At 46.1% G+C, this 52,978-nt stretch overlaps 1 protein-coding gene across 2 annotated transcripts; it reads left to right on the top strand.

Annotated features, from left to right (window-relative positions):
* Window positions 1-3,157: 3,157 nt before the first annotated feature.
* On the top strand, window positions 3,158-36,723 carry LOC116983292 (monoglyceride lipase-like). Of its 2 annotated transcripts, XM_033036980.1 has the most exons (8): window positions 3,159-3,331; window positions 3,603-3,746; window positions 14,902-15,008; window positions 20,552-20,688; window positions 26,141-26,251; window positions 27,788-27,877; window positions 31,928-32,143; window positions 36,536-36,723. In XM_033036980.1, the coding sequence occupies exons 2-8, from the start codon at window positions 3,622-3,624 to the stop codon at window positions 36,659-36,661; spliced, it is 912 nt and encodes a 303-aa protein (XP_032892871.1). In that variant the 5' UTR covers window positions 3,159-3,331; window positions 3,603-3,621; the 3' UTR covers window positions 36,662-36,723. The 2 variants fall into 2 exon arrangements, with proteins under 2 accessions (XP_032892872.1, XP_032892871.1); XM_033036981.1 differs by lacking the exon at window positions 3,603-3,746 and having other exon boundaries at window positions 3,158-3,331.
* Window positions 36,724-52,978: the final 16,255 nt, after the last annotated feature.

Raw genomic sequence — 52,978 nt, 5'->3', positions numbered from 1 at the left:
CAATTTACAGATGCCAATAAACCTACTAATCCATACGGTCACAGGGGGATTGTGCAAACACCGTGCAAACAGCACCCGTGGTCAGGATCGAACCTGGGTCTCTGGCGCTGTGTGGCAGCAATTCTACTGCTGCACCACTGTGCCTAATCCAGGCAGCAATCTGGTAAACCTCTTCTATACCCTCTCCTAAGCCTCCTTATCCTTCCTGTAATGGGGCGACCAGAACTACACGTAGTCAGGTACTTATCGAGACACTTCATAGTCCCTGTCAATTATCCCTCATCCATCACTCTGTCAGACACTCCATTCCAGAAGGGCAACGACCCAAAACGTCACCAATTCTTTTTCTCAAAGGATTTTGATCTGATACGTTATCTATTCCTTTTCAGAAGGGTTTTGGCCCGAAATGTCACCTGTTTTTTTTCTCTCCAGGAATGCTGCCTGACCTGCTGAGTTACTCCAGTATTTTATGTCTATGTTCAGTGTAAACCAGCATTTAGAGTATTACGTGTGGTTCTGGTCGTCCCATTGCAGGAAGGATCCTTCCTATGCACTCTATTCCAATTCTCAGGGTGGAGGGAGGGAAAAAACAGTTCCGTAGCATTCTGCAATCTCTCTCTTTGTTAAACAATATTCTGCTTTCCTGTTTATCCGACCAGTGTGGAAACTTGGCATCTTGCCACGTTTTCTTCTCGAGTTGCAAGCTTCTCAGTCCTGTATCTGACATGGAACTTAGGTTCGAAATCCGAGAAAGAGGGAGGGAAAGGTGGAGGAAGGTATTAGTGCCAATCCAGTGGCATTCACCAACTCGCTTTACATGCCACCGAAGCCTCAAATATTGCAACGTCACCAAGCAAGACGTTAGATGCAGGAAGTTGATCAGAAATCCTGGTGCCACTGACTGTGCAGATGTTATTTGTGTGAATCCACATCTGGATCATTGCATTTCTGACAAATGTATTTTTAAAATCATCCAGCTGTTGTTGTCACTGGGTACACACGTACACTTTGACCGATGGTGCGGTAGGAAATGGAGGATGTGTCTTTTTTTTATTATAGTGGCTGGTGGTATAATATTTCCTTTGAGTAAAACACAAAGTGCTGGAGGAACTCAGCAGGTCAGGCAGCATAGAATCATAGTTATACAAAGTGGAAACAGGTGTTTTGGCCCAACTTGCCCAAGCAGCACTCTGGTGAACCTCCTCTGCACCCTTACCAAAGCCTCCAGATCCCTCCTGCAATGGGATGTCCAGAACCGCAGGCAATACTCTAAATACAGCCTAACCAAAGTCCTATGAAGCTGCAATATGACTTCCTGACTCTATCACGGGAAGAGGTAACTAGACACACAGAGGAATGGATTCAAGAATTGACTAATGCTTGCTTGGAGTAGTACAACATCCCGACTGCCATGTGTGTGGGCAAGGGAAGAATTGCATTATTGTTAGGGCCTGTCCCACTTACACGACCTTTACAGACGACTGCCGTGCACCCGTGATAGGTCGTCGAAATTTTCAACTTGTTGAAAATTCAGCAGTGACCAGAAAGATGCTACGACTCTTTGGAGATCTCTCACGACCATACAGGCAGTATGGCCTCCAAAGAGTCGTATGGTCTTTCTGGTCACCGGGTGCCGGCAGTCGCCTGTAAAGGTCGCGAAGTGGGACAGCCCCCTACTTGCTGCAGCTTAAAAGGCCCATAAACACAATTCAGGCAAATAATTATAGGATAATCAAAAATCAGTCACCGTAATCATACCGAACAAGTGGCACAGTGGCACAGTGGGTAGAGCCACTGCCTCACAGCACCAAATATCGGGTTTGATCTAGGTTATGGGTGTTGTCTGTGTGGAGTTTGCACGTTCTCCCTGTGACTGATTGGGTTTCCTCTCGGTGATCCGGATTTCTCCCACATTCCAAAGATGTGTGGGTTTGTAGGTTTGGTTTAGTTTGGTTTAGAGATACAGCGTGTAAACTGGCCCTTCGACACACCGGGTCCGCATTGACTACTGATCCCCCGTACACTAGTTCTATCCTACACACTAGGGACAATCCACAGAAGCCAATTAACCTACAAACCTGCACATCTTTGAAATGTAGGTGGAAACTGGAGCACCCGGAGAAAACCCACACGATCACAGGGAGAATATATAGACAGCGCCCAAGTATAGATGGCACCCAAGGTCAGGATCGAACCCGGGTCTTTGGCACTGTGAGGCAGCGGGTCTACTGCTGTGCCTGTGCCCTCACTAGGTTAATTGACCTCTGTAAATTCCCCCCTAGTGTTTAGGGAGTGGATGAGAAAATGAGATAACATCGAACTAGTGTGAAAGGATAATCGATGGTCAATGTGGACTCGGTGGTGCCGAATGGCCTGTTTCCATGCTGTATCTTTCAAACATTCAAGTAACCCTAAAACTGTAAACAGCTGAAGTGCAACCAAGAACAAAGTCCTTAGACCTGATAAAGGCAGTGAAATTATCAGAGGCATAGACCGTGTTGGCAGTCAGAAACTGTTTCTGACGCTGGAAGTGTCAAAAACTAGGGGGGGGGGCATAATTTAAGGTGAGAGGGGAAACTTTGAAGGAGATGTGCGGATCAAGTTTTTTTTTTAACACAAGAGGGTGATTGGTGCCTGGAACGCACTGCCAGAGGTGGTGGAGGCAGATGTGATAGTTGTGTTGAAGAGGCTTTCAGAAAAACACGTGGACCTGCAGGGCATGGAGGGGTATGGGCCGAAGGGCCTGTTCCTGTACTGCCTATGTTACCTTGTTGTACTGTTCTATGTTCATGTACTGTTCTATGTTCCGTTATGTTTGTATGCTGTACGGTTCCACGTTCTCTGCTGCCAGCCTGAAAGATTAATTCGGTTCCCATCTCCTCAGAGGCTGCCTGACCCGCTGACTATCCTCAATGTCCTTTGCAGTTCGGGTGTGTTGCCGGACTGGGTCAAATCACAAGCCGCCAGCATCGGATTGCCAGCACAATCCTTGCCCAGTGCCTCACGTGAACAAGGAAATATTCAATGATTGTTTATTATTCATGGTTTAAAGGAGGGGGGAAATTTGCTGGCGCGCTTACAAAGGGATCCTTCCTCCAGTCTCTCGCTGAGAGAAAATACCTTAAATTAGCAAAAAAAAAAGCGAGGCAGAGAGGGAGGGAGAGAAAGAGAGAGAGAGAGAGAGAGAGGGAGAGACGGAGCATCAGGCACCGCCAGAGGCAGTCGATGTGATTATCAGAGAGAAGGAAGTGTTAAAAAAAAATCTTTAACAAGATTACAGAGCGCAATGTGAAGCGGACAGCGAGGGTTGGAGAGGCGTTCTGACAGCGAGGTGAGGACTGTTCGCTCATTGTTTCGTGCTCCCTTTACGGTTATTTCTTTGAGGGGTGTGTGGGAGTTCTTGTGTCGATAGTGTGTGTGTGTGACTGTGTGTTGGGTCCATGAAGTGAGAAGATGTTTCCACCGCACAGACACCGGATCCCCGGGGTGTTACTCGCGTGGCTTCACTGCCCCAGCTAGTTTGGTCCCTTACACTGGCGGACAACTTTCTTAAATTGTCGCCCTCTCTCTCTCTCTCTCCCTCTCGATGACATGTGTCCCAGGGCTTGCTGCCACCGTAAAATGATTCAGAAAAAGCAGGAGCGGCTGACTCCACAAGGCTTGTCGTATAAGAACCTGGAGCACTTCGTCAACGTGGATGGCGAGTACCTGTTCTGTAGATACTGGGAGCCTTCATCTCCCCCCAGGTGAGTCTTATCCCGACCCCCTATCTCTCTCTCTCTCTCACTTCTTCTCTTCCCCTCTCTCTCCATCTCGCTCTCGCTCTTCCAATCTCCCTCTCTCTCACCCTTTCTCTCTTCCCATCTCCCCCATCTCTCTTTCTCTCCCCATCTCACTTCCTTTCTCTCTCCCCCCATTCTTTCTCTCCCCATTTTTCTTCTCTATCTCTCCTTCTCTCGCTCTCTCTCTCTCCTATCTCACCTCTCCCTCACCCTCCTTACCCCCTCCCCCCCCTCTCCCCCGTTCCCTCCCCGTCTATTTCTCTCCCCTCATCTCCCTCTCTCTCTCACTCTCTGAATCCATCTGAACTCAAAGATGTAAACACAAAGTGCTAGGTGAACTCAGCAGGTCAGGCAGCATCTGTGGAAGGGGGGTAATTTTGGAGTTTGGGATCCTTCCTCACGCTGTTGGGCAGAGATCTCACATCATTAATCTGGTTGCTACAATTCAGCAGAACCTTATCTCAAGACAGATAGGTGGAGAAAGGGAACGGCAGTTGTTGGTATCTTGAGATGCCATAATATATCGTTGTGGGGGGGGGGGGGGGTGCGGGGGTGCGGAGGGTTTCTGAGAAAGTAGAGAGTACAATTTAAAAAAAGAAGAAATAATCAGAGACACCATGAGCTGCTGATGCTGGAATCTTGAGCAAAGCACAAAGTGCTGGAGGAACTCAGCGGATCAGGCAGCATCTGTGGAGGGAATGGACAGGCGACGTTTCGGGTCTTCAGACGGATGGAGTGTGGGGGTGCGGGGGGGGGGGGAGAAATCTGGAAGAGAGAAGGGAGGGTGGGACACATTCTGGCGAGTGATGGGTGGATACGGATGAGGTGGGAAGGGACTCGATTAGCAGATGTGTGGAGTAAGTAACGGAGGCTGGATGAGACAAAAGTGTGTCAGAGAAGGAGATAAGAGGAGTGCGATGTGAAGCCAGAGGAGGGATATGAGTGGGAGGAGAAAGAGGGGGAGAGGGGATGGAATAGAGGGGAAATGGGAGCGCAACTAGGTGATGGATCACAGGGAAGAGATAGGGGGTTGTTACTTAAAATAAGAGAATCCAATGCCCCCCCCCCCCATTGGGTTGTAAACTACCCAAACGGAATCAGTCTGAAGGGTCCCGACCCGAAACGTCGTCTGTCCATTCCCTCCACATACGCTGCCTGACCCGCTGAGTTCCTCCAGCACTTTGTGCTTTGCTGAAGATGCCAGCACCTGCAGTTCCGTGTGCCTCCACTGACTCCCCGCTCGGTGAGCGAGTTTTGTTCTGACGGGTTTTGTTTGACCCCTGGCGATTGTAAAACGACGTTGTTTGGCAAACGCTCAGACCGAGGGAGCGGCTTCCCTCCAGAAACCAGGGGAGATTTCTACCACGGAGAACAATACCTCCTTATTACAGCGTCCCCTTGAATATAGAAGCTGCAGAATACCTCCAGGCTTTGATTGTAAAATCGATACCCAACCAGGAATCTCTCGATGTCGTGCTTCATTCATCCAGTTGACTTTTCTTTACATTGAAGAGAATATCTGTCCTATTAACAACGACAGCAATCTCCTTGGGTTAAACGCGGAGGAACAATCTATGTTGGGGTTAAATGGTCCGTATCATCGGCGTTAAAAGCCCCTGTATAGCGGCCGTGACTAGGTGCCATGAGGATGCCCACTGGCCATCGTGGATGGAGTCATCTTTACCAGTGTGTTGGAGGCACAAGGGACTGCTGGTGCTGCAATCTGGAGCAAAACACAAAGTGCTGGAAGAACTCAGCGGGTCGGGCAGCATCTGTGGAGGGAGATTCTCAAACGACCCTGAAAGGTGGTCTGTCCATTCCCTCCACAGACGCTGCCTGACCCACCGAGTTCTTCCTACACTTTGAGTTTTGCACCAGGGTTATTCCCTGGAAAGGTTGCATTTTAGTAGCGCCTTTACCATCCCCCAGGTGGCATTACAATTCTCACATCTCTGTTCTGTTGGCCTCTCCAGTTCTTCAAGACTCTATTTCCATTATCCAGTTGGATCGCTTCATAAGATCATGTGATATTCGGCCCATCTACTCCGCCATTCAATCATGGCTGGTCTATCTCTCCCTCCTAACCCCATTCTCCTGCCTTCTCCCCATAACCTCTGACACCCGTACTAATCAAAAAGTGAGATTTCAGAATGTATCTGCCTAGTTTCCTATAATGTCCTATCTAAATCTTTCCATCTCTGCATCTCTCCTCATTAAGAGCGCTCAATAACATTTACGTCGGAGTTAGTGTATTGTGTGTAGTTCTGGTCTGCCAAGTCAAGGAGTATTTTTAAGGCGGAGATTGAAAGATCCTTGATTAATGCGGGTGTCAGAGTTTATGGGGAGAAGGCAGGAGAATGGGGTTGAGAGTGAAAGATAGATCAGTTGTGACTGAATGGTGGAGTAGACTTGATGGGCCGAATGGCCTAATTCTGCTGCTAGAACTTATGAGTTTACGAACAGCTACTCAGCCGCCAAAGGTGCTGTTATCTCATTGCAAGGCAGCACTTTTGAGATCTGGTCCTCGATGCGATGTCAGAAACAGAAGTGTTCAATGTTGTGAGAGAGAATCTGTTTCCGCTGATGGATAACAAGAGCACAGATTGAAGTTAATTGGCAAAAGAACCAGGGGAGATATGATAATTAACTCACACAGTGTGCACTGATCTGCAAAGCACGTCCTAAAAAGGTAGATGGAGTGGATTTAACAAGAGCTCTCATAAAGGAAATGGAAATCTGCCTGAACCATGCCATGACCAGGGGGAATTTCGAGTTTGGGGGATAATCAGGTTAATCTTTCGAAGGGTCAGCAGGGAACAAAATGATGGGTTGAATGGCCTTCCCTTTGGAGGACAAAATACTCTGATTACAATCTTTCATGACAAAGTACCCAGAGCAGATGTAGGTGGACTAATCAGCGACCAAAAATGGAATCGTGAGCAGGACATAAAGTGCTGGAGGAACACAGAGGGTCAGGCAGCATAGAACGGCACAGTGGCATAACAGTAGAGTTGCTGCCTTACAGCGACAGAGACCCAGGTTCGATCCTGACTACAGGTCTGTATGGAATTTGTACGTTCTCCCCGTGACTGTGTGGGTTTTCTCCGGGTGCTCCATTTTCCTCCCACACTCCAAAGACGTACAAGTTTGTTGGATAATGGTGTTTTGTAAATTGTAAATTGTCCCTAGTGTGTAGGATAGTGCTTGTGTACAGGGTAATCGCTGGTCAACACGGACTCGGTAGGCCGAAGGACAATAGACAATAGGTGCAGGAGAAGGCCATTCGGCCCTTCGATCCAGCACCACCATTCAATGTGATCACGGCTGATCATCCCCAATCAGTACCCCGTTCCTGCCTTCTACCCATATCCCCTGACTCTGCTATTTTTAAGAGCCCTATCTAGCTCTCTCTTGAAAGCATCCAGAGAACCTGCCTTCACCGCCCTCTGAGGCAGAGAAGGACCTGTTTCCACGCTGTATCTCTAAAGTCTAAATGTCAGATCACTGAACCTATGTTCAGCGGCTTTAAGAGATGTGGTCTGCAGGTCAATGAATCACATGTTAAAACAAGTGTTGAAAGTGTTGAAAGCCAGGGGATTTTTCGTTTGCACCGCTTCCTGTAAACCAGACTCATCAGGATGGGTGTCACAAGCACTGTGCAATGTGAGAAACAGAGCACAGTAACGTTCCGAGTCAGCGCTCCTCTTGACATGCTGATTTGTTTTGTTTCACGGTCATTTTAAGAGTCAAGTCAACAGTATTGTGTTGTCACATGTCCCAAAACGGAACTATGAAAATCTTATTAGTAGCAGCACAGTAGAGGTGTAAATATAGTACTCTGTAAACGCAACAGCAGTGGAGATCGGAAACAAACCTGGGCTCTGGCGCTGTGAGGCAGTGGCTCCACCAGTTGCTTCACTCACTCTGTGTACTTGTTGAGACCGCCACACTAAATTTGTGTAATGTCACAGGAATCCAGTTCATGGTGCTTATAATTGAGATATATTCCTATTTGCTACAATCAGAGTGCTGGAACAGAGATGGGGGGGGGGGGAACAATCAAATAAGACACAGGTCTAGGCTGTTCATTCTTCCTTCTTGATGGACCACAATGTAGCCATGTACCCTGAAGTTGCTGTTGTGTTTCTATCTTGTGCAGGAGGAAGTGGGATGTAGAATAAATGGAACTCTTGGATCTGAAGAGGAGCTTAGATTGGCTGGGGTAGAATCCAATTGTGATGGCCCTTTTCAAACAGATGGCACAGAAGACACAAAGTGCTGGAGTAACTCAGCGAGTCAGCCAACATTTAGTTTGGTTTTTAGAGATACTGTGCGGGAACAAGCCCTTGGGCCCACTGAGTCCGAGCCGACCAGCGATCCCCGTACACTAGCTCTATCCTACACACTAGGGACATTTTGCTTTATTCCCCTAGCAAACCCAATTAACCTACAAACATGTACATCTTTGAAGGAAACCAGAACACCCGGAGAAACCCCACAAGGTCACATGGAGAACTTTAAAAAATATATATAATTGTATTTGCTAGAAGTAGTGTACATTACAATGATATAAGCCAAAAATAACATAATACATTTCCTGTACCGCTTCAAATTTTAAACTTTAAATGGCAGAAAAGTAAAGAGAGTGAAATAGGATAGTAAGTGTGTGAAAGAGTGATCAAAAGAGACCCTTAAACACGAAAAATTCGAAAAAGAATTAAGAAGTAAGCCATAGAAAAAGAAAAAGAGAAAAAGAAAACAGAAGATATATTAAAAGTTAAAAAATGAGAGATAAAAGGGATATACCAACTTCGTATTTTTCCTCACCCCTCACCAGGTCCTGAAACCATTTATTTTCAGAATTCTGTTGCACCTTATACTTGTAGTAAGTCGATAAATGGAGACCAAATCTTTTGGAAATGATCTGGTTTGCCTGCTAGAAGGAATCTCATGTCTTCCAGGTGTAGCATTTCGAACATATTTGAAATCCATATAGTTATTGGTCTGAAGAAGGGTTTCGGCCCGAAACGTCACCTATTTGCAGTTCCTTCTTGAACACTATTTATTGTTGGTGTTGGGGTGGTTTTCCAGAATTTAAGTATGAGTTTTTTTCCCATTATTAAACCATAATTAAGTAGGCTCTTTTGGGAGGCAGATAGCTCAGGGCTGCCTTCCATTGTTCCAAAAATAATCAATTCTGCATTCGGTTTCAGTTTTATTTTAAATAATTTTGTGAAAATTTCAAAAATTTCATTCCAAAATTTTTGGATTTTTATACAAAAAACAAAGGAATGTGCTATTGTTGCTTAACTTAAAAACTCTGTAAAGGCATTCCCCGTAGTCAGGATCGAACGCGGGTCTCTGGCGATGTAAGGCAGCAGCTCCACCGCCAGGCCCATTGTGCTGCCCTCATCTTTGTAGAGCATGGATAGGTGACGTTTTGGGTCAGAATCTTTCTGTCGACTGACTGTGGCGGGGGGTGAGAAAACGGGAAGAGAGGAAGTGCAGGACAAAGGTACACAAAAATGCTGGAGAAACTCAGCGGGAGCAGCAGCATCTATGGAGCGAAGGAAATAGGCAACGTTTCGGGCCGAAGCCTGATGAGTGAAAGGCGGATATAGGCAAAGATCATAGAAGCTCTTGCTCGAGTATCTTTGGATATAGGTAGGCGGGGAGGTTGATGGGCAGATGGTTGGACAAAGGCCAGAGATGAAAAGACAAAAGGTGTAAGATAAGGACAGAAGAGGTACGGATTGTGAAACCAGAGGAAGGAATGTAGGTGGAAAAGGAATGGAGGAGGGGGCGGGGGAGCAATGGGTGTGAATCCAGGTGCAATGCAGGGAAGAGAGGGTAAAGGAGAGAAAAAACAGAAACCTACTGAAGCAGGGAATGTTTGTTCTGCTTGGAAGGAATTCATTTGAATTGGGTTTGGCAATTTTCTAGTGAATTGGATAACAAAGGAGAGAAAAGCAGTAAATTGAAACGCAGTGATAACAATCTCGGAGATTGTTACCTCAACAAAATGCAAATTGTCAATAGGTGGCTGAAGTTTGAAAGACAGATGTGGGGGAACAGGGCTCAGGGGTGAGGTGGCAAAGAGTCCTTTTGAACTGTGCTGAGCCAGTGCCGAAACAAATCAAATAACGAGAGCCAAGGATTGGGTTTCTAGTGAGGGGAAGTGAAAAAAGTTTAATTTAGTTTATGTTCATAAATTATAAGAGCAGAATTGAGCCATGCAGCCCATCAAGTCTACTCCGCCATTCAATCATGGCTGATCAATCTTTCCCTCTCAACCCCATTCTCTTGCCTTTAGAAAGAAGATGAGGAGGAATTTCTTTAGTCAGAGGGTGGTGAATCTGTGGAACTGATTGCCACAGAAAGCTGTGGAAGCCAAGTCAATGGATATTTTTAAGGTAGATATTGACAGGTTCTTGATTAGGAAAGGTGTCAGGGTTTATGGGGAGAAGGCAGGAGAATGGGGTTGAGCGGGAAAGAAAGATCAACAATGATTGAATGGCAGAGTAGACTTATTCGCCGAAAGATCTAAATCTACTCCTAGAACTTGTGAATAATTATGGGAGATTTTGCTTTACATTTAAGCTGGTAATAGTTATTTTTGAGTCCTGGTGCTGTGTAGCACAGAAACAGGCCCTTCAGCCCATTCTCAGCCATGCTGACCCATTTGCCCACCCACACTAATCCATTTGCCCGCATTAGCTCAAGTGTGGAGGAGGACTTCGTGAAGTGTGTACAAAATAATGTTTCCAAATTGTTTTGTTGACAAATTAATCTGGGAACAGGCTATTTTTGATCTAGTGTTGGGCAATTATGAGAAAGGTTAATTCATCATTTTGTAACTGAGAGGCCCCCAGAAATGACTGTTCATAATATGAGAGGATTTTATTTGGTTTTATTGCAGTTTAGTTTAATCTGAAACCACGTTTTAAAATCTAAACAAAGCTGTTCGATGCGGACTTGGTGGGCTGAAGGTCAGGTTTCCGTCCTGCATCTCAAAAGTCTAAAGTCTAAAGATAATTCTACATACTTTCATGATCCAGGTTACGTAGAATAATTGATGATATATGGTGAATATTTTTTCGTCGTATTGTTACATCTAATGTGATGTAAAGCCACAGCAACTAAGAATTTAATTATTCCGGTACATTTCGGTTGCAGATGATAACTATGCACTACCTTGTCTTGAAGTTAGAGGTGTGAAAGATCAGGAACTATGTCAACTGTAACTAAATGTGTAAGAAGGAACTGCAGACTTAGCTGATTTAAACCGAAGATAGACACAAAAAACTGGAGTAGCTCAGCGGTAACAGGCAGCATCTCTGGAGAGAAGGAATGGGTGATGTTTCGGGTCGAGACCCTTCTTGGTTCTCCTTCTCTCCAGAGATACTGCCTGTCCCGCTGAGTTATGCCAGCTATTTGTGGCTTTTAACTGTAACTGGCCTCCATTTAAAGCAATAGTCGATTTTTCATGTACAAACCTTCGAGGCATATAAACCAAATGCAGAACATCACGGTTACTTAGAGAATGTAAAGATAGCAATGGATCAAAGTGAAAGGGTTGTAAAATGGGGACGCAAGGAACTGCAGATGCTGGTTTACAAAACAAGGCACAGAGTACTGGAGTAACTCAGCAGGTCAGGCAGCATCTCTGGAGAACATGGATAGATGATGGCTGTGGAGGCCAAGTCTTTGGAGATTTTTATAGCGGAGATTGATAGGCTCTTAATTAGTAAGTTCGTAAATTCATAAATCATAGGAGCAGGAGCAGGCCATTCGGCCTCTCGAGTGTACTCTGCCATTCAATCACAGCTGATCAATCTTTCCCTCTCAACCCCATCCTCCTGGCTTACCCCAGTAACCTTTGACACGCATACTAATCAAGAACCTATCAATCTCCGCTTTTAAAATACCAATGATGGCCTCCACTGCCATTTGTGGCAATGAATTCCACAGATTCACCACCATCTGACTAAAGAAATTCCTCCTCATCTCCTTTATAAAGGTACGTCCTTTTATTCTGAGGCTATGGCCCCTGGTCCTAGACCCTCCCATTAGTGGAAACATCCTCCCCACATGCTCTCTATCCAGGCCTTTCACTATTCGGTACGTTTTAATGAGATCCCTTCTCATTCTTCTAAACTCCAGTAAGTACAGGCCAAGATGCTGTCATGATACAGGCTGTCAAAAGTTATGGAGAGAAGGCAGGAGAATGGGGTTGAGAGGGAAAGATAGATCAGCCATGATTGAATCGTGGAGTAGACTCAATGGGCCTAATGGTCAATTCTGCTCCTGTGACTTATGAACTAATTCAAGTTCAAGTTCAAGTTCGAGTTTACATATATTGTCACTTAACCAAGTAAAGGTACAGTGAACTAATGAACATTTCGGGTTGGGACCCATCTTCAGACACAGGAGAAACTTCTTCAAAGTAGGCAAACCTTGAGGGGAATTCACCGTGGAGCCGTAAAATGGAAACACAAAGAACTGCAGATGCTAGATAGGTGATGTTTCAGGTCGGAACCCTTCTTCAGACATTTATATTGTAAAGGGTTTGTAATATTGTCAGGAGGAGCAGTAACCCCAAAGATCAGGAATACTTGGGAATTCAGCAAAGAGAAAGGCAAGGCATTCACATGGGAAGGGAAAGGGGAATTTGATTATAAATCCTATGGGAAACGTAAACACATGTAAAGTTTCCACAGATATGTAAACAGAAAATATTTTTTAAATGTTGATATAGGTTCCTTTAAGTGTGCGATGAGGGTGTATCAGTTATAAAGAAATTCATAGGTTTATGTTTAGGTTTATTTTTGTCACGTGTACCGAGGTACAGTGAAAAGCTTTGTTTTGCATGCTATCCAATCAGTTCAGATAATACTATACACCAATATAATCAATTTAAACTCAAGTGCAATAGGTAGAGCAAAGGGCAAGATACAGAGTGCAGAATATGGTGTCCAGCAATGCAGTGCACCAGTTCCATAGATAAAGTCCAATGTCCGTAATGGGGTAGAGGTGAATCAGCCAGTACCCTAGCTTATGGAAGGATCATTCAGATAACAGAGGGGAAGAAGCTGTTCCTGAGTCTGGTGGTGCACGCTTGCAAGTCTTTGTATCTTCTGCCCGATGGGAGCGGGGAGAAAGAGGAATGTCCAGGGTGGGATGTCTTTGATAATGTTGAAGATAGACACAACATTCTGGAGCAACTCAATGGGTCAGGCAGCATCTCTGGAGAAAAGGCATATGTGATGTTTTGGATCAGAACCTTTCTTTGATGATGTTGGCTGCTTCCCCAAGGCAGTGTGAAGTGTAGATGGAGTCAAAGGTGGGGAGTCTGTCAACATTCATGGAAAAAGTTGCGGAAAACTCACAAGTAGTGGTGTACAGGGTCCAGAGGTAATGAGGAACAGGAATTATCTAGAATTACTGAAAGAGAGAAATCAGTGCAACTAAAAGTCAGTAAAATCCTAAATCCATTCATCCCACAGTTTTGTAAGAGCTGGCCATGAACATAATGAATTCAGTGATGGTATCCTTCCAAAATCCGATGGATTGCTTCTACAGATGCACCACTGATTTTCAGGCATCTGGTGGTCGGACACCTCCTTTTATCCGGATAACATTACGAGAGCGCACTTGAAATCCCCCCTGGAAGTCCCCCCGAAAATGTGATGCCTAGGCCGGCTGGTGAATTGGCTGCCTGCGGCCGTGGCTCTGGAACTGTGGCCTGGCTGGAGCCAGCAGGTCCGTTCCCAGAGCCGACTTCCGCGGCCGACTTTGCGGGCCGGTCTCTCGGTCCCTTGGCCTGTTTCCGTGCCATGTGATTCTCAGCACTTACTTGGCTGTGAAGCGACTGATTGTTGTGAAAGGATCAGGAAAAGTGGAAGTTCTCACTTTCGGTATTGTTCGCACTGAGGTTCACAGCGTTCGTCTGTTCTCCGTTGTTTAGTGATCTGCAGTAAACAACATTCTTAATCATGTGGATCTGAGCCAAGGACAACAGGCTGGATGGCAGCCAAACTCTTGCCAGATTCGGTGCATTTCCCACACCCTCCCATTCTAAACCAAACTGATTAACTCCTGAGACTTAGTTTCCATAGAACGTAGAACAAGAAGATTGAACCAGTTGCGGCATAGTGGCATAGCGGTAGAGTTGCAGCCTTACAATGTCAGAGACCCGGGTTCGATCCTAACTTTCTGTATGGAGATTCCATGGTCTCACTGTGACCGTGTGGGTTTTCTCCGGGTGCTCCGGTTTCCTCCTACATTCTAAAGACTCGCCGGTTTGTAGGTTAGTTGGACCTGTGTAAATTGTCCCTAATGTGCTGGATAGAACTAGTGTATGGGTAATGGATTTTGACCCTCTTTCCCCAAGGATATATGGAACGAGCTGTCAGAGGAGGGAGTTACATAGAAACATAGAAAATAGGTGCAGGAGGAGGCCATTCGGCCCTTCGAGCCAGCACCGCCATTAATTGTGATCATGGTTGATCGTCCCCTATCAATAACCCGTGCCTGCCTTCTCCCCATATCCCTTGACTCCACTAGCCCCTAGAGCGCTAGCTAACTCTCTCTTAAATCCATCCAGTGACTTGGCCTCCACTGCCCTCTGTGGCAGGGAATTCCATAAATTCACAACTCTCTGGGTGAATAAGTTTTTTTCTCACCTCAGTCTTAAATTACCTCCCCTTTATTCTAAGACTGTGGCCCCTGGTTCTGGACTCGCCCAACATTGGGAACATTATACCCTACACGCTAGGGACAATTTACAATTTGTAGAAGCCTACAAACCCGCAAGTCTTTGGGATGTAGAAGGAAACCAGAGAACCCAGAGAAAACCCACGTGGTCACAGGGAGAACGCACAAACTCCACACACAGACAGCACCCGAGGTCAGAATTGAACCCGGGTCTGGCGCTGTGAGGCAACGGCTCGACCCGCTGCACCACTGTGAAGGCAGCAGTTCTACAGGTGAGGGAGTTCTACAGGAGCCGACTGTAGAGGTTGAATCTGGTTTGGATTGGGGGGGGTGTAGTGGGAATTTGTTACTCTGTACATGATGCTTGTTCCACTGGTGAGATCTTTTCACCTCGTTCTTCCAGGGCTCTGGTGATGATTGTACACGGTGCAGGAGAACATAGCGGGTCTTATATGAACCTTGCCTCAATGCTCGTCAACCAATCCCTGTTTGTGTTCTCACACGATCATGGTGAGTACTGTCTTCCAGCCTTTAGCTCCTCTGGGAAACTCCTCATTGTCAGCATCTAGGTTAAGGTTCATTATTGTCCTGTGTACAATGAAAAACTTGTGTGTTATTATGTCAGATTTAATAATTAAATACTCAAGTACAATCAAGCCAAAGTGGGGCAGTGGTAGAGATGCTATCTTACAGCACCATAGACCTGGGTTCCATCTTGATTACGGACGCTGTCTGTATGGAAATTGTCTGTTCTCCCTGTGATCACGTGGGTTTCCTCTGGGTGCTCCAGTTTCCTCCCACATTCCAAAGACATGCGGGTTTGTAGGTTAATTGGCTTCTGTAAATTGCCCCTAGAGTGCAGGATAGAACTAGCGTACAGGGTGATTGATGGTCGGCACAGACCCGGTGGACCAAAGGCCCTGTTTCGCGCTGTAACTCTAACTCTAAACCGAACTAAACTAAAATAAACTAAACTACATTAGGTAGAGCAAAAGGGAGATAGAGCCTGCAGAATATAGTTCTCAGTGTTGTAGTGCACCAGTTCCAGAGACAAAGTCCAATGTCCGCAATGGGCTAGAGTTGAATCAGAAAGTACCCTAGCTTATGGAAGGACCATTCAGAAGCCAGATAACAGAGGGGAAGGAGCTGTTCCTGTGTCTGGTTTTTCGTGTTCGAGCTTCTGTACCTTCTGCCGGACGTGAGAGGGGAGAAGAAGTAGTATTGGGACAAGCCTTTGATTTTGTTGACTGCTTTTCCATGGCAGCATGAAGTATAGATGGAGTCAATGGTGGGGAGCGTGGTCTATGTGATGGACTGGGCTACATCTACAACTTTCTGCAATTTCCAGGAGTCATGGACAGAGCTGTTCCCAAACCAAGCTGTGATGCAACCCAACCGTGTGCTTTCCCGGTGCATTTGCACAAGTTTCGGGTGGGCGGGAGGCACAGCGGTAGAGTTGAGCCTTACGGCACCAGAGACCCCGGTTCAATCCTGACACCAGGCATTGTCCGTACAGAGTTTGTACGTTCTCCCTGTGACCGTGTGGGTTTTCTCAGGGTGCTCCGGTTTCCGCCCTCATTCCAAAGATGTACAGGTTTGTAGGTTAAATGACTTCAGTAAAATTGTAAACTTGTCCCTGTTTCTTCAGGGTAACATTTTATTACCTGGACTGATGTGATTGGAGAGTAGGATTGGGGTTTGCATACATTTGTCATTTTGGATTATTTCTATTATTCATATCTTTCAATGATTCGATGATTCAATGATAATTTAACTAAACAAACAAAATTAGGAACAAAATGTTCAGTTTAGTTTGGAGATATTGCATGAAAATAGACTCTTTGGGTTTCTGGCGCCGTGAGGCAGCAACTCTACCAGCTGCGCCAACTGAGAAGGGTTGGGTGAACGTGTAAGGAGTGTCTGATTAATAGTTCGTTAAACAAACGTAATTTCTTTCTTTAGCGGTGATAAAAATAGTATGTGCCTCTTTCCGACTTACAAGATGCCAGAAACAGGAATGGGATCAATATTTATTTTTAAGGTGTTGGTTGAGGAAGGAATGTTGGCTGAGGTTCCAGGTGAGTGCATCTGGTCTTTTACGAATGGTGCCCAGAAATGTTAAACATGCTTTGACTAAGATAGTGATTGCAGCCTTCAAATGATAGCGGACTGCACTGGAGGCTTTGGAGAGGGTGCAGAAGAGGTTTAACAGAATGCTGGATTCAGAGTTATTAGATAGAGAGGTTGGGCAAGCTTGGAGTGTTTTCTCCAGAGCTTTGGAGATTGAGGGGAGACCAGATAGAAGTATATATAATTATGAGAGGCATAGATATAGTGGAAGTCAGAACCTTTTTTCCCCAGTGGAAATGTCAAAGCTTTAAGGTGAGAGGAGCAAAGTTTCAAGGAGATGTGCAGAGCAAGTTTTTTTAACATAAAGGGTGGTGGGTGCCTGGAACGTGCTGCCAGGGTTGGTGGTGGAGGCAGATACGATAGTGGTTACTCCAGCACATTGTGGCCTTTTGCGGGAGAATGGGACGAGCTCAGCTATTATACCAGGTTGGCATGGACGAGTTGGGCCGGAGGGCCTGATTCCATGTTGCATGGATCCTGGAGGTGAGAATCGGAATGGGGATATACTTAGAGGGTTGTAAGGCTGGTGAGAATTTCAGAGCAAGTAGAATGATGGGACTATGTAGCACAGTAGAAGGCCCTTTCAATCCAAAGTATCAAGCGGACTGTTTGACAGAACTGTGCAGGAAGGAACAGCAGATGCTGGTTTATAGCGAAAGATACACATTGTGTGCTGGAGTAACTCAGTGGGTCAGGCAGCCTCTCTGGAGAAAAATGATAGGTGACGTTTCGGGTCGGGACTCTTCTTCAGACCCACTTCTGTCTCCACAAAATCCATGAGCATTTTTGGGGGAGAAGGTGGGGCTGGGGAAGGCCGGTGAGCTGTGGATGGCAGACGGCCAGAAATGATGATCTGAGAGATGATGCTCATCTGTGGGGTCATGGTCCAGGGGTAAGTAAGAGGAGGTGTCTGAGAGCTGGTGCCTGGCCTCAGTGTGGTAGAGGTCAGCGTGCCAGACTTCCACGGCACCTCCCTTGTTGGCGGGGCTGAGGTTAGAGTAGGTAATGGGAGTAGAAATGTTAAGACAGTTGATATCCCACCATCAGTTAGAGATGGAAATATCTAAAGAGGGCAGGCCATGTGGGGGAGTCCAAGAGGAGGGGGACTGGTGGAGATGGGGAGAAGAGGTTATTATTGGGTAGTGCCAACTCCTTCCTCTAGAAATAGTATAATCCCCAGTCTGAAGAAGGGTCCCGACCCTAAACGTCACCCATCCATTTTCTCCAGAGATACTACCTGACCCGCTGAGTTACTCCAGCACTTTGTGTCTATCTTTGACAAAACTACCCAATTTGTTGCAATCCTTCTTATCTCGTGCCACAACCTTGCGTACGCCCGCCCTTTCAAATACATGTCTAATTCCCTGCTTGAAATCCCCTTCGCTCTTCACTGCCCTCCTTGTATTCTTAAGATGCCAACACCCCCCAGCTTGTTCGGATTGGGCAAAGGATGATCGCGTGGAAGGAATCTTTGGTTTGATGAACTGCTGGTCACATTTCTGGTCAGAGACGGATTCTGTAGGAAGTGAAAGGAATCTGTTTCAGGATTAATCCGTCCTTTGGTACTGATTTCAGGTTTAACAAAGGGATCTCTGCTCCACTTCTAGAGTTTCTACGTTGTATTTTAATCCTCGCTTTGGCATTTCATTATTTGCCGACTCGCACACAAGTTTTATACAGCCTCGTTTTTGCAGAATTATAATGGATCAGAGCACAGGATCTAAACAAAAATGAATCTTTGAAAGCGGAGACTATTTGAAAGGAACCATGGTGGAGGTGTTCTTTAATCCAATTTAGTACAACCCTCCCCAGAGGCTCTTAGTATTATGTAGAACACAGAACATAGAACAATACCGCACAGGAACGGGCCCTTCGGCCCACAACGTCAGTGCCGAACATAATGCCAAGTTAAACTAATCTCCTCTGCCTGATAGCACGCAATCAAAAATGGCACTGTTTGGTGGTCCACTGACTAATAAACCTATCAATCTCCGCTTTAAAAATACCCAAAGACTTGGCCTCAACAGCTGTCTGTGGCTATGTAGAAACAAAGAACTGCAGATGCAATCCTTTTTAATACACTTGGACACAAAGCGCTGGAGTAACTCAGCGGGCCAGGCAGCAGCTCTGGAGAACATGGGTAGGTGACGTTTCGGGTTGGGATTATTGTCTGAAGGAGGATCCCGATCCAAAACGTCTCCTATCCATGTTCACCAGAGGTGGTTCCAGACTTTGCTGAGCTACTCCAGCACTTTATATCCATCGATGGAGACTGGGTAGAAGGGTATGCAGGCAAATATGTAAAATATGTTAAGGACTTGGAATAATAACTATGAAAGATTTCAACCACTTCCAAATGGGGTTAAAAGTGGCCCAAAGAGAGAGAAACAGTAAGCCGTACTTTTTTCTGCAATGTGTGTGTGTAAAATTCCCTTCTCACTCAGCATGTAGAACATCCAACCATGCAGAGAGCAGCTGGATCAACAAAGGAGAAAGAAACTAGTTGACTTGAGTTCACATCTGAAGATTACAATAACAACATACAAAGGTTTAAGGTGAAAGTTGGGATGAATTCCACACTGTGCTTCATAAACACCTTCCCATCCAAGTGTCTACTCCAGTTTAACCTAGACTGGTTCAATGGTTCCTTTACACCTGTACTAAGGTATAATTAATTCTTTATTTGCATACGGATGAGTAGGATTATTGCTGAACTGAAGTCCAATAAGTATATAACACATAGAAATAGCCCACTGAGTCCATGTACAAGGGTGGCCATGTTTTGGCGCCACTTCACAGTCCCATCTGCAGCTGAACACAAAGGCCCGTTGCAGCCGTCGCCTCCAATCCGGTCGTCCCGCGAGCCATCGTCCTACTCCTCGCCTTCAGCCTCCGTGCCCTGAAGGTGCCTCCCGCAGCCGACCTTGAAGGCGCGGAAGGTAAGACCCCACAGTTCTTCTTACCAGCCCTTTGTCCAGTTGCCGTCTCCCTCCACATCTCCTCTCTGGCTCCCGGTCTTCGGGGACGGGCAGGGGCTGGGCTCAGCGGCTTCCCTCTCCCGGTTCCGAGGCGGACGAGCCGGGCCTGCTGTCGGGGCATAGCCAAGGATCGCCGAGACCTTCTGGTCTTGATCTTGGTTTATTAATGTCGTGTGTGCTGAGATACAGTGAACAACGTTTGTCAAATCATATTCATACGTACCGCATTATAGTGTAAGAATTAAGAGAAAAAGTCCAAAGTCCGCAATGAGGATATTGTCTTTTTATTTTTATTTTTATCATCGGAGATACAATAATAATAATAATAATAAATTTTATTTAATGGGTGCCTTTCAGACATCTCAAGGACACCTTACATAGTAATCGGAATAAAAACATATAATCGGAATAGAACAAGTAAAAAAGACATCACAGAGACACAAATTAAAAACAGAATTCAATCCAGAAACAGAAAATCAAAAACACAGTGTGAAGAGAGAGCAGCGGCAGCCAAAGCGCGCCAGCGTCCACTCTCTCTTCACGGCAGCCGTCTTGGACACAGACCTACAGGACTACAATTAGACAAAAAACAAAAAACAAAACAAAAAAATGGTACGACAGGTAGAGCCGCTACTTCACAGTGCCAGAGACCCGGGTTCGATCCTGATCTCAGGTGCTGTCTGTGTTTGTGGAGTTTGTACGTTCTCCCCGTGATCGCATGGGTTTGCCCCGGGTGTTTCAGTTTCTCCCAACATCCCAAGAAGATGTGCAGATTTGTAGGTTTGTAATCTAAATTGTCCCCTAGTGTGTAGGGAGTGGATGCCAAAGTGGGATAATATAGAACTAGTGTGAACAGGTGATCGATGGCCGCCGTGGGCTTATTGGCCTGTTTCCACGCTGTTTCTTTCAATCAATGAAATCGACCTATTTTGTCTCCTTACGCAGTTGGCCACGGGCAGAGTGAAGGGCACCGTCTGAATGTGTCCCACTTCCAAGTATATGTTCGTGACTGCCTGCAACACATTGACATGATGAAGATTCGTCACCCAGGCCTGAAGATCTTCCTGTTGGCCCATTCCATGGTAATCAACTGTGGAGTCAAATGGGACAAATCCACCATCATCTTATTCTATCACATGTACAGTATCTGTCGCTAGAAAATGGGTAACTATTCTGCCTCGTTCATCAGTCAGAACAGGGGTGGCACAGCGGTAGAGTTGCTGCCTTACAGCACCAAAGACCCAGGTTCGATCCTGATTATGGGTGCAGTCTGTATGGAGTTTTTATGTTCTCCCTGTGACAGCTTAGGTTTTCTCTGGGTGCTCCGGTTTCCTCCCACACTCCAAAGACGTACAGGTTTGTAGGTTTATTGGCTTTGGTAAAATTGTAAATTGTACCTAGTCTGTAGGCTAGTATTGGTGTGCAGGGATCGCTGTTCGCCGTGATTCGCCTGTTGCTATGCTGTATATCTATATCTCTAAAGTAAACCATTTACCCCAGGGTGAAAATGTCAAAGACTTGAGGGTATAACTTTAAGATAAGAGGGGGAAAGTTTAAAATAGATGTGTAGGGCAAGTTGTACACAGAGGGTGGTCAGTGCCTGGAATGCGCTGCCTGGGGTGGTGATGGAGGAAGATATGATGCTGGTATATGAGAGACTTTTATAAAAACATAGGAGAATCAAGAACCAGAGGATATAGGTTTAAGGTGGGAGGGTAAACATTTAATAGGAAACTGAGGGGCAATTTTCTCAACTCAGAATGTGGTCGGTATATCGAACAAGCAGCACGTGGTCGAGGCAGATACTATAAAAGGATTTACAAGACACTTGGACAGGTACATAGATAGGAGAGGTTTCGAAGGATAAGGGCCATATGTGGGCAAATGGGACTGGCTTAGACTTATTAGGATTCTGGGAGCATGATCCAGGTTCCCATCTTTACATCGTTCCCCCCCACCCTGCCTATTGCTGGGACATCACCACCCTCTGTGTAAAAATAAACTCGCCTCATCCATCTCCTTTATATTTCGCCCCTCTCACCTTAAACCTACACCTACACGTCATTGATATTTCCACCCTGGGAAAACGACCATCCCTGCCTATGTCGCTCGTAATTGTGTGTACTTAATATTCTGCAAAGCATTTCCATCGCCCTGTGAATGATGAGGTGAGGGGGGGAAATTTAATAGGAACCTGAGGGGTAACTTTTTTACACACAGGGTTGTAGGTGTGTTGAACGAGCTGCCGGAGGAGGTAGTTGAGGCAGGGACTATCACAATGTTTGAGAAACATTTAGACAGGTACATGAATAGGGTAGACACAAAGTGCTGGACTAACTCAGTGGGTCAGGCAGCATCTCTGGGGAAAGAGGATAGTTGATGTTTCGGGTCAGAGACTGGAGAAGAGTCCTGACCCGAAATGCCACATATTCCTTTTCTCCAGAGATGCTGCCTGACCTGCTGAATTACTCCAGCATTTTTAGTCTAAATTTGGTATAAACCAGCATCTGCAGTTCTTTGTTTCTACATGAATAGGATAGGTTTTGAGGGATGCGGGCCAAACACAGGCAGGTGGGATTGGTGTAGATGGGGTTTGTTGGTCAGGGTGGGCAAGCTGGATCGAAGGGCCGGTTTCCGCGCTCTGTGACTTTACGACTCACTGTAAAACCACGAGCTTCCGTTTGGAAACATTAATTGTCGTACATTGCGACTAATTAGATATCTGAAGGCAGCTTGTGGCAGTGACAGTGAAATTATTTGTGAATCCAAGTTCCTGGATCACATGGTTATCTCGGCCAAATGCTAACGTTTGTTTGTCCGATTGAGGATAACTGTACCAGTTCTCTGTCACGGGTTCTGGTGCATTGCAGTGAGGAAATTAACCATGCACACTCAGTTCACAGCCGGCTCCCCTCTGGGAGATGCTGCCTAATGATTAATTTATCCTCTCATTAACCTTTGGGCCACTCAGAAGCAGTGAGCATCACTCACAGGCCCGAACATGAGGCACAAAAATGTCACCTGTTCCTTTCCTGTTGCCCCCTTCCTCTCTGGGCTAATCGGCCCTCTGAAAATTGACCCTAGCGTGTAGCTAGGAAAGTGGGATATCATAGAACTAATGTGATCGCATGTCGGTGAGCTGAAGGGTCTGTTTCCATGATGTTCAGTCTAAATTAAAACTAAACTAAACTCAACCTGTGCACCAAAGGCTGGAGGATATGTTGTATAGGATCATAAGACATAGGAGAAGAATGAGGCCATTCGGCCCATCAAGTGTGCTCTTCCATTTGATCATGGCTGATCTGTCTTACCCTCTCAACCCCATTCTCCTGCCTTCTTCACATTTCAGGCCCTTACTAATCAAGAACCTATCAATCTCCGCTTTAAAAATACATATAAAGAAAGCGGGATAACACAGAACACGTGTGAATGGGGGATCGCTGGTCAGCGCAGACTCGGTGGGCCAAAAGGCCTGTTTCCGCGCAACATCTCTAAACTAAACCAAACCCAATGTCTTGGCCTCCACTGCTGTCTGTGGCAATGATTTCCACAGATTCACTACCCTCTGATGAAAGAAATTCCTCCTCATCTTCACTCTAAAGGTACATCCTTTTATTCTGAGTCTGTGCCCTCTGGTTCTAGACTCTCCCACTAATGGAAACATCTAGTCTGGTTTGTTTACGTTAAATAGCAGCATTTAGTTGCCAGGGTGGTTAGTGTGCATGATGCTGTTCAGAGACGGGAATTGAAATTCAAGATAAAACTCCACAAAGCAATCGCAACAGGGCTCCTAATTACCAAAGGATGAAGTTGGGTAGACACGCGGGGAGAGAACAAGACCTTTTCGAAGGACTGTTTTTATTCCTAGTTACATCGGTTCATGCTGATTTTAATTCACACCCAAGTCTGAGTGTTTATTATCTCTTTTTATTTCCCAGCTAATGGTGACTTTACCTTTCAAATCAGTTTTCTGTTGGTCGAGAGGGGAGCTGTTGATTCTGTGAAGTGAAGCAGTTTTCACTTTGAACAGACGTTGGTGGCAATTATTCTCAAGGCAGGGATAGCGGAGGTTAAACACAGTGAAGGTCCCTCTGCGCAATCCAATTAACTGCTCCCAGGTCAGGGACAGCACGGGTTACATCCATGAAGTCTCCCTCTGCACCATCTAATTAGATACTCCCAGCGAGGGAACATGGGTTAGATACAGAGAAAACATTTCCTCTACACCGGCTCATTAAACACTTGGAGGTAAGGGTTAATCAGCGTAAAGCTCCCTCTATGCCATCTAATGAAACCCTCCAGGGCAGCAATAACCGTTGCTTGTCGCAAAACACAAACTGCTGGAGGAACTCAGCGGGTCAGGCAGCATCTGGCGAGGGAAATGGACAGACGACGTTTCGGGTCGGGACCCTTCTTCAGACATAGTCAGAGAGAAGAGGAGAACTTCTACAAAGTGGGCAGACTTTATCCTTGGAGCGCGGGAGGATGAGGGGAGATTTTATGAAGGTGCATAAGATCATGATAGGGTCTTTTACCCAGGGTAGTGGAATCAAAAGAACCAAAGGTGAGGAGGGGAAGATTTAATAGGAATCTGAGGGGCAACCTTTTTACACATGTAGGTATATGGAACAGGCTGTCGGAGGAGGTAGTTAAATGTTTCGTAAACAACGTTTAAGAAACATTTTGACAGGTACATAGATAAGAAAGGTTAGGAGGGATATGGGCCAAATGCAGGCAGGTGTGACTAGTGAGATGGGGCAAGTTGTTTGGCGTGGACAAGTTGAGCCAAAGGGCCTATTTCCAGGCTGTATCTCTAAATTTCTAAAGTACTGGCCCCGCCTGAGTTGTGTCGACATGCGGGATCCTGCTGGGAAAAACATGGCTGCCTTGTCCGCCTTTATGCCAACATTGGATTGGATTATATGCACATCTTTCTTTAAATTTGTCCCAAATTCTTCGCTGCACCCCTTCACCCGAGCCACCTTTTCCCTCACGGAATTGACTGCACCGGTCTCCCCATCCCAGCCTAGCGACACGGCACGCAGAAATACTGCATCAATTCCTGGGGGATTAACAGAGTCAGAACATTATTCTATTTTTGGAGCTGAATTGAGAGGCCTGAGGGGCAGTACTAGGCTGTCACATGCTGCTAAATCATTCACTGACATCTCCTGAAATTCTCTCGCAGCAATTTACAATTTAATGATCTGTTCTTTGCCTTAACTGCGATTCCTGTGGAGAATTGTGAGGGGAAGCTGTTCGTTTTGTGTGCGGGGCACAAAGGTTCTTCTGATAAGGCAAATTGCGAGGGATTACTTCCCCTAATGCAGCTTTATTGGATGTGCAGGAAGGAACTGCAGTTGCTGGCTTACACCGAAGCTCGACACAAATAGCTGGAGCAACTCAGCGAGTCAGGCAGCTTTTCTGGAGGAAAGGAATAGGCGACGTTTCGAGTCTGAAGAAGGGTCTCAAACCGAAATGTTGCCTATTCCTTTTCTACAGAGATGTTACCTGACCTGCTGAGTTACTCCAACACTTTGTGTCTATCTTCGGCAGCATTGTTGGACGTTGGTTAGGCCACATTTGGAGAATTGCATGCAATGCTGATCAGGAAAGGTGTGGAGGCTTCGGAGATGGTGCAGAGGAGGTTTACCAGAATGCTGCCTGGATTAGACGGCATTAGCTACAGGGAGAGATGGGGCGAACTTGGATTGTTTTCTCTGTAGTGTTGGAGGCTGAGGGGAGTGCTGATAGAAGTTTATAAAATGATGTCACATTCGAGTAGACTGTCAGGACCTATTTCCCAGAGTGGAAGTGTCAAAGACAAGGAGAGGGCATAGTTTTAAGGTGAGGGGCAAAGATTCAAGAAGATATGTGGGGCATATCCTTCTAAATCTTTCCTATCCATGTACCTGTCCAAGTGCCTTTGTTGTTATAGTACCTGCCTCGACTACCTCCTCTGTCAGTCATACCATAGACCGACCACTCTCTGTGTGGAAAAGGTTGCTGCTCAGATTCCTATTAAATCTTTCCCCCCTCACCTTAAACCTATGCCCTCTGGTTCTTGATTCCTTTACTGTGGGTAATAGACTCTGCATTCACTCTATCTTTTACCCTCATAATTTTGTACACCTCTATAAGAACAACCATCATCCTCCTGCTCTCCAAAGAATAAAGTCCTAGCCTGCTCAACCGCTCCCTATAGCTCAGGCCCTTGGGTCCTGGCAACATCCTGGTAAATCTTCTCTGCACTGTTTCCAGCTTAACAACATCCTTTCTATAAATGGGTGACCAAAACTGAAAACAATACTGTAGCCGTGAACTCCCCAATGTCTTGTACAACTCTGACGTGACCTCCCGACTTCTATACTCGATACTCTGACCGATGAAGGCCAATGTGCCGAAAGCTTTCTTGAACACCCTATCTACCTGTGGCGGAACTTTCAAGGAACTGTGTACCCGTGCTCCTAGATCTGTCTGTTCTACAGCACTCCCCAGAGCCCTGCCATTCACAGTGTAGGTCTTGTGTTGCAGGGAGGACTGATTGCAATCTACCTCATGCTCGACAGACCGCAGGATATTGCTGGAACGATTCATATTGCACCGTTGGTGACGTTGAATCCCGACTCAGCAAAGCCGTGGAAGGTAAAAGTTTAACGGACTTGGCCAATCACCCCGAACTCTCGTTGAAAGAGTTTAGTTTAGTTTATTATTGTCACATGTACCAAGGTACAGTGAAAAGCTTTTTGTTGCCTGGTCAGTGAAAAGACTATACGTGATTACAAAGTGGAAAGAGCTTATCTCGTCTCCATTTCACATCCATTCCCACTCCCTCCTCCCTATTGTATCCAAAGTAACATGTATCAGTTTTAGTGTAGTTTAGAGGCACGGTGGTGCAGCTGTAGAGTTGCTGCCTTACAGCGCCGGTGAGCCGGGTTCGATCCTTACTACGGGTGCTGCCTGTACAGAGTTTGTACATTCTCCCCTGGACTGCGTGGGTTTTCCTTGGGTGCTCCTATTTCCTCCCACACTCCAAAGACGTACGTGTTTGCTGGGTAATTGGCTTCGGGTAAAAAAATGTCCCTTGTGTGTAGGATAGTCCTTAAGTAAGGGGATCGCTGGTTGGTGCGGACTCGGTGGGCCGAAGGGCCTGTTTCCACGCTGTATCTCTAAACGTAATAAAACTGGAGACATATCATGGTAGCAGATCCTTCCGACCACCGAGTCTTTAGACTTTAGACTTTAGTGATACAGTACAGAAACGTGTTCTTCAGCCCACCGAGTCAGCGCTGACCAGCAACCCCCCCCCCGTACACTAGCACTACCTTACACACACTAAGGACAAGTTACAATTTTACAGAAGCCTATTAACCTATAAATATGTAAGTATTTGGAGTGTGGGAGGAAACCAGAGCACCAGGAGAAAACCCACGCGGTCACAGGGAGAACATACAAACTCCGTGCAGACAGCATCCATAGTCAGGATCAAAACTAGGTATCTGAGGCAGTGAGGCTGCAACTACCATTGCGCCACCTCTGTGCTGAGTCTATTCTGGGCTGGTCCCATTTGCCTGCATTTGGCCCCTATCCCCTCCAAACCCTTCCGATCCATATATTTGTCCAAATGTCTTATGAAAGTTGTAATTGTATCCACTTCTATAGCTGCCAAATTCCAGATACAGACTACCTTCAGATTTTCCAACAAAATGGATGGTGCACATGGAGTATTATCCAACTTCAAGTCCCAGTTCTTGATGCCTGGCTTGAACCAGAGATGCCACATTTGTGTGTGCATGACTTAAGTCCCATCTTTGTAGTTGATTGACAAGCCTTGGAACAATGGGCGTACGGTATAACTCACCCAAGATGGCACCCAATCCTGGCGACTCTGTGCGTGCTGGTCCCACGCACGACAATCACTCCACTCTTTGAAACCTCTACTTCAACGGTAGCATTTGTTACTTTAACGATGTCATCCTTTATTTTTACACTGTGGACCACTTGATTGTGATCACGTAAAGTCTTTCCTCTGACTGGATAGCACACAACAGAAAAGCCTTTGACTGTACCTCGGTACACGTGACTATAAACTAAACTCTACTCAACTCAAGTCAACTCAACACAACAAAACATACAAGGTCACACACTTTACCTGTACTCCCCATGTTTCCATCTCTGCAGGTATTCTGCACCAAACTATTGTGTCACCTTGCACCAAACTTGCCGCTGGGCACCATGGATCCACAATGGATGTCCAGAGATGAAAATGTGGTGAGTCTACAGAAACATCTTTCCCACCTCCCTATTGAACAGCGGGTTTAACGGGTTCTCTGGTTGGGAGTGAGAGCCAAGCAAACTCATGCTGCAAGAAGCATACCGTATATTTATGGGTTCAAGATGGTGGATCAACAAGGGGACGGCACGGTGGCGCAGCGGTCGAGTTGCTTCTTCAATGCGCCAGAGACCCGGGTTCAATCCTGACTACGGGCGCTGTGTGTACGGAGTTTGCATGGTCTCCCTGTGACCGCGAGGGTTTTCTCCGGGTGCTCCGGTTTCCTCCCACACTCCAAAGACGTACGGGTTTGTAAGTTTTTAAGAAGGAACTGCAGATACTGGAAAATCGAAGGTACACAAAAATGCTGGAGAAACTCAGCGGGTGCAGCAGCATCTATGGTGCGAAGGAAATAGGCAACGTTTCAGGCCGAAACCCTTGGGTTTCAGCCCGAAGCGTTGCCTATTTCCTTCGCTCCATAGACGCTGCTGCACCCGCTGAGTTTCTCCAGCATTTTTGTGTACCTTCGGGTTTGTAAGTGTAGCCCTGTGTAACTTCATATTAGTTTTTCTTATTAAGAAATTTATATAAGTTTTGCTGTGAATATGTGTTCTGCATTTGATTTGTTGTTAATGAGTTAGATCATTTTTCCTGTGTGGTGATTGGTTTGGGGGCGGGAGCTGGGAATTGTGAGTAATCGAAGTCCAGGAGAGAGAGAGAAGAAGTCCAGAAGAAGACAGAAGAAGCCTAGGCTAACTGCTACCCCTTCAGCTCGGAGGGGTGGATTAAAGACTGTCGCTGTGTGGCCTTTGTGATTACGAGGACAGTGAGAGCAGCGGTTAGCTGAGCCCTGGAGACAACGAGGGAGAAGGAAGATTTCTGCCACATGGGGTCCTCTCTGGTCAGCCATCTCCCCGCCATCTTGTGAGCTTCTGCACAGTGCACTTGTCGGCTTCCACTGTATTTGGCCGCGACGCTCTCCAGCTTCGACCAGGCCTGCAACGTGGGGTTATTCTTGTTTTGTTTTTAATGTTGCCGGCTTGTGTGAGTGAGTGTGTGGGCCCACATAGTAATTAGTACTTAAAGGTACAGGTGCACAACCTTTTATCCGAAAGCCTTGGGACCAGACACTTCTCGGATTTCGGAATTTTTCGGATTTCCGAATGGAAGATATTTAGCGTAGATTAGGTAGGTAGCGCGGGCGGCTTGAAAAGTCTGGAGCGGCTGCCTCCTCCCCGGAGACCGGGGAATCATTGTAAATCATTGCTTAAATGTTAGTCAGTTAGTTTGGAGGGATTGTATGTGGTGGGGGGGGGGTGAAGGGGGAAACTTTAATTCTTAGTCCCCTACCTGGTCGGAGAGACGGGGAGCGGGCAATGCCTTACCGGGTCGCCGTGCGGTAAGCTCCGGAGCGCTGTGGCCGCCGACTCCCAACATCGCGGAGCTGGGGCTGCGGGCGTCCGGCCGCGGGCGGCGCCGGTTGTAGCTCCGACCCCGGAAACTCTACCCCTGGCTGCGCGGCGCTCCAGATCCAGCGCAGCCCGCGACCGGACGCCCGCAGCCCCAGCTCCGCGATGTTGGGAGTCGGCGGCGTCGCAGCGCTGGGATACCAGCGGGGAGCGGGCAATGCCTTACCGGGCCGCCGTGCGGTAAGCTCCGGAGCGCTGTGGCCGCCGACACACAACATCGCGGAGCTGGGGCTGCGGGCGTCCAGTCGCGGGCTGCGCTGGATTTGGAGCGCCGCGCAGCCAGGGGTAGAGTTTCCGGGGTCGGAGCTACAACCGGCGCCACCCGCGGCCGGACGCCCGCAGCCCCAGCTCCGCGATGTTGGGAGTCGGCGGCCACAGCGCTCCGGAGCTTAGAGCATGGCGACCCGGTAAGGCATTGCCCGCTCCCCGCCTCTCCGACCAGGTAGGGGACTAAGAATTAAAGTTTCCCCCTTCACCCCCTGCCCTTTACATAAAAGCCCTCCAAACTAACTGACTAACATTTAAGCAATGATTTACAGATGTTTAAGTGTCTCCCCAGTCTCCGGGGAGGAGGCAGCCGCTACAGTCGTACAGACCTGGGTTGACCGTGGGTCGTTTCGGGTCAAGTTTGGCGCCAAACGCGAGCTTTGGTGTGCAGACGACATCCTGGAAAAAGTGTCCGGTTTTCGGAGCTATTCGGTTTCCGGAACTCCGGATAAAAGGTTGTGCACCTGTACTATAAAAGATTGATTTATTGAGTGTTGTTTTCTTTTGAATATCTCTGTGAGAAACACCAGTAAAACACCATATTTTTGGTTATTGATATTTTATTTTGTATTTCCCTGACCAACATATCATTTATTTTAATTAATAGAATAAATGTGAAGGTAATTCATTGGAACATAGTTGTCAGTTGATTTATTTTAACTGTTTCTACAGTAGGGCATACCATTTAATATTTAAATTAAAGGTGCCCTATTGTCCAAATTAAGAGAGTGCATAAATACTTAAATTAAGGGTTAACTAACACCTATAAGGGAATTAAAGTTTACGAACCTGGGGCGCAGCTCATGTAGAGGGCAAAGAAGCGCTACACAAGTTAATTGGTTTCTCTAAAAATTGTAAATTGTCCCTAGTGTGTAGGATAAACTTGTGTACGGGTTGATCACTGGTTGGTGCGGACTTGCTGGGCCGAAGGGCGTGTTTCCGCGCTGTATCTCTAACGTCTAAAGTTAAAACTGACCAAGTCAATACGATATCTTGACTCATGTGCCCAAGGTGTGGAAATTGGGTTTATGAAGGAGTCTCGGGTAGGAATACTTCAAGAACAAGGAAGATCTGAGAGGTAGATTTTGCAAGCAAGGTGTAGATCTGGAATGAGCTGCCAGAGGAGGTGGAGGAGGTAGATACAATTGCAAGGTTTAAAAGGGGTTTGGACAGATACTTGGATAGGAAAGGCATAGAGGGCTATGGGCTTAATGTGGGCAAATAGGACTTTCAACCACTTGGTCCTTCAAGCTTGCTGCCAGAAATGCTTGTCTTTTCAGGTAGGCAGCATCATCAAGGACCGTGGCCATGCTCTCATTTCACTCCTACCATCGGGAAGAAGGTACGGGATTCTGCAAACCGTGACCTCCAGGTTTAAGAACAGCTTCTTCTCAGCAACCATCAGGTTCTTGAGCACTGTGTGCGACGAACCTCAACCATCAACTTTTATGGTTGATCTGGATCAGTGACATTGCAATCAGTCTGAAGAACTGATTTTGATCTTGACACGAAACATCATCTGTCCACGTTCTCCAGAGATGCGGCCTGACCCGCAGAGTTACTCACGCGCTTTGTGCGTTTTTATTTTGGACCATTGGGATCACTTCTGGGGCAGGAGTGACCTGAATTGGAGGAGGACCATTATCCTAGCGGGGAGGTTTGGTATTGTTAACTGGGAGGGTTTAAACTAGACGCAGGGGATGGCAACCGGGACAGAACATAGTTTCTTCCTGGCCATTATCCGGCAACTGAGCCACCCTATCACCAACTAGAGAGCGGTCCTGACCTCCCATCTACCTCATTGGAGACCCTTGGACTGTCTTTAATCGGACTTTATTGAACTTTAATTTACAATAAACGTTATAACCTGTACCCTGTTTCTGTACACTGTGTAGGAAGGAACTGCAGATGCTATTTTACACTGAAGATAGGCACAAAATGCTGGAGTAACTCAGCGGGTCAGGCAGCATCTCTGGAAGAAAGGAATATGTGACGTTTCGGGTCTTACACTGTAGATGGCTAGATTATAATCATGTATGCCTCAGAGGGCGGTGGAGGCAGGTTCTCTGGATGCTTTCAAGAGAGAGCTAGAAATAGGGTTCTTATAAAATAGCGGAGTCACGGGATATGGGGAGAAGGCAGGAACGGGGTACTGATTGGGGATGATCAGCCACGATCACATTGAATGGCGGTACTGGCTCGAAGGGCCGAATGGCCTACACCTGCACCTATTGTCGACTGTCTATTGTCTATAATAATAAACTAACCTGAACTAACTAGACAAACGATGTGATCCACTTTGGACTGTTACAGATTACGAGCTTTAACGCAGATGCTCTCTCCTACCACGGAGCCATGAAGGTGGGATTCGCTGCCGTGCTGTTAAATGCAATGACGGGCCTGGAGAACCTCCTGCCGACCATCACCACCCCAATGCTGATAATGCACGGAGATGCAGACAAACTGTGCAATGTCAAGGGCTCACAACTCATGTACGAGCTGGCAGCTAGCACAGACAAAACGCTGAAGGTGATTGCCTTTGTACAAGATGCCTCACTAACGTTTGGAGACACAAGAGAGACTGCAGATGCTGGAAGCTTGAGCGAAAACCCCCCCCCCCCCACAACGTGCTGGAGGTTTGGGGCGGCACAGTGGCGCAGTGGTAGAGTTGCTGCCTTACCGAACCAGAGACCCATGTTCAATCCTGCCTCAACTACCCCCTCTGGCAGCCCATTCCATATACCTGCCACTCTCTGTATGTAAAAGCTGTCCCTCGTGTTTCTATTCAATCTATTTGGGGCGGCACAGTGGCGCAGCCTTAAAGTTTCTAAGTTAATTGGCTTTGGTAAAAATGGTATATTTTCCCTAGTGCGCAGGATAGTGCTAGTGACTGCTGGTCGGCGCAGACTCAATGGGCGCACCGTATCTCTAAACTAAACTAATGGAACTCGACGGGTCAGGCAGCATCTGTGAAGCGATATGGACAGATGATGTTTCAAGTCGGAGCTCTTCTTCTGACGGAGTCTAATTTAGTTTAGATTAGTTTAATTTAGTTCAGTTTACTTTAGTTTAATATATTGTGACATGTACCAAGGTCACAAAGTGTGTAGCGTGCTATCCAGCCAGCAAAGTTCCTGGCGCTGTAAGGCAGCAACTCTACCGCTGCGCCGCTATGCCGCCTCTCAATTATCCATTGTATATCTCTCTCTTTCTGAGCTAGTGCGCTCTCTCAGTGCCAGAATTTCTATGTGACTATAAAACGTAGAACAGTACAGCACAGGAACAGGCCCTTCAGCCCACAATGTCCGTGCTGAACATGATGCCCAGTTAAACTAATCTCCTCTGTTTGAACGTGGATCATATGACATAGGAGCAGAATTAGGTTGTTTGGCTCATCAAGGGGAGCACAGTGGCGGAGTGGTCGAGCTGCTGCCTCACAGGGCCAGAGTCTGACCTTGAGTGATGTCTGTGTGTGGTTTCCACGTTTTCCCTGTGACAGCGTGGGTTTCCTTTGGGTGCTCCGGTTTCCTCCCAAATCCCAAAGACGTGAGGGTTTGTAGGTTAATGGGCCCTCTGTAAATTCCCCCCCAGTGTGTAAGGAGTGGATGTGAAAGTGACATAACATAGAACTAGTGTGAACACGTGATTGGTAGTTTGCATGGCCTTGGTGGGCTGAAAGGCCTATTTCCATGCTGTTTCTCTAAAACTAAACACTAAAACTAGGACTAATCCGTCATTTGATCATGGCGATCTATTTTCCTTTCTCAATGCCATTGCACAGTATCCCCCTCCCCCACATGACCCTTATCTCTCCATTCCCTGCTTATCCTTTTAATATGAAGGGGAATTAGGGATATGGTTCTCACCGAGGTCTTGAACACTACAAACATTACTAAAGCTTAGCTGCACTGAGGACTGGGCTTTTTGCAATAATATTGGGGGTTTTAATGTATTGATTTAAAAAACAAATGATGTTATCTGTGAGAACAGAAAAACTCTTGCAACAACGGACCACGGGAGGAGAGGAGGGGGGATGGTGTCCATTATTACAGCTTTCCACTATACCTGGCACAGTGGCGCAGAGGTTGAGTTGTTGCCTGCCAGAAACCCAGGTTCGATCCTGACTATGGGTGCTGTCTGTACGGAGTTTGTACGTCCTCCTTGTGACTGTGTGGGCTTCCTCCGGATGCTCCGATTTCTTCCCACACTCTAAAGAGGTACAGGTTTGTAAGTTAATTGGCTTTGGTAAAATTGTGACTGGGAGCCTCGTTATAGAGATCTATAATCTGCAATACAGAGGTCTGTTATTGTGAGGGTTTACTGTACTGTGACACAAAATGCTCACGTAACTCAACAGGTCAGGCAGCATCTATGAAGAAAAGGAATAAGTGATGTTTTGGGTCAAGACCCTTCTTCAAACACTTCAAACGCAGGATCATTTCATTCCAAAAAGGAAGAAAGATTCTAAGGGGAGTAGGAGGCAACCGTGGCTGACAAGAGAAGTTAGGGATAGAATAAAATGAAAAGAAAAGATGTATAACACAGCAAAGAGTAGCTGGAAGCCAGAGATTGGGAAACTTTCATAGGACAACAGAAGGAAACAAAACGGGCTGAAAAGAAGAAGTACTAGTGGAAGCTGGCCAGGAATATAAAAAAGGACAGTAAAAGCTTCTTTCGATATGTTAAGAGAAAAAGAGTAGCAAAGTTAAATGTGGGTCCCTTGAAGGCAGACACGGGTGAAATTATTATGGGTAACAAGGAAATGGCAGAAGAATTAAACAGGTACTTTGGATCTGTCTTCACTCAGGAAGACGCAAACAATCTCCCAGATGTACTGGAGGACAGAGGATCTAAGGGGGTAGAGGAACTGAAATAAATTTTCATTAGGCGAGAAATAATATTGGGTAGGCTAATGGGACTGAAGGATGATAAATCCCCTGGGCCTGATGGTCTGCATCCCAGGGTCCTCAGGGAGGTGGCTCTAGAAATAGTGGACACATTGGTAATCATTTTCCAATGTTCAATAGATTCAGGATCAGTTCCTGTGGATTGGAGGATAGCTAATGTTATCCCACTTTTTAAGAAAGGAGCGAGAGAGAAAACGGGGAATTACAGACCAGTTAGCCTGACTTCGGTGGTGGGAAAGACGCTGGAGTCAATTATTAAAGAGGTAATAATGAAGCATTTGGATAGCAGTAAAAGGATTAGTCCAAGTCAAATGGATTTATGAAAGGGAAATCATGCTTGACCAATCCTCTGGAATTTTTGGAGGATGTGACAAGTAAAATGGATGAAGGGGAGCCAGTGGATGTAGTGTATCTAGACTTTCAGAAAACCTTTGATAAAGTCCCGCACGGGAGACTGGTGACTAAAATTAGAGCACATGGTATTGGGGGTAGGATGTTGACGTGGATAGAAAATTGGTTGGCAGACAGGAAGCAAAGAGTAGGAGTGAACGGGTCCTTTTCAGAATGGCAGGCAGTGGCGAGTGGAGTGCCGCAAGGTTCGGTTTTGGGGCCGCAACTGTTTACCATATATATTAATGATTTGGAAGAGGGAATTAGGGGCAACACTAGCAAGTTTGCGGATGACACAAAGCTGGGTGGCAGTGTGAACTGTGGAGAGGATGTTAGGAGGTTGCAGGGTGACCTGGACAGGTTGAGTGAGTGGGCAGATGCGTGGCAGATGCAGTATAATATAGATAAATGTGAGGTTATCCACTTTGGTGGCAAAAACAAGGGGGTAGATTATTATCTTAATGGGGTTGGGTTAGGTAAGGGGGAGGTGCAGCAAGACCTGGGTGTCCTTGTACACCAGTCACTGAAAGTTGGCGTGCAGGTACAGCAGGCAGTGAAAAAAGCTAATGGAATGTCGGCCTTCACAGCAAGAGGATTTCAATAAAGGAGTAAAGAAGTTCTGCAGTTGTATAGGGCTCTGGTAAGACCACATCTGGAGTATTGTGTACAGTTTTGGTCTCCTAATTTGAGGAAGGACATCCTTGTGGCATAGGTTCACGAGATTGATCCCTGGGATGGCAGGACTGTCATATGCGGAAAGATTGAAAAGACTAGGCTTGTATTCACTGGAGTTTAGAAGGATGAGGGGTGATCTTATAGACACATATAAAATTATAAAAGGACTGGACAAGCTAGATGCAGGAAAATGTTCCCAATGTTGGGCGAGTCCAGAACCAGGGGCCTCAGTCTTAGAATAAAGGGGAGGCCTTTTATGACTGGTGAGAAAAAACATTTTCACCCAGAGAGTTGTGAATTTGTGGAATCCCCTGCCACAGAGGGCAGTGGAGGCCAAATCACTGGATGGATTTAAGAGAGACTTAGATAGAGCTCTGGTGGCTAGTGGAATCAAGGGATCTGGGGAGAAGGCAGGCACGGGTTATTGATTGGGGACGATCAGCCATGATCACAATGAATGGCGGTGCTGGCTCGAAGGGCCGATTGGCCTCCTCTTGCACCTATTTTCTAAGTTTCTATGTTTCAAACAGTCTTGACACAAATGTCACCTATCCATGTTCTCCAGAGATGCTGCCTGACCTGCTGAGTTTCTCCAGCATTTTGGGTCTATCTTCGGGGTAAACCAGCCTCTTGTGTGGCTGCAAGAAATAATTTAATTGTTCTGTTTTTGCTACATCTGACAATGAAATACTCTTAGCTCCCTTGTTTTTTGATATCCATGTGCCTATCTAAGAGTCTTTTAATACGGCACTATCGAATCTGCCTCCACCACCACCCCCCGCAGCGCGTACAAGGCACCCACCATTCTCTGTGTAAAAAATCATGTCCCATACAACGCCTTTACATTTAACCCTTTCACCTTAAAGTTCTTTTCATCCCGGGGGAAAAAAGGTTCTGACTGTCTACCCTGTCTATGCCTCTCATAATTTCACTTTTTGTCTCTTCGCAGATCTTCGAGGAATGTTTTCACCAGCTTCATTTGGAGTTACCAGAAGTTGTAAAGGAAGTGTATGAATTAATTCAAAGCTGGCTGAATGAGCGGTTGCCTTCCACTAAAGAAACGGGTCAAGATTGAAAATGAGAATATATATGAAGGAATTAGTTTAATTTATATTAGGGTTCGATGTTTCTGGAGGGTGGGGGGGGGGGGGGGGGGGGGGGGGCGGGGGAAGGAGGATGAGGGGGGGGGGGGGGGGGGGGAGAGAAAGGAAAGGAGCAAAACCAATTTCATGTTGCTTCATTAACAAAATAAAAATACTTTTTAAAATTTGGAGCAATTGTGTCCCTTCTTTGTTCATCAATTTTTTTCTTTTTTCTCTTTTGTTTTGAATTTATTTTATTAGAAGCAATTGTACAAGAATAAAGCAATCGACATGACAGTTATACAATTTTTGTACAGCTTCATTTTTAACATTAATACATGAATAAAAAAAGGAAAGAATGAAGAAAAAGAAGAAAAATGGAAAAAAAGAAAAGTAAATATCCCTAAACTACCAAAGAGTTGCGAGAGGAAAGAAGAGAAATAAGATAAAAGAAGATGGAGATATGCGCCACTATCCTCCCCCCCCCCCCCCCCCCCCCCCCCTCCCACCCGCTCACCCATCCCTAGCATCGGTTTTAAATTTGTGTTCAACCATTCTGTTGCTGATATACAGTGAAAGGAGCCCATGTTTTCAAAAATTGGTCTACTTTTTCAGCCAAAACAAGCCTAATGTTTTCTAAATGTAGTGTCTCGGACATATCAGTAATCCACATCTTCACTCTGGAAACTGTTATCTTTTTCCAGAATTTGAGTATAAGTTTTTTCGCAGTTATTAAACATATATACTTTAGCCTTTAAAGAATCAGCGTAGAAATAGGCCCTTCGGCACACCAAGTCCGCACTGACCACCAATCGCCCCATACACTATCCTGCATACTAGGGATAATTTTACAGAAGCCAATTAACCTGCAAATGTTTGGAATGTGGGAGGAATCCGGAGCACTCGGAGAAAATCTACGTGGTCACAGGGAGAACGTACAAACTCCATACAGACAGCACCTGTAGTCGGGATCGAACCCGGGTCTCTGGCGTTGTAAGGCAACTCTACCGCTGCGCCACTGTGCCATCGTCTGAACTGTTCCATGATACAGATACAAAGAAGGGAAGGCAGTTCCAGGGGTAACTAGAATTCCCATGACACATTCTAATGAATATCAGGTGGATTAGGAGTATGACAGAGGAAAAGATAGATTCATAGCCAAGCCCGCATGTACACATCATGTGGAGTTTCTCCGTGTGTGTAAAACCTTCTTCTCACCACTAGTGTCCAGCAGAAGTTACAGAAGCTTTGGAATGCGCACCACCAGACTCAGGAACAGCTTCTTCCCCTTTGTTATTAGGGTTCTGAGTGGTCCTTCCGGGGAGCCGCTCGGGCCCAATCCACCGGCTGAACAACCACGCCGCAGCCGACAAGAACGACGACTGAAGACCGCGGTGTAGCCGGGCGTCGAGGCCTGTGTGGGCGGAATGGGAGCCTCGGCGGCGGCAGTGGGACACTCGCCAGCAATGTGGGCCTCGGCAGCGGTGGGACCTCACGGTAGATGAGCGTGAGGGGGGAGGGGAAGACAATGGAGGACCCAGCTTGGGGGGACCGCTGTGAGGGACGGTGGGGCCTGGTGTGGGGGAGGGGAAGGGGCACTCCTAAGTCTGTGTTTGTTTGTTTGTTTGTTCATTTGTTCCGGTGAAGGTGCTGTGCTCACGGCAGCAGCCAATAGTCGTTTGTCGTTTTCTTTTTCTTTTTACTTTTAATTTTAAGTTTTTGTGTACCTTGTGTGTTGTGACTGTCGGCAGAACAATTTCCCTGCAGGGATGAATAAAGTTTTATCGTATCATATCGTATAAGCTACGGTTCAGTCCGATTGCAGGTGTCGGACTTTGTCTATGGAACTGCGTGCGCTACAATGCTGAGAACTACATTCTGCACTCTGTATCTTCCCCATTGCTCTACCTATTGTACTTGAGTCTGACTTGTTTGTATTGATGGAAAGTATTATCTAATCTATCTGTTTGAGTAGAATGCAAAACACAGCTCTCCACTGTACCTCGGTACATATATAATAATAAAACTAAACATAAACTAAAGGACACAAAGTGCTGGAGTAACTCAGCGGGTCAGGCAGCATCTCTGGAGAACACGGACAGGTGACGTTTCAAGTCGGGGCCCTCTTTCAGTCTGTCATGTCTTTGCAAACTTCTATCAGGTGTCCCCTCAGCCTATATGGCTCTGGAGAAAACAATCCAGCCTGCAGAGGATCCCAACCCTACCCATATTCTCCAGAGATGCTGTCTGACCCACTGAGTTACTCCAGAACTTGGTGTCTTTTTTTGTAAACCAGCATCTGCAGTTCCTTGTTTCTATATTGTGTAAGACCAGAATCTTCTTTCACACTTCTACTGTCATTAAAAATAGAACAGGAACAGGCCCTTCGGCCCACAATGTCCGTGCCAACAACGATGCCTGCACGTGATCCATATCCCTCCATATCCATGTGCCTATCTAAAGCATCTTAAATGCCACTATCATATCTGCCCCCACCACTACCTCTGGCCGCCATTCAATGCGCCCACTACCCTGTATAAAAAAACGTCACCCACACATCTCCTTTAAACTTTCCTCCCCACAGCTTAAAGTTATGCCCTCTTTTCCCGGGGAAAATGTTTTGACTGTCTACCCAATCCATGCCTCTCATATTTTTGTGAATTTCTATCAGGTGTCCCCTCAGCCTCCGAAGCTCTAGAGAAAATGATCCACGTTTGCCCAACCTCTCCTTTAAGCACTTGTACATGTATTTTATAATAGAAAAATGTATTTTATTCAAAGTACTGTTTATTGTATATTCAGACTGGGTGATTGACGCAGTCTGAAGAAGAGTACCAATCCGAAACGTCATTAATTCATGTTCTCCAGAGATGCTGCTTCACCCGCTGAGTTACTCCAGCACTTTGTGTCCCTTTGTGTAAACCAGCATCTGCACTGATGGACTCATTTGTGGATTGTGACTCTAGCAGCAATTCCAACACGCAGGAAGGCAAGAGGCTGCAGAGAGCGGTGGATTCAGCCCGGTCCATCACAGGCACAACTCTCCCCACCATCATCAGCATCCACGTCAGGCACTGCCTCAAGAAGGCGGCATCTATCATCAAGGATCCCCACCATCCGGGCTGTTTCCTCTTCTCACTGCTACCATCGGGCAGGAGGCACAGAAGCCTGAAGGCCCACACCACCAGGTTCAGGAACAGATACTTTCCTACAACCATCAGGTGCTTGAACCGACCCTAATCCTCCCTCGGCAATGGAACAGTGCGGACCACCTCTTGCACTTGTTTTCTAATTGTGCTTTGCACTAATGTCTTGTTTTTTTTACACAATCTTTTTCATTTCACAATCTTGTACAATTGTTTGTATAATTTGAATTTCTGTGTGTTGCCTGAATCTATGTGCCTGTGATGCTGCTGCAAGCAAGATTTTCATTGTACCTCTACCTCACTGCACATGCATATGACAAATGACATCGATTTGACGACTTTTGGGATAATTAACTGAGAGGAACTACAATAAAATGTGAATAAATGATTCTATCCAATGTAAATCTGATTTATTTGTCTATTTATATACCATATATCTGTCCATCATGTAATGTAGTAGAAACCCTTAAAATAAATATGTCAGTCTGCACTAAAGATTCAACTGTTAATTGGAGTATACTTTAAACTTAACTATTAATATTTGCGATTACAAGATTACTTTTATGCAGGAGAAGTAATTTCTCTATGACATGTTATTTTGCCTTGCTTTCCCATTTCCACTGCCTTCGGACCAACGTTGATCTGGGGCATCGGACGCACAGAATTGGAGGCTCTCAACGATGGAGCCACATCTCAGAGCAACCCAGCTAGTCCCTCTCTGAGGAAGATGCAAAATGGTGAAGGTTCCTCCTTCCCAGCAGATCAATAACCAAAGAACTCGGTCAAGAAATCTAAACCATCCTTGTGGCATGGGTTGACGAATATGGATTCTAACCTTGCAATGTCACGACCAAAGGCACATCTTTTCACGATTTAGTTAATAGCTTTAGAGTCATGAAACTCTTGATGGAATAAACGGAAACAAAAGCTTCTTGCTAGACCTTGTACAGACATTTTGCTATGTACCTGTAATGAATCTGTTTGAATTTCCGTAGTGAGGGTGACACCCCTGAACTTGGCTATTCTGTTTTTAATGGAGTTTGAGGGAGCACTGTACTTCACACTCCTAAGCACACAGGGGTATGCACTATACTAGTGATGTGGCTATCGTGCTGTGGGTGTGGGACTAGTGAGTCGCATAATTGGCTTGCATTGGACTTGAAGGCACTTTTTCCTCTTATCTGCGTCTCTTTCCAATGGGCAGCTGTGATCAAGAATTGTGCCCTGTGGTAGTGGAATTTCCCCTTGGTTTGGGGGGGGGGGGGGAGTGAGGGGGGAGGCAAGAATACATGACCTTATGGGGAAAAAAATGATTTGACAAGAGAGAAAGATCAATGGAGATAGGAAAAAAGTACACCTCCATTCACTGGATCAATGGGTGGGCAAGGAAAGGAATATATTGGTTCAAATGTGCAGAGTTTAATTTGAGTTAGGTGCATGTTCTGATAATGGTAGTCAGTAGCATAAGTGTTGAAATGTAGTTTTCTCAATAAAAGTTAGTTGATTCTATTTTATCCATCCACCCCCCCCCCCCCCCCCCCCCCCCCCAATAAATATATTCAACTCTGAAATATGTTTGACTGTTTCCATCAGAATTGGTTTGGTTTTAGGCTTGTGTTTGGGCTTGGCTCATGGTTTGGGCTTGTGCTTGAGTTTGGGTTTGGCTTGAGTTTGGGTTCGAGGTTGGGTTTGGGTTTGGCTTTCAGCTTGGATTCGGCTTTGATTTGGGTTTGGGGATCCTATGTGCGTGCCAGGTGCCGGTCAACAAGCTACGTCCAGCAACAACAGTTGGTATCTCGCTGTTGAGATGATGGAAGGCGTATGGAAAGATCTGGAAGAAAATCAGAAGGTAACTGGGCAGATGAGTGCCGGTATCTGCACTCCTCGCTGCCTCCGGAATGCAGCTAACCTAACCAGAGACTAGTCCCACACCAGGTCATTTCCTCGTCCCCTTCTGTCCAGAAGGCATATAGCATCAGATTCAGGAACAGTTTGTTTAATTTAGTTTTAATATATGGATACGACGCTGAAACAGGCCCTTTGGCCCACCGAGTCCACGCTGAGCGGCAACCACCCCGTACACTAGCAGTATCCTGCACAATAGGGACAATGTACAACTTTACCAAGGGCGATTACCCTACAAACGTACGTCTTTAGAGTGTGGGATGAAACCTGAGCACCCGGAGGAAACCCACGCGTTTTTCCATTGGATCTCAGTTTACGTGACAATATTAGCTCAATACCAATACCTCTATGTTTAGTTTTTCTAATATTTTACATTCTTCATCCTTGTTAAGATGGATGAGGGGGAGACCTCATTGAAACGTATCGAAAAGTGAAAGAGTGGATGGAGTGAATGTGGAGAGGATGTTTACACTAATGGAAGAGTCTAGGGCCATAGTCCACAGCCTCAGAATAAAAGGACGAACCTTAAGGAGGGAGATGAGGAGGGATTTCTTTATGGTGAATCTGTGGAATTCATTGTTACAGAAAGCTGTGGTGGCCGTCAATGGGTATTTCTAAGGCGGAGATTGATAGATTCTTGATTAGTAAGGGTGTCAGGGTTATAGGGAGAAGGCATGAGACTGGAGTAGAGAGGGAAAGATAGATCAGCCATAATTGAATGGTGGAGTAGACTTGATGGGCCGAATGACGTAATTCTGCTCCGAGATATTATGAACGTGAATCAGTCTAATTTCCTTCTGCCTTGAGGACAGTTCATTTGCAACCCCAGATGTGTTTTCATTCTCTTAACAGGCAGCCAAGTGGTTCTGACAAAGCAACCACCCTTCCCCTTCTCATAACCCCTGCCCTTTGTATAGTTATAAAACATCTTTGTTGATGTTTCCTTCCAACATTTCCTCCTGTATTTTGTTCATCAGTTCATCCCTACCAAAGTTTTAGATTCTGATGTTATTTTGCTCAGCTTTGGTCACCCTGTGACAGGAAAGATACCATTAAGCTGGAAAGAGTGCAGAGATTTACCAGGATGCTGCCATGATTCGAGGGCCTGAGCTATGAGGAGAGGTTGGGTAGACTAGGACTTTATTCCTTGGAGTGCAGGAGGATGAGGGGTGATATTATAGAGGTTTATAAAATCATGAGGGGAATAGATAGGCTGAATGCACAGTTCTTTTTTCCCTAGGGTAGGGTAATCAAGAACTAGAGGTCGCAGGTTTAAGGTGAGTAGGTAAAGATTTAATAGGAACCTGAGGGGCAACGTTTTCTATATGGTGGCTATATGGAACGAGCTGCCAGAGGAGGCAATTGAGACAGGTGCAATAACAGCATTTAAAAGATATTTGGACAGGTAGATGGATAGGAAAGGTTTAGAGAGATATGGGTCAAACACGGGCTAATGGGACTAGCTTAGATGGGGCATCTTGGGCGCATTGGGCGAGTTGGGTGGAAGGACCTGCTTTTGTGCTGTATGACTCTATGTTGATATCTGGCTATTTTTAATAAGATGTGCCATATTCATCCTATGAGTCTGAAGAAGGGTCTCAACCTGGAACGTCACCCATTCCTTCTCTCCTGAGATACTGCCTGTCCCGCTGAGTTACTCCAGCTTTTTGTGTCTCTCAAGTTGTAAGTAAGTTCCTTTCTTAACCAGCAACAATAGAAGATGGAGGAAATGGTTCATGCACTAGGAATGCTGTGGAAAATGTTTATATATTAATAGAACTTTAGCCTCTCATACAAACAGAAAAAGACTGTGTGGTTTTATGCGTGTTTACTTTCTGTGTGGGAGCTTGGAGGGTTCCAAATCCCTGAGTATTTCTTGTATGAGAACAATAACTACTCTTCAAACAATGCTACCTTGGCAGTAAAACACCGTTAGGATATCCTGAGTTGGTGAAAGACACCATGTGGTTTTATTCTTGTTTAACTCAATGGGATCTGAAATGTCGATCAGACTGAAGTCAGTCTGAAGAAGATTCCCAACCCAAACGTTGTCTGTCCATCAGTCTGAAGAAGGGTCCCATCCCAAAACATCATCTGTCCATCATTCGCAAGAAATTTGCAGAGAATTATGGACATAGCCCAGACCATTACACAAACTAACCTCCCTTCCATTGACTCCATTTACACTTCACGTTGCCTCGGCAAGGCCAGCAGCATAATCAAGGATGAATTGCCCCTTGGCCACTCCCTCTTCGCCCCTCTCCCATCGAACAAAAGGTACAGAAGTGTAAAAACACACACCTCCAGATTAACGGACAGTTTCTCCCCAGTTGTTATCAGGCAACTGAACCATCCTACCACAACTAGAGAGCTGTCCTGAACTACTGCCAACCAGACCCTCTAACTATCTTTGACTGGACTTTACTGGCTTTACCTTGAACTAAATGTTATTCACGTTATTCTGATCTGATCTGTATTTATGCCTAAAATATTCTGTCGTGCTGCAGCAAGCAAGAATTTTGTTGTCCTATCTGGGACACATGACTCTCTTGACTTGACTTTATCACCAGATTAAAAGTGTGCACCACCAGACTCAGGAACAGCTTCTTCCCCTCTGTTATCGGGCTTCTGAACGGTCCCTCCATAAGCCAGGGTACTGTCCGATTCACCTCAACCCCATTGTGCACATTGGACTTTATCTATCGAACTGACACACTACAATGCAGTGAAGTATGTTCTGCAATCTTCCCCTTTGCTCTACCTATTGTACTTGAGTTTGACTTGATTGTATTGACATATAGTATTATTTGATCTGATTGGATAGAATACAAAACAAAGCTTTTCACTATACATCGGCACACGTGACAATAATAAACCTAAACCTAAATTAAAGGACACAAAGTGCTGGTGTAACTGTAACGTCCAGGTTCAGGAACAGCATCTTCCCTACAGCCATCAGGCTATTAAACGCTACAACCTCAAATAAGCTCTGAACTACTATAGACTATTATTATTATTATTATTATTATTATTATTACACTACTATTGTTTGCTTTTTAAGTATGTGTGTATGTATATGTGTGTGTACTTGTGAATGTGTGTACGGTATATATATACACATATATACACTGAACTTTTTTTCTCTCGTTTATCATATTGTTTACAGTGTACTATGTTTACATATTCTGTTGTGCTGCAGCAAGTAAGGATTTCATTGCTCCATCTGGGACACATGACAATAAAACACTCTTGACTCTTGACTTTTGACTTAGCGGGTCAGGCAGCATCTCTGGAGAACAAGAATAGATGACATGTGTTTAAGAAGGAACTGCAGATGCTGGAAAATCGAAGGTAGACAAAAATGCTGGAGAAACTCAGCGGGTGCAGCAGCATCTATGGAGCGAAGGAAATAGGCGACTTTTCGAGCCAAAACCCTTCTTCTGACTGATGGAGGGTGGGGTGGGGGGGGGGGGGGGGGGGGGGGGGGGGGGGGGGGGCGGGGAGAAGAAAGGAAAAAGGAAGAGGAGGAGCCCAAGGGCTGAGGGAAAGCTGAGAGGGGGAGGAGACAGCAAGGGCTACCGGAAATGGGAGAATGTAATGTTTATACTACTAGGGTGCAGACTGCCCAAGCGGAATATGAGATGCTGTTCCTCTAATTTCCGGTGATAGAATAGATGACAATTCGGGTTGGGACTCTTCTTCAATCTGAAGACGTCTGAACTCTGAAGAAGGGTCACAACTTGAAACGTCACCTATCCATGCCGTCCAGAGATGCTGCCTGACTTGTGTTACTCCAGCACTTTGTGTCCCTTTTTTTGTAAACCAGCATCTGCAGTTCCTTGTCTCTTAACCTAAACTAGTTCGGCATGTACGAGTTGGGCCGACGGGTCTGTTTCTGTAGCGTATGACTCTGTGACTCTAATCACCTTCAGTGTCTTGTCTATGCTGTGTGAGCTCTCATGCATGATGTAGGAGCCCCTGATGTCACAGAGTTTATCTGTGTCTCTGTGTAAGATGAGTACTGCCAAAGTGAGGGTTGGAACAATCTCATGGAGTAGAGGGGTGGAGGGGAGGGAGGAAGGGGGGTTAGGGGAGGGAGGGTGGGGGCGGGGGAGAGGAAGGGAGAGAGACGGAGAGGGGGAGAGAGAGACGGAGAGGGGGAGAGAGACGGAGAGGGGGGAGAGAGAGACGGGAGGGGGAGAGAGAGAGGGGGGGCGGAGAGAGAGAGAGGGGGGAGGAGAGGGGGGGGAGAGGGGGGGAGAGAGGGGGGAGGAGAGAGAGGGAGAGGGGGGGGGAGAGAGGGAGGAGAGAGAGAGGGGAGAGAGAGAGAGGAGGGAGGGAGAGGGGGGAGAGAGAGAGGAGAGGGAGAGAGAGAGAGGGGGGGAGGGGAGGGGGAGAGGGGGGGGGGGGGAGAGGGGGGGAGAGAGGGGGGGAGGGAGAGGGGGAGAGGGGGGGGGAGAGGGGGGAGAGGGGGGAGGAGGGGGGGGGAGAGGGGGAGAGGGGGAGAGGGGGGAGAGGGGGAGGAGGGCGAGAGGGGAGAGGGAGTGAGAGGGGGGAGAGGGGGGAGGGGGAATGAGAGGGGGAGAGGGGGATGAGGGGGAGAGGGGAAGAGAGGGGGAGAGGGGGAGAGGGGGAGAGGGGGGAGAGGCGATTGAGGGAGAGAGGGAGAGATGAGAGAGAGGGGGGAGAGGGGGAGGAGGGACGAGAGGGGGTGCAGGACAGAGAGAGCAAAATGCAACCGTGAGTCACGCGTTGGTCAGAATGTTCTGGAATGAAGCCGGGCGCGTCTCATGTCACCACATAAAGCATGTCAGCAGCCTCCATGGAATTCCAGGGCGAGAAGATCCCTCCTACCGCATCACTACAAACAACTAACCCCCCCCCCCCCCCCCCCCCCCCCCCCCCCCCCCCCCACCCCCCCCCCCCCCCCCCCTCCCTTCCCTTCCCTCCCCCTCCACCCCCCCACACACAGCGGGTCCGATCTAAGTTGTCAATGAAGACAGCAAATTTATTTGAAAAAAAACTGTCTTTGAAATTAAAAGTTAATGTTAAGAATTAGTGATGTTAAGTGAGAAATAATTAAATTAAATTCAATGAAAAACAATGGAATCAACAACCTGGCAGGCTGGGGGGGTGGGGCCGGGCGGGGCCATCAGGCAGTTGGGCCAGGTGCAAAGGCATTGTGAGGTCAGCAGCTGGGCAACGTTGATATATAAAAAAAATGTCAGTTTGGTTATAAATTTTAGTAAATATCTCGGGAAATAATTGACCAAATGTATAGAGGATTGGATTTTTGAAATCATAGGGAAAATTTCTACCAGAAGATGTAAAAATTTAACTGTTATTGTAACGTCAGCAGCTGGGCAGCGGTGGCATGAGATGGCACTGTGATGAGGAAAGCCTTTTTCACACAGAGAGTGGTGAATCTCTGGAATTCTCTGCCGCAGAAGGTAGTTGAGGCCAGTTCATTGGCTATATTTAAGAGGGAGTTAGATGTGGCCCTTGTGGCTAAAGGGATCAGGGGGTATGGAGAGAAGGCAGGTACAGGATACTGAGTTGGATGATCAGCCATGATCATATTGAATGGCGGTGCAGGCTCGAAGGGCCGAAAGGCCTACTCCTGCACCTATTTTCTATGTTTCTATGACTCATGCAGCAGTTTGATTTTAGTGGGACCACTTGAAGGTTCCAATCTCCCACCCCTGTCCCATTGTGATGTCATATCATATGTAAATGAGATCCATTGTGATTGGACATCTGTGAGATGGCACTGTGACTCATGCAGCAGTTTGATTTTTACAATTTTTTGATGTTTTGTGAACAATTTTATTCAAAATCTGGGGAAATAATTGACCAAATCTAGACAGGAGTGGATTTCTGAAATCATAAGTTAAATCCCTACTGAAATATGTACAAATCTCCGCGTTTTTGCGTCTGGTTTTTGAGGAAATACGTTTCAAAGGCAAAATCACTCACACGCACACACACACACACGCACACACACACACACGCACGCACACGCACGCGCACACACAAACACACAGAGTTTTAAAAATATATAGATAACACAGATATATTGTGGAGTCACGACCTTCGGCCCCCCCATGTTTACACGAACCAGCGTTGACCCCATACACATTCCAAAGACATGCACATTTGAGGGTTAATTGGCTTCTGTAAATTGTCTCTGGTGTGTGGGATAGAACTAGTGTACGGGTGATTGCTGGTCAGGTGGGCTGAAAGTCTAGTCAAGCCTTTTCCTATCAGGGATTGGACCATTTTGTTTCAATGTACTTTCTCTTTGATTAGATTGGAGATATATTCAGCTCCTTTGATGAAAGCATTATATATTACTGATCATCTGTTGATACAGATGAATCACTTGGTTGTTCGGCTGTCTGGCGAGAAACGTCTTTCCTGTCCGTAACCTGATAGTGTGTGAATGAATACACAAGCCAGCTGTAAACCATACTTGCCTGCAGTCAGGAGCCAGGCATGCCTTCTCTACTTTAGTTTAGAGATACAGTTTGGAAACAGGCCCTTCAGCCCACTGAATCAATGCGAACCAGCGACCACCCCATTCACTAGTTCTATCCTACACATTAGGACAATTTTACGGAAGCCAATTTACCTACAAACCTGCACGTCATTGAAATGTGGAAATAACTGGAGCACCTGTAGAAAACCCACACGGTCACAGGGAGAACGTACAAACTCCACACAAACAGCACCCGCAGTGAGGATTGAACCCGGGTCTCTGGCACTGTAGGGCATCAACTCTACCACTGCCCCACTGTGCTGCCCTCTAAAAGACACAAAGTGCTGGAGTAACTCAGCAGGTCAGGCAGCATCTCTGGAGAACATGGATAGATGACAAAGCCATCTTCTTCGGACTGATTGTAGGTAATATGAATCTTCTCTTCTTATCTCACACTTTTGATATTTTCATTTCGAGCCCTTGTCTAACAATCTGCCCTATCAAAAACCCCACCCCACCTGTATCCACCTATCACTTGCCAGACTTTGCCCACCCCACCTCTCTTTCAGCTTCCTTCTCCACACCACATCCATCTGAAGAAGGGTCACGACCTGAAACGTCACCTATACCCTATGTTCCCCAGAGATACCGCCTGGCCCGATGAGTTACCCCAGCAATTTGTATCTTTTTTCTGTAAATCAACATCTGTAGTTCCTTGTGTTAACGTTAGTTGATATCAGTGGTGGGTGCCTGGAACATGCTGCCAGGGCTGGTGGTGGAAGCAGATAAAATAGCAATGTTTCAGAGGCATTTAGACAGCCATTTACACGAGGAGAAGAAGGGATATGGATAATGTGCAGGTAGATGAGATTGATTTAACTTGGCACCAGGGTCAGCACACACATTGCGGGCCAAAGGGCCTGTTCCTGTGCTGTACAGTTCTCTATTGATCACATCTCATAGCGGAGAAGACAATGTGTGCAAAATTAATTGAGGCGTTGACGTGGGTAGGTAAATATTTGAGATGCGAGTGGGGTGGAGGCACTTGATGTGGTCAGTTACCATGGATACTACTACGCTTGGAGCAGGTTCGATTTGACCCTATGTCACACTGAGTCATGTCTCTTGTTAAATATGGAGTGTCGTTAATAATCCACTCAACGTTTTGTGAAGGATTTACATGTAATTGGTGTCATGAGAAGAGGCTCTCTGGTCTGTCAGATCTGTGCAAAAAATGCGTCGGTGATCCATCTAATATTTTATGATGATTCAGTTTGGGCAAAAATTAGTTTAGATATGGTGATGGTGAAATGAACTTTAAGGAATACGTATGTAAGTGAATGAGGTTAGGCTTTAGAGATACAGCGTGGAAACAGGCTCTTCGGTCCAGCAAGTCCATGCCGACCATCAATCAATCTTTAGACTTTAGATTTTTAGACTTTAGAGAAACAACGCTGAAATATTTCCCTTCGGCCCATCGAGTCTGCGCCAACCAGCGACCTCCCTGTGCACTGGCACTACCCTACACATTAGGGACAATTTATAATTTTTTTACAGGCCATTTAACCTACAAACCTGCACGTCTTTGGGATGTGGGAGAAAACCGGAGCATGCAGAGAAAATCCCGAGGTCAGGATCAAACCCAGGTCTCTGGTGCTGTAAGGCAGCAACTCTATCGCTGTGCCACCGTGCCATCCTAACGCCATCTGTGGTGGTGTTCCAATATAAACTCTTCCACGACGGTCGGTTGTGTCAGAGGTAAAAGCTGGTACTCACCTTGATCATGAGCAAATACAAAATGGGATTCGTTCGTAAGCATCGTGGCAAGATTGTCGTAAACGTCACTGTGTTCTCCTGCACCGTGTATGATCATCACCAAAGCCCTGAAATATGAGGCGAGAGAGGAATTGGCCAGTGGAGCAACAAGCATCACCTTCACTACAAACCAAAGGGCAGCAAAACGCTTCCATTCCTGAGTCAAGAGTGTTTTATTGTCATGTGAACCAAAACGAAACAATGAAATTCTTACTTGCTGGAGTAGCACAACAGGTTTGGGAACATGGTACACAATGGGTATAATCCATATATTAGATAGATAGTATAGATTATGTGCTATATATGTATGTGTGTGTGTGTGTGTGTGTGTGTGTGTGTGTGTGTGTGTGTGTGTGTGTGTGTGTGTGTGTGCGTGTGTGTATACTGTGTATATGTCAACATAATTAAGGACCACTCACACCCCAGTCATTCCTTCTTCTCCCCTCACCAAGGAAGTTCAATCACAAAATAGTTCAATTAATAAAACCCCCCAATATAATACAAAAAAACGAAATAAATCCCGATGTGCATGGTGCATCCCAGGGATAGAGCCAGGCCCTTCAGCCCAATTTGCCCACACGACCAACATGCCACATCTACACTAGTCCCACCTGCCGTGCTTGGCTCATAACCCTCTAAACCTATCCCATCCACGTACCTGTCGAAATGTCTTTAGACTTCAGACTGGAGAGATACAGCACGGAAACAGGCCCTTCGGCCCACTGAGTCCGTGCTGATAAGCAATCACCCCATACATCTCTTAAATGTTATGATAGTACCTGCCTCAACCATCTCCTCCGGCAGCTCATTCCACATACCCGCCACTCTTTGTGTAAAAACGTCACCCTTCAGGTTCCTATTAAATCATTCCCCTCTCACCTTAAACCTATGTCCTCTTGCTTTCGGTTCCCCGCTCTGGGCAAAAGACTGTGCATTTACCCGATCTATTCCCCTCATGATTTTATACATCTATATATGATCATCTCTCGTCCTCCAGCACTCCAAGGAATCAGGTCCTTGATTATGCTGGTAACCTTGCCGAGACAGCGTGAACTGTAGACGGAGTCAATGGAAGGGAGGTTGAGTTGCCTGATGCCCACACATGACAGATGAGGTTAAAACCACTGTGTGTCTCACTCCTGCTTCTTATACGAAGCCCATTTGTGTACTGAGTGCTTTAATGCCCATGATCAATTCATGCACAAGTGAGGCGCGAGTCACATAGACTTCTCACTGCAGATCCAGCTGCGTATTGCTCGAGATGCATGCTTGTTTGATTCCAGTCAGATAAACAGGATTTCTCTGTCGTGGATTATTTGTACAAGCGATTAAGAGGATAGATAAACCTTCCACATCCGTGTAAATACGGCATATAAACAAAGTGTTAGTCCAGGAATTTCCTGAATAAATAATAGTCCAGCTCTTCTTTGTCAGTTCTTTGTCATGTGCATTGAGGTACAGTGAAAAGCTTTTTGTTGTGCCCTATCCAGTTAGCAAAAAGAATATACATGATTAAAATCAAGCTGTTCACAGTGCACAGATACAGGATAAAAGGAATAGCATTAAGTGCAAGACTAGACTAAGTGGGACCCATTGGGGGAGGGTTGGTCCCCCAACGCAATATTCCACCTCTTCACCAATTCCAATATTGGTGGCCAGTGGGGGGGAGTGGGGGGATTCTGGAGCGCTAGTATGGATGTTGTGGACTAAAGGGACTGGTTTCCAGAGGGCTAGTATGGACATTGTGGGCTGAATGGATTCTTGGGCTGGCAGCTCAGTCACTCAAGCCTGTTGTGCTGGCAGCTCACTCACTCACAGCTGGTGGGCTGGCAGTTGACTCACAGTTATTCCTTGAAATTCCATTTCAAGCAGGGTGCAAGGCTACCAAATTCAAGTGCAGTTTCATACCATTTCAAGCAGCGTGCAAGGCTACCAAATTCAAGTGCAGTTTCATACCATTTCAAGCAGCGTGCAAGGCCACTAAAGTCAGCGCCCACACTTCTGGGTTTTATAGTCCCTCCCCTCTCCCACCAGAAGGGGCATGGCCTTCATGGCGTGATTGACAGGAGAGAGAAAATTTCAACATTTTTTAAACATTAATAACTTTTATTTTTCATCAACGGGAAAATCCTCGGCACCTCATGAATGGAGGGGGACTCTGAGTAAGATGGCCAAAAGTCACAGCCGTATATGGTAGTGATTTTTCTAAAATCAATATAAAGCACAAACAGGAAGTGGTCAAGATTAGACTTTTAATTATATAGAAGGCAAGGCAACTTTAATTAGGCAAGGCAACTTTAATTAGGCAAGGCAACTTTAATTAGGCAACAGAGCTTTAGCATTTCCAAACCAAAGGCAACACAGCTTGAGCATTTCCAAACCAAGGGCAACACAGGTTTAGCATTTCCAAACCAAAGGCAACACAGCTTTAGCATTTCCAAACTATATTTTCAAACCACATTAAGGGCACTGACAGGTCAGTAAAACCACTCACAGTTTAGTAGACATGTGTTCAGTGTTATTCACAGCTCAGACTGAGAGACGTGACCCTCTCACTCCTCCATCTTGCAGAGACTGACTGAGGCACTCAACACTTCCGGGTTTTATAGTCCCTCCGGAAGGGGCGTGGCCTTCAGAAGAGAGAATCTCAACATTTTTTAATCACTAATAACTCTTTTATTTTTCATCGATGGAAAAAATCCTCTCGTCCTGCACAGCGGAGGGGGACTCTGAGTAAGATGGCCAAAAATCACAGCCGTAAGTGGCAGCGTTTTTTCTAAAATCAATATACGGAACAACAGGAAGTGGTCAAGATCAGACTTTTAGTAATATAGATAAAGTCCAGTAAAGTCCAATTAAAGCTAATTTGAAGTACTCCAATGTGATAGACGGGAGGTCAGGGCCACTCTCTAGCTGGTGAGAGATGGGATGCAAGATGTGCAAATCGTGAAGCCAGAGGAAGGAAT

This window comes from Amblyraja radiata, chromosome 18, assembly GCF_010909765.2.
Source record: "Amblyraja radiata isolate CabotCenter1 chromosome 18, sAmbRad1.1.pri, whole genome shotgun sequence".
NCBI classification, from domain to species: Eukaryota; Metazoa; Chordata; class Chondrichthyes; order Rajiformes; family Rajidae; genus Amblyraja; species Amblyraja radiata.
The sequence above is the reverse complement of the archived record's forward strand: the minus strand, read 5'-3'. Positions and strand labels throughout refer to the sequence as shown.

Bases quoted from the DNA above. Each gene is read 5' to 3' on its own strand.
- LOC116983292 (XM_033036980.1), top strand. From the start codon at position 3,622: ATGATTCAGAAAAAGCAGGAGCGGCTGACTCCACAAGGCTTGTCGTAT. The intron at 20,689-26,140 runs GTAATCAACTGT...CTTGTGTTGCAG, and splicing joins TCCTGTTGGCCCATTCCATG to GGAGGACTGATTGCAATCTA. The intron at 27,878-31,927 runs GTGAGTCTACAG...GGACTGTTACAG, and splicing joins TGTCCAGAGATGAAAATGTG to ATTACGAGCTTTAACGCAGA.